This window comes from Nicotiana tabacum, chromosome 21, assembly GCF_000715075.1.
Source record: "Nicotiana tabacum cultivar K326 chromosome 21, ASM71507v2, whole genome shotgun sequence".
Lineage (NCBI taxonomy): Eukaryota > Viridiplantae > Streptophyta > Magnoliopsida > Solanales > Solanaceae > Nicotiana > Nicotiana tabacum.
The window spans coordinates 54,640,890-54,712,978 of NC_134100.1; the positions used below are offsets into that span (position 1 = coordinate 54,640,890).

The window sequence follows — 72,089 nt, forward strand, 5'->3', positions numbered from 1 at the left end:
ACCCATAATTATGCTTTTATAACTAAAATATTGAGGTGAAACGCTTCTTTAGCCACAAATCTCTTTCCAAAACATGAGTAACACGGAAAAAGGGGGATGGAAAAGTCTTACATATGTCGTAAGGATCGTGTTGATGTGTTCGTGTCTGGATTTTGAGTTGCGGATGATGGAATTGCTTCAAAACCCTAAGGATGTGTTTAGGAAGTCAAGAAAGACTTTTTAGGTTTGATTTGTGTCAAAATGATCCTTAGAGACGAAGGCTACAACATTATATATCAAGATAATCCTCAATCGACCTTGTGGGTCCCAAAGAGAGTTGCTTGCGTAGTCTCGCAAAAACATGAATATCTCTCCACTCCGACGCCGTATCGACAAACAGTTTAATGAATTGAAAACTATACTTGTAGATCTTCAATTTTGTAGGTGGATAACCCCTTAATTCCAAGTATATTGAGAGAAAAACTTAGTAACATTAGACCTAAATTTGAAGTAAAATTATGAACGTAACTTGCGGCAACTTTTGTCGACTTTTTTTTCATAACTCATTTGACTACAAAACTTAACACGTGACCATAACACTACTAAACTACCTCATAAACTAACATCCTTTTCATGTTAAGCACCATAGTATCACCCTAAAAGTACGGGTTATAACATTCCCAACTTGCCGACTTTTGATGAAACTGGGACCACATACAATCCAATCTCCTAGCGATCTCCACTACCTGCGGGTGTGCAATGTCCATCTCCAGCTCTCGCGCCATGCTGAATCTGATACCCGGGTTGAGCCCCTCGATAAATCAACGAACTCGCCCTCTAACGGTAGCAACCAAGGTTGGTGCATGCCCGGACAAATCATTAAACCGGACTGCATACTTCGATACGATCATAGAACCCTGGTGCAACTGCTCAAACTCTACGCGCCATGAATCCCTGAGACTATGGGGAAAAAATTCCCTCAAAAACATATCTAAGAACTGATCCGAGGTGAGTATAGCTGCCTCGGCCAGACTACCCAACTCATACGCTCGCCACCACTGATAAGCCTCTCCCTTAAGCTGGAACATAGTAAAAGCAACCCTACTAGACTCCACAATACCCATGGTACGAAGGATACGGTGGCACTCCTCAAGAAAACCCCGGGCATCCTTTGACGCTAAAACACTGAAAGTAGGAGGGTGGTACTTCTTGTACCTCTCAAGCTTGAGCTGCTCCCCCTCAGAAGCTACTACCTTAACCTCGGGCTGAACTGGGGCGACCGTTGTACTGGTATGACCTCTGAGACCTGGTCAACCTGGACCCGCTGCTCTAGGGTACGGGTTGCGTGAGTTTGTGCTCCTCCCCCGGCCTGAGATGTGGCAGGAGCAAGTGGGATCAATCCTGCCTGAGCTAGAGTGCCAAACATGCTCAAAAACTAGGCGAGGGTCTCCTGTAGTGCTGGGGCAGTAGCAGGCGTCTCAGGCACCTGCTCTCCAACTGGACCTACTGTGGCTCCTATGTAGCAGCTCGTGCAGGTGCTTTGGCTGCAATACTTAGACGTCCTTGGCCTCTACCCCGGCCTCTCGCAGCCCTAGTAGGGGGCATGGGTGTCTGATCATCCGATCCAGTTGTACGCGTCCTCACCATCTGTGAGAGAATAGAAAGACAGAAATTTAAATTCCCGAAGTCAACAAATTGGCATGATAAGGAATCAAAGAAGTGAAGCTTTTCCTAACAGTTCCATAGCCTCCCGAAGATAAGTACAATGTCTCCGTACCGATCCGCGAGACTTTACTAAACCTACTTGTGACAAGTAACACCTATGAACCTAGAGCTCTGATACCAACTTGTCACGACCCCAATTTTCCTCCGTAGGATGGCGTGACGGTACCTAGTCTCTAAGACTAGGTAAGCCTAACAAACATGTGGAAGTGAATGAAATAATAATTGAAAATCTCCAAACTCAACAACATATATAAAAATGACATCTCTACAGATCAATGTGTATACAATAGCCCAAAACCCGGCATAATACAAGTCACAAGCTCTATGATAATACCAAAATTATTCTTATACAATTCTGTCTAGTAAAGAAGGAAAAATATAAAAGGGATAGAAGGGGACTCTGAGGCCTGCGAACGAGGGCAGGTGTACCTTGAAATCTCCAAATGCAAACTCGGCTCACTAGTGTCGGGACTGATAGGAAGTACCTGGATCTGCACAAAACGATGTGCAGAAGCGTAGCATGAGTACACCACAATGGTACCCAGTAAGTTCCAATCCTAACCTCGGTAGAGTAGTGACGAGGTCGGGTCAAGGCCCTACTGGAAATAATAAGAAACAGGACGAAGGATATAACAATACAATGGTAATGACAATGGAAATGAAACAAATAAGGAATTTACCACAAGTTAACTACACAGAATCAAGGCAAATAATACAATACGGAAGGAAACAAAGATTGACATGTTAAGGAAACAATTAACCAAGAAAAATACAACAAATAGAGAAAGATCAACAAGGGCCACTATCGAGGCACCGCCTCGTAATCCAAACTCACAAAAGTAACTCACAGTCTTTCCTTATATCACCGCGGGAGCCTTTACATTTAGTTTTGAAAATTATTTTTCCTGAAATGGCATCCCGCGTTTTAGTCCACCTTATCAAACCGCATGGCTTCTAGTAGTTTTCCTACTAGCCATGCGTATCAAGCCCACCTTATCTCACCGCATGCATTTCAACCCCCAGACCTTATACCACCGTATGCATATCAATATCACATCGTATCACAAATCGCACCTCAAGTGCCCAATATCACAACTTGCCAAAGAAACAAAAAAAATAACAGAATTTCACAAATAAGGAGCTCACGGATCAACCACAATGTACACAAAGTCTTAACAATAACAACCGGAAGAATAACTCGATAGAATGATATTTCACCACTTAACACTTTGCCTCAATCGGAATCACGGTCTTTGCAACTCAATACCAATTTCAACAATAAGATATTCCAAGAATAGAAATTTCAAGTAAAGAATTCAACAGTTAAATAATGAATACGGGATAAAGGAAACAAGAACTTCAACTAGACATGTAGAGCAATTAGCAAGTAAGAGATAAGACAAGTAGACATGTGAAATTAGGCTAAAAATGATGACTATAACATATTAAGGCAGCACAATTAAGGCATGGAAGGGATCTACATAGCTAAAATCGGAAATTTCCACATTTAGCCCGTGTACACACTCGTCACCTTGCATACACGACTTTCACATATCACAATTATCACAACAACACCAATCCTAAGGGGTAATTCCTCCGCACAAGGTTAGGCAAGTCACTTACCTCAAAAGACGTTAAATCAATCAACTAGAAGGCCTTTCTATCGATTATCTAACTCCGAACGGCTCGAATCTAACCAAAATAAGTTCATTCTATAAACATAACTATAGAAAACTAATTCAAATAATGAAATTACGATTCTTGCAAAGTTAAAAAGTCGACCCAAAAAGTCAACCCGTGCCCCCATCTTGGAACCCGACCAAAATTATAAAATCCGAATACCCATTCGATATTGAGTCCAACCATACAAGAATTATTCAAATCCGACCTCGATTCGCCTTTCAAAACTCAAAGGTTTAGTCTAAGAAGTTTCTACCATTTTTCCTCAATTTTCAACTCCAAAACACTAATTAAATGATGAAATTAACAATAGATTCATGTGAATTAACCAAAATCAAGTTAGGATTCCTTACCCCAATGATTTCTCTGAAAAACCCTCAAAATATCGCCTCTCACCGAGCTCTCTAAGTCCAAAAATGGATTATGAAGATTAACCCTCGAACAAGGCCTTTCTACCCAGCGATCCTCGCTTCGGCGGCCTTTGTGTCGCACCTGCAGAGAAGGAGACCGCACCTGCAGTCCAGTCCAAAGCCCCTCCTCCAAATTCCTCTTCTGCGGAGGAAAAGGCCGCGCCTGCGAAGACGCACCTGAGCCCAAGTGTCCGCACCTGTGAGCCCAACCCTGGGCTCTCCTTGCGCTTCTGCGCTTCACCTTCTGCACCTGCGGTCAAACCCTCTGTAGGTGTGATGACACCAGCAGACCTGGGACTTCGGCAATGAAGCTAAGTCCAAAATTTTTCCGAATCTGATCCGAACCGAACCTGGGGCCCCCGGACCCTGTCCGAATATACCAACAAGTTTCAAAATACATAACGGACTTACTCGAGGCCAAAAATTACATCAAACAACATCGATTCTATGAATCGCAATCCAAATTCAAGCCTATGCAACTATGAACTTCCGAATTCCGAAACTAATGTCGATTCATACCAAAACAACTCCGATTGACTTCACATTTTGCACACAAGTCATAATTGACATTATGGACTTATTCAAACTTCTAGAATCGGGATACGACCCCGATATCAATAAAGTCAACTCCCGGTCAAACTTTCCAAAATCTTCATGCTGAAACGACCTATGGACTTCCAAATCAATATCCGAACACGCTCCTAAGACCAAAATCACCATACGGGGCTATTGGAACCATCAAAACTCCATTCTGGAGTCATCTTCATACAAGTCAAACTACGGTCAACTCCTACAACTTAAACCTCCAACTTTGGGATTATGTGTCCCATTTCACTCCATAACTCATCCGAAACCAAAACCAAATACCCCGACAAGTCGCGTAACCACAATATAATATAGGGGAAGCAATAAATAGGGGATCGGAGTTAAAATACTCGAAACGACCGGCCGGATCGTTACAGAAGACCTCGGAGAGGGAGGTAGTCTGAGGAAGAAGACCAAAGTGAGGGGAGGGCGTTCTGTGGGGGGGGGGGAATAATGAGATTTTTAAAGGTTTAAGGCGCCTATTTTGTGTGTAAAATACGCGTATGTCACATTGCAAAAGTGGTGTGTAAAAGACACTTGACAAAAGTTTGGTATGTAAGAGATTTTCTATTGGTGAGCTATATCATAGGAATTTTGCCTCATAATAGCACCACCAACAACAACAACAACACCAACACCAACAACAATAATAATAATTGCTTGCTTGTAGTTTGAGAAGAATTAGAGCAATTCAAACTGAAATTAGCAAGAGGTATAATTTGTGGCATTCTGCCACCTAAAAATTTTTGGTGTTGAGAGACAAATAGCTGATTCTAATCTTCAGGCATATTTTGGTGTTCTGCACTCAAGATACCCTGAATAATAATTAAAAACAGCCTTCACTTACAATTCCTTTTTACTGCAGTGAGTCTGACATGAAACCTCAAATTAACCAAATCTCAAATTTAATTAATTAGGAAGTTCTTAAAAAATTAATAAGTCTCAAATATTCCGATGACTATTGATTAATATAGTTACCTAACTTGCACAACGCTTTGAAGTTTTCGAGCACTTTAGTGATTAAAGGGAAATCTTAGGCAATGGTACCACTAAATTGCATTGCTTGGAATGTTCTGATAACCAACAAAAGAAATAAAATAAGTTAAGGAAATCTTAGGCTGAAGATGGGTAACAATAGCAACGGCTTCTTCCTTGTAAAAATAAGGTGAACCAAAGCATACTATGCACAGAAACATAGTCGACTCCACTATTTTAATGGATTAATTCTACCATAATTTCCATCTAATAAATTACTCGTATTAACATCAATGCTCTTGTATAGATGTGTGATTCGATACTGGCCGAATTTCAACTGATTAAAGGGTTTTGTTATATGGCTTACATAATCTGATCGTTTGAATTTTGCACAAAGATTCAAATACCCCCGAGGGTCGTTTGGTTTATTGACAATTTTTTTTTTTAATAGGTTTATTGACAAGTTATGTAGGGATTAAATGCAATGATTGGATTATCTTTTGTTCAATATTTAGTTTGATATTTACATATTAATATAAAATGTACAATTTAAACTGTTGTTTACGTTTTATACAAAACATTCTTACTATAATGGTAACAATATGCTCCCAATGTCCTGAGTTATTATATGATGCAATTTGACTTTAAATAAAAATATTTATCAATTTTATCATCATTAATAATTGATAATATTAGTATCTTGAAATTTTCAATTGTTTTGGATAGAATAAATGTAGTTTTCAATTGTTCAGAATGATAATATTAGTATTTTGTAGTATAATCACAGTCGTGGATAGATCGTCAGTATAATAGTATGTTTAGCCAAGTTTCTAAAAAATTATTTTGAAAAGTGCTTTTCTAAAAGTACTTTTGATAAAAAAACAGTTTGTGTTTGACTAATTAATTTGAAAAATATTTTTACGCAACAATTAGTGATTGACCAAACTTTTAAAAGGTGTCTTTACGTATATTTTCCTCAAAAGCGCTTTTCAAAAAGATGCTTTTGAGAAAAAAATTATTTTTTCTGCTTCTCAAAAATAATATATGCTTCTGCTCAAAAGCAATTATTTTCCTTCTAATAGCTTGACCAAACACCTTAACTTTGAAAAAAAAATATTTTTGACCAAAAAAATACTTTTGACCAAAAAGAAGCTTCGCCAAATAGGCTATAAGACTAGCAATCTGTTTCGTATATGCCAAATGGCCTCGTGGCCACTTAAACTTGCATCAGTTTGTAAAGCCGATATATGAACTATTGGGTTTTCCATTTGAACACCTCTACTTGAGGAAATGACTATTAATAAATATCTTTGACCGTTGACTATGCTTATGTGGCAGTATTATAGATGATGTGGTCACTTGCGTGTTAATCACGGATATAAAGCGCGTGAATACAATAAAATTTAATAATAAAAAAATAAAAATAGATCCAGCTTCCTCCTCATACCCTTACCCCCTACCCCTTCCTTTTCTCACTCATGTTCCCTTCTCCCCCTCCCCCTCCCCCTCCTTAATTGTCGCCACCCTTCCCCCCCTCCCCCCTCCATTTCTCTTCTTCTTCCTTTTCCCTCTCTTCCCCCTTATTCCAAATTAAGTCCATAACAAAAATTTTGATAAATCGCACTCCAAAACTCCATTTTAAACCGCCATATTTGTCTATTCTTCAGTTTTTCACTATTAATCACACTTCAAAGTTCCGTATTAGAGAAAAGTCTACATCCATTATCATTAAAACAAACCCATCGGATCAAGGAAGATGGAAAAATCAGGTCTGATTTTGTAGTATGAATGGGTCAAAAGAAATTGAAAAGCAAATAGCGTTCGCTGCTTTCTGATTTACTGAAATTATTTGCTGATTTTTGGGAGAAATCGGGTCTTATTTCGATCAAGGTAAAAGTTGTTCACTGCTTCATGATTTTTGTCTTTGATCTTTGGAGATGGTGATTTTTGTCTTTGAGTTTTGATGATTTTTTCTTCACAATTTTTTGTGGTAAAAGGTTTTGCAGATAGTTCATATTTTCTTGGTGAGAAGATGATAAATAATGAAAGTGAAAGGTCTTGGGTGGGAGAGAAAAAAGACAATCGCCGAAAATATTTGACCGGTTGCCGATGATAAAATCTTAAGGTTTTCAATTTGATTCCCAGTTCGGGAAAGTTTTTCCCGGCGGGTTCTGAGGGAGTGGAAGGGACATGTGTAGAAAAAATTAATTTGGTAAATAAAAAAAATAAAAAAAAGTGGGACCTTGAATATACATGTGTCAACAAAATGTGAATGAATGGATGATGTGAATACAAAATATTAAATTAAATCCATCTCAGCAACAATTGAACAACACGCACCATCACAAGTGTTTATTAGTAGTCATTTTCTCAAGTAAAGATGTTCAAATGGGAAACCCAAGAGTTCATATATCAGGTTAATAAACTGGTACAAGTTTAAGTGGCCAGGAGATCATTTCGCCTTTCTTATATGTCACTTCAATAATTATGTCAATCAAAATTTAATAACAAGGTCTCAAAAAGTCGAGGCACATGAAACAGAATAACAGATGGACAGAGGGATTAAACAATAACACAATTGGAAAGAAAGTGATAAATAAATTATTAACTTCTATCTTTGACATTCGCTCTTTTCTAGCACGAATAATTTGAAACTTATTTGTCTAAAGCGAAACTTATTTGTCTAAAGCGAGGGTACAATATTCCGAGGCAACGTGTATCAGTGGCGGACCCAGAATTTTGTACAAGCGGGTTCAATCAAAGAACACGGTAATCGAGTGCAGCGGTAAATACAATTTGTGTACAGCTCTTTTTTGTTCATCAGATCACTTCAAAATAGTCATTTATTTTTTGTTAAAAAAAAGGTAAGGTTGGGAGAAATTTTAAAAAAATAACAAAGAAAATTTCGTCCTTTAATTTATCTATATAAATTAATAAATTTTATTTCAGAAAATTTAGCAATTTTAACCAAAAGTATTTCACCTACTTAAAAATCATATTATAACTCTAAGAAATTTAACATACAAAATTGTTACAAACAAAAGACACGGGAAAAAAGACTTACAAACTAAACTAATTTATACAAATTATTAAAGAAAAAGATATTTACACCAAACTAAAATTTTGAGTATAACACAAATTAACAATTCAATATAAACTAAACCAAACTAAATTAAAAGATTATAAGTAATTTCGATAAAGCAGTAGAACAAAAATTCACTTTGTACAAAGGTTTAAAAAAAATTAAGTAAAATGGAGGAGTTTAATAAGAATCAGTTTTATTGGATTTAAATAAAGAAAAAAATAATATAGAGAAGTAAGAAAACAAAGAGTCAAAGACAAAATAGGAAACATAAAGCCCTAACAATAGGCAAAATAATATATACGTTTAGCAAAAACTGCATACTTAGTTCGCTGCTTTTGTAGAAGTTCGAACTTGCAAACCTAGGCCTTAATTACTTTGAACCCACTTGCCACTGCTCTACAGCTTCTGTTACTGTTAAGTGGGTTCAAATATTATAATATTTACTAGTTTCATAATTTTCTGATGAAATTCCAAGGTAAAAATAGTTAATTTTTCCAATGAAGCGGGTTCAACTGAACCCCCTTCCTACCAGGTGGGTCCGCCCCTAACGTGTATGCCGGATTTCCGAAAAACACAAGAATAAAATAGACACAAAAAGAAAACAAGTCTACACTGGAAGCTTGCGAAGAACTGAGATACAGGAAATAGGGGTGCACAAACCGAACAGGAAAACCGCACCAAACCGAAAAGTCAAACCAAATCGAATAAAAAACCCGACTAGGTTTGATTTGATTTGATTTGGTATTGAGTAAAAAAATCCGAATCAAACCGACATATAAATATATAATTTTTATATATACTTTTAAGATTTTATATAGAATTTTCTTTAAAAAAATGTCTAGAAATATTTGGGATTCTCTTACGGGATATAATATTTAATAAAATATGAAGTGCTCCATATTTATTTACCTTAATTAATGGATTGTATGATCACTTTCTTATCAAATGTTACTGAAATGCGTCAATCTCTTTGTTCTTCCATATTCATATACCAAGATCTATTAAATTCTTATATCTTTTTCGAATTTGAAGTAGTTATTATTATTTAGGTATCATATTGATTTTTATGTTCAATTACTAAATTCGGTTAACCTTGAAAGTGTACATCAACGAAAAATATTGTCAGACGACTAAAAAAATAACTATCATGTGTTACTAAGTAGATTCTCTCATAAGAATATTTAATAGATAATATGTTTGTCAATTTTTTTAATTTTTACTAAACCTATATTTACTTTAAAAAAATTTAATAAAGTAAGATTGAAATAATACTTAAGTAACAAAAAACCCGCCAAAACCAAACCAATCCAAACGATATAGTTGGTTTGGTTTGATTTTGACAAAAATCGAACCAACCTGGTCCATGTACAGACCTACAGGAAATATTTGATTTTCTTTAGTTCTCTTACGAGAAGGAAAAGTGTATAATACCTAGTACTTTTCTTCCTCACATGAGAAGAAAAATGTTGAATACGTAGCATTTTTCTTCCCCACTTCCTACCCGAACCATTGAGAAGATAATAAGGAAAATAACTTTTCATAAGCTTCCGTTTCAATTTTCTCTCCTGAACATCTTTTCTTATTCAGAGTTAAATCAAACGCTCTTTCAACCTTAGACAAATAGACACTACTCAATGTTTCCAATTCACGGTGTGTGGTAGGAAAGGAAGGTCTCAGACATAATTTTAGGTCATCTAACCATTAACTATATATAAATGGAGTGCAGCTTCCACCCAAAAAAAGGTTCAAAACACAAATCTAATCAGAAAGCCAAACTATATATGATGATGAAAGTAGAGGTCCAGATGGGGCTACTATGGAGGTGATGTTGGCAGGAAAGGGTGTAACTGGAGATGGTGGTGATCATATTGATCTTCCTACTCAAATCCTTAGGGAGGAGAGTAGGAAGTTATTTTTTACCAACAATGTTTGCCTTTTTGCAGGTACCTATCTAGGGCCTGGATCATATGCTTTGGCCAAACCTAAAAGGGTGGTATTAGTATCTATGATGCTCGTTCCTGTTAGGACTAACCAAGGCATAGACCAGCCCTCTCACATTGCTCTTTGCACCAAGGAGAAGGTACAAACATGGCATGCACACTGGATATATGCTAATTGCTAAATCACTCCACATAGAGCCCTACTGGAAATGCTCAATAAGGAGGCTGGATATGGTAAGCTCTATACGATTCGGTGATATTCATTGCACGTTGGAAGTATTATACTCAATGTTGAAGCTAAGGAACTGGTCTCTAAGAAGCAAGACAATGCAAGACAGATTTTGCTTTGGGAAACTATGGCAACTTAGGGTGACTTGGTGATAATTTGTGTTATTAATATGTACCCTACAATGTACTATAACTTCATTGATGTGTTGATGCTAAGGAACTGCCCAGATTTTGCAATTGTGACCACAAAACTCTACAGTTGTGTGCTACTTCTAGCTATGTCCAAGTGTAAAGGGGAAAGAAATGCAAAGATCTACATAAGGAAGAATATGCATTACACAGGCTCTTGGGTTAGAGGTGAGAAAGCTTGGAGGTTCCAACACCTGATAGAGATGCATCTAGATGGCCAGAAGTTGAAGAAGTTGAAGCAAGGATCAATGTCTCACTTTGTATTTCATACATTTTGCAATATCAACTTAAGACGACTTGCCTCTAAGTTGATATTAGTTTTTATCATTCTAGCAAGTTCTTACTTCTTTCACATTGTAAGACATTACTAATAAAAAAAACCACTAAGCTAGGTATATTAGCTTAACAAAAAAAAATCAGCAAGCCATAACGGCACACAATTTTGTTGTCGTTTAGATTGGCATGAACTCAATAATCTCCATTTACTTAAGGAAGAAAAACTTAGGTGTTAGAAAGGATCAGAAGTTAGTTCATCAACGAACAGTTCATTTCACTCCAAGTATCTCCATTTGACCGAGGTGCACTCACCTAACCCATTCTATGGATTAGAACACGTGGAGGTGCGAACTTGCTAAATGCATACTGTACATATTTGCTATTATAATCCTTTCCTCAAGCTATAACCCTAGAATTCTGTGTCAAAGCAAGCCATCATCACTTTGGAGACCATGGACCTTGCAAAAGGTACATAGCTCAAGCTATACCTGTAATGCAACAAAAACAGAAAATATTTAGAATTTGGCAACTAGCTTAAAAGGATAACAATGTCAAGTAGACGCGGATCAAGAACAAGATAGCAAAAAAGGAGAAGCTTCCTATTTATAAGCTAGTGGTCCTATTGCCCTACGTTTGAGCCAAATGCAAGAGCTGATAAAGAGATTATTACCAGTGTGTGATACACACAAGGGCATTACTTGTTCATCAACAAAGGTACATCTAATTAGCAGTTGACAAGGTCGAAGTTATTCTATCTAGTTTCTTTATAGATAATTTGGATGACCGAAATAAAAAGAAAAATGGGGTTGCTCTCTCGGCAAACTGGGATAAAGTTGAGCCAAAAGATCTCGATTCAAGATATATCTTCTGACATTCTAGTTTATCCAAGTTCTCTAAACTATTAAAGCGAAAAGAGTATCCAATTTCGGACTTGTTTAACGGGAAAAAAACTTGTCAGGAAATATTTGTCTCAAGTGCTCTACTGGACAAGTTCTCCGCTATTTCAGAATTTATATTTGATACCAGAATCCAAAAGGAGAAAGTTTTGCTGCTGAGCCTGGTTGTACTTAATTTCACCTATCCCAACCACAAAGTTTCTTATCTTCCTATGTCACCATCCCCCAATCCGTGTTTATAAGACTGAACCAGTGTGTGACTACAGTCAGACATACCAAATAAGTGCACCAAACTCCAATACAATTGCCAAGAGTGTAAGTAGCTTGTTCCGCACCTGAAGCAAGCAAATGTAGATGAGACAGAGAATGGCAAAGTCTGCAGAAAGCCAAGATGAAAAGAAACTAAAAACATGACTTATACAGTAACTCACATATAGAGCAGAAAACAGAGCAATGATAATGCTTGCTAGATAAATAGCAGTTGCATATAAGCGAACTGGGTCAAGCATCATTGTCACTTGTCGTTTAGGCCCTATAAGAAATGCTGTGCTGCCACAGAAAAATAATCCAAGTGAAAAGATGAAATACAAAAATGGTAGTAAGTGTGGGAATGCACGGGAAAAAAATCTATTTATTAACAATGATACAATGAGTCCTATATATAATACATATTCTACTCCTACTACATATGGGACTAGGACATATTCTATTCCTACTACATATGGGACTAGGATTATTTACACATAACTATCTAACACTCCCCTCAGCCCGGTGCATACAAATCATATGTACCGAGCTTGTAACATAAAGTGACTGCGCGAGCAACATACAAGGCCACTAGACTTCCCCTGAGCAACAAAACCAGGTGGTTGCTGAGAAGTTGGCCGAAAAATCGCCGGAGAAATTTGAAAATAGTGAGACTAAGCCGAATTCCACACTTCAAAATAGGTTCTAAAGCACCACCAGAAAACAAAAACTTTTCTGGAAATCACTGTTCACGCCGGAAAGTGCATTGCTCACGCCGGAAAAAAATAAAATTTGTCATAATTTGATGTAATTTATATGGGTAGGCTCGGAATCACTGGACGAGTAAGTTGTCCTGAAGAAGTTGTCAAAAAGTGGCCTAACACGCGCTGAAAAAATTATTGTAGCTCGCCGGCAAATTCAAAAGTTCTCGGAATCTGTAGGAAATTGTACTGGTGGACTCGGAACTACCCCACGAAACAACTGTCCTAAAGAAATTTTTGAAAATTCTGGCTGGAAAGTGCTCCACGCGCCGGCGCATGTGTGAGACGCGCTCGCCGGAACCCTAGTTCTAGCAGTGCGTAGAGGCACGTGAGGGACTTTCTGCCGGAGCAATTGACTGGGGTGTTGTCGCCTGACTTTTCCGAACAAGATGGCAGTGTTGGTTTTCGCACAACACTTACCGATGAGGAGATAACGCAAATCAATCTTGAGTCGTCAACCGGAAAGACGCGCGGTGACTAACTTTTCTGTTCCAATGGGATTGGGATTTCTGAGGTTTGGTCGCACAAGAGTTTCGGATCTAATGGTGGTACTGGTATATGCACAGTGGGGTACTGTAGCAATAATGAACCCTGAGAACAAGACGAAATTGCCGATTAAGGGCCAAATAAGAAAGTTCGTATCTTGGGGAGACTAATGTAATTTTGAGAGACCAAGATCTATTCTATACATATCCTAAAACAAGGAGGTGATGTGTTGCAAATTTTTCAAACTCCTTACATTTGAGTTATTAGATCTTTAAGATTAATTTGCAGCCATTGGATACATGGGTACAACTTTTCTACCCCTTTTGAGTCGCTACCCATGTCGAACAGTCTCTCCAATTTCCTAAACTCATCATCTTCTTCAAATTTCATTTCATATCCTCCGTTGAAGAGCTCAACACTATATCAATACCATTCTCTTACTCTTATCTAAACCCAAATTTTATTGCATATAACCTTTTCTCTCTACCTATTTAAAGTTTTTTTGAATTTTGTTTTGAAGAATCAAGATGGATTAAGGATTATTTTGAAGCCCCAGATTTGGCTAGAGAGAAACTTCCTCTCTTCCATTCATCTTGCATGCACCTATTTGAGTTCTCTAAGGCACTCTAAAAGATCAATGAAGAAAAATACTTTTTGATGGTGTAGACTAAAAACCATAGCAAAGATAGATCTCTTCTCTTGTGGTAAACTTCCTGATAAAATAGTTAAGATTTTAGTTAATAAACTAGAGACATTGAGAACTAAGAATTCATCTCGTTTTTTACTGTAAAACATTTAGCAAGTTGACAATAACTTTCTTTCTTGAACTCGGATTGACATGATTCAAAATTCATCAGAAAACTAAGACATACTTTTGTGAAGACCAAAGGATCTAATTCTGATGTTTACTGTGTAAAATAGACTAACGCTCGGCATAGATGCTGCCTAGATTTTTTGGCAATAAGAACTAGGAATAGTTTTGACCTACCGAGAGGTTTTTCCCTTGGCTTGTGGATACGCACAACACAATGCTTTGGAAGCTTTTTCATTTACTTCATGTAATAGTTAGCATACTCATTGTAGTTAGTTGTAGTGCTACTCCTCTTAGTTTTGGTTTTGAACAAGTTGTAAACATTGGATCCGATTTTGGATTTGATTTATATATAGAGTAACTACTAGGCACCTAGGCAGGGTGCCTAGTGGTATATTTGCTAATAAAAAAAATAAAAAATAAAAAAATAAAAAAAGTATCACCTATATGGATTTTTTTCTTCTATTGTACCCTATTTTTAGCTAAATCTGCATTGATTCCAAATTATTTTATTAAAAAAATAGAAGTCAATGCTTTTCACACTTATCATTTGGGAAGTATATAGGTCCTCAATACCAGAAAAACAAACAGCTTGAGGTAAAATGAAATTGCTGTAAAGCTGCAGGGATCCAAAACCAATAGAATTAACACCAATAAAGCAAGGCAACAATATCCAATTTTTTATGTCTTCAAACTAAAAGAGAGCAAGTATCTGCTTGTCACGGAAATAAGAAAAAATCGGCCATAGAAATCTAAAAACACACCCTAGTTATACAATCTTCCCATGCCCTTATCAAAGCCACAAGTTCAGTACCCACGGGAAAAGCTCAATACTATCATAGCACCAAGGGAAACCAAAAACAACACTTATTAAGATCAGTGCCCAAAAGCCAGATATCTCACCAAAAGGATCCCACTAAGAGGTAACATGGGAATTGATTCAAATGGCCTGGTTTCATGATTAAAAACTGCAATAATCTATCATTTTGAACAATAGTAATCATTAGGGTTAACAAAGAAAACAAGATATTTCATTACACATCAAACAACAATACCATTGTGTCAAATCTTAGTTGGATCGATTATCCAATGATCAATGGGTTCCAAATTTAAACGATATCTAGTATAAACGGGAAACATTGGCGAAGCAAATTCCCAAAGGAAAAATGTTATTCATAAAAATAAAATTATGAAAACATGTTTCATATAAAAGAAAGAGAATCTTATAACAGACCTTCCAAGTGCAAGCAAATTACCAAAGGAAAATGTTATTCCAAACTTGATCGGGTTGAAGAAAACCAGCATTGACTGTCATAAAGAGAAGAATGACATCTACATGAGATCTTATGCCCATCCACGAAAGAGATCACTGTAAAACTGAAAATGATTATACTATATAAAAAGATTTTAGACTGTCCAAGAAAATAAGTTAGCAAGGGAACACTTCACAGAAGAACAAAAGAAGAACTAACGAGCTACATATAAAGAACATTCATTGTATGTTATTCAACACAAAATCCTTAACGATTAGATGTCTTAACTTTAAGCATTAGTTCTGAACAAATTTGTCTACAAGAAATCATTGCTGGTGCACGCAATACATGCTATAATAATACATCCTATAATTTATCACCAAAAGACTCAATTGCAAATTGTTACCTTTCAAAAGAAATATAATTTGTTAACAACAACAACAACAACAAAAACGACCCAGTAAAATCCCACAAAATGGGGTATAGGGAGGGTAGTGTGTACACATACCTTACCCCTACCCCTATAGGGCAGAGAGGCCGTTTCCGATAGACCATCGGCTCAAGAAGACGGAAAGAAAACGAGAAGAGACAATATAACAGTATCGTCAACAGAAACCATATAAATAGTAACAGCATCATAAAAACATAAAATAGATGACATGCAATAACAATAACCAGTAATTAATGCCCGGAGCTATGAAAAACAGAAGGATAGCGTGGACACAACATTAACCACTAGCCGTCTAAGATCAACCCTATCAAACCAATCTCACCCCCGATATGAAGTAGAAAAAAAGCTCGACTATCTCCTAGCCTACAACCCTAATGCTCGACCTCCACACCTTCCTATCAAGGGCCATGTCCTCGAAAATCTGCAGTCGTGCCATGTCCTGCCTGATCACCTCTCCCCTATACTTCTTAGGCCACCCTCTACCTCTTCTCGTACCCACCAAAGCCAACCGCTCACACCTCCTCACCGGAGCATCAAGGCCTCTCCTCCGCACGTGCCCGAACCATCTAAGCCTCGCTTCCCGCATCTTGTCATCCGCAGGGGTCACGCCCACCTTCTCCCGAATATCTTCATTCATAATCTTATCCATCCTAGTGTACCCGCACATCCAACTCAACATACTTATCTCTGCTACCTTCATCTTCTGGGTATGAGAGTTCTTAACCGGCCAACACTCTGCCCCATACAACAAGGCCGGTCTAACCACTGCTCTATAAAACCTACCTTTGAGTATCGGTGGCACTTGTCACACAGGACTCCAGATGCTAGCCTCCATTTCATCCACCCCACCCTTATACGGTGTGTGACGTCCTCATCGATCTCTCCGTCCCCATGTATAACCGACCCAAGGTACTTGAAACTACCTCTCTTGGGGATGACCTGTGATCCAAGCCTCACGTCCATGCCCACTTCCCTCGACTCGGTGCTGAACTTGCACTCCAGGTATTCTGTCTTGGTCCTGCTCAACTTGAAACCCTTAGACTCGAGGGCCTGTCTTCATACCTCCAACCTCTCGTTAACACCGCCTCGCGTCTCATCAATCAGAACTATGTCATCAGCGAATAACATACACCATGACACCTCCCCTTGAATATGGTGTGGCAGTCTACGGCAAATAAGAACGGGCTAAGCGCAGATCCTTGGTGTAACCCCATAATAACCGGAAAATACTCTGAGTCGCCTCCCACAGTCCTAACCCGAGTCTTAGCTCCATCATACATGTCCTTGATCGCTCTAATGTAAGTAACCGGCACACCCTTTGCCTCCAGACATCTCCAGAGCACCTCTCGAGGGACCTTGTCATACGCAAGAAATACATTGGTCAAGGACATAAGTCCTCAGCATTAATATGAAAAGGTTGCAAAAGAAAAAGCTAGCCCCCTTCACTACTATAATACATTTGAAAAGCACCAAATCCAGAAACCCTCCTAAGCTTAATACTACCAAGAAATAAACTCATTCTAGTTCCACAAAAAACATAAGAAATGGTATATGCCAATAGATTCTTGTCTTCAATAGGGGAACCACGACGCATCCACTAATGCTTGCATTAGGGTGGGCTATCTACATCACACTCCTAGGGCTGCAACCCTTCCCCCACGTGAATGTGGGATGCTTTATGTACCGGGCTGCTCTTTTTATTCTTATCTTCAATCAAAATAAAATCAGAATAGACGCAGAGTAAAGCTCATAGCCATCTCTTCTATAATGTCCAAATCTGGCCGTTTAGAGTTCTAGCATCTCGTTATGCGATTTGAGACCTCGAGTAGGTTCATATGATGTTCTATGAAATGCATGTATGCTTAGTTTGAATCCCAAGAGGTTCGGGAGTGAATTAAAACACTTAGTTCCTATTGAAGTGTTGAGTTAGAAGAGTTGACCAAGGTTTGACTTTTAGGTAAACGGACTCGGAATCGGGATTTGAAAGTTCATGTAGGTTCGTATGATGATTTTGGACTTATAGGTATGTTCGGATTGGGTATTGGGTGTCCCTAGAAGGATTTGACACTATTTGTGAAAAGTTGGCAGTTTGAAGAACTTAAGAGTTCAGAAGTCTAACTCAAGTTTGCCTTCTGCTTTATTATATCTTGTTTGGTGTTTTGAGCCTTTGGACAAGTCCATGTAGGGCATTTGGACTTGTAGGAATGTTTGAATGGGGACCCGAGGGTCTCAGGTAAGTTCCGACGCGTTTGGAACAACTTTTGGAAGATTAGAGTTGTTAAAACAGCGCTTTTCTGCAACTAGCCTGACTGTACAAGAGCATATCTCCCAATCTATAAAAAAAATTAAGATGGGTGTTTTGATGAGATTGTAGCCCTTTGAGTCTAATTTCTGGTGATTCAAACCATTTGTCATTCCGACATTTCTACAAAGAGTTATGACTATTTTACTGGAACATAGCAGTGCATATTTATATTTGTGGTTGACATGCGGTAAACATGCAGCCCGCATGTGAATTTTGCAGCCCACGTGTGAGTTTAGTAGAGCCCGGGGGCATTTTTGACAGCATTTTCCAGAAACTATTAAAGGCCGAGTTTTGTGATTTTTCTTTCATTTCCGCACGTTTGGAGCTCGGTTTTGAGAGGTTTTGGCCTAAATCTTCATCAACAAGCTTGGGGTAAGTGATTCTAACCTATATCTATAATTTATAAATGAATCTATCACTAGACTTGACATCAAAACATGTGATTGAACAAGAGAAATTGGAGTTTGTCTAAAACTTCAGAAAATAAATTTTGTGGTTTTGAACACCGATTTAGACTTGGATTTGAAAACTAATTACATATTTGAACTCATGGAGTCATCTGCCAACGGGATCCAACTTTGGACCCGGGTTTTGACCCCGTTAAGTATTGTATGGGCTAGATTGGACTTGATTGATGAATTTGGAGCAAGAAAAGACAGATTTTGAAGAACAGAACTAGCCCGGGATGAGGTAGGTATCTTGTTTAACCTCGACTTGAGAGAATGTATTCTAAAATGGACTTACGTGCTACATGCTATGTGTTTGAAGGTGACATATATGCGAAGTGAAGAGCGTATAAGCGAGTACCAAGGCTATATCATGCTCGCGGTAGACTTTAGGCATCTTTATGCCTTGTTTGGTTGTGTTCTTCTTGACCTATGCATTATTTTATCGTATGACTGCGTGAGCCTATTTATTCATGCTAGAAATTATGTTTAGGCTTATAACATCTTATTTGGACATGATCGCTATTCTTGAGATGGTTGACATACTAGATTTAGCTGTAGTCATACTTTATATCATGAGCACACATCCGTATTTATTATGTCCTTATGCACCTTATTGGTTATTTCTTAAGCATTTGCATACATCTTTGGAGATGAGAACTTGATACGGATTGATATGATTATGGCATATTTGAACATTATGAGCGGATTGATATAGTTATAGCACGAGGTTTATGTCGTGCGGTTATTGTTCTTGCACGAGATTTCTGTCGTGCAGCGTGTGGATACGGATCCATCCCTCTAGGGTCTCCCTCCCATGTTTCTTTGTTGGTGGCCTACACGCAGAGTTTTGTGAGACACTGATGAGTGTCAGATTATGATAGTATTGGTTGATGAGTTGGGCGTAAAAGTGGAAGTTTTGATTACTTAAGTGAATCCTTTACGTCATATCATGCATTCTATAGGCTTTCTGTGCATGTCTTCTAAATATGCTACTTGATGCTCCTTTTACATGCATTCGACATATGCATATTCATATATTTTACATATGCATGGGATTTGTTAATGAGACACTTAGAGGGTGTCAGATTGATGTATATGTTAAATCATCATCATGCATAGACATTTTAGAATTATGTAGGAGCATTCGTACTGTCATGGGCTGCTTTCCATCATCGACCCATGACCCCTTGGACGCGCCCCGTGGCGTCCCGGCAAGCCTCCCAACGCCTAGCGCCACGGTCGGCCCCGTGGTCTCGGCAGCGCCAAGTGACAAGCGAGCATGCGCCTCTGTCGCCCCACCGATAATCAATGCCAGCGCCCAGCGGCTGGCCAATGCCATCAGTGCCGCGCGCACCGACAATGCCGCGCGCACAAATCATCCTGTTGCCATCAGCGCCGCACACCCAGACAGTGCCCCGCGCGCAGACACCAGCGCCCAGCCGCTGGCAGATCCAAATAGTGCCGCGCGCGCCCACAGCAATGCGCGCGCAGACCCTGCTGCTCAAGACAAAGTTGCTGCCATCGGACTTGCTTCCATAGAAGACTAAGTCCTTTTCATTGTAATTATAGAGTAGTTTTACTTCATTCATTTTCAGTGTGCTTCTACAGCTTTCTTAGGTCAACTCATGTAACTTTGGTTTATTTTTTTTAAGCATTATTAAGGGGGACCAAAGCATTCAAACATTCAAGCATTCAAACAATTCTCTGTACTGGTGTCTCTCCCCCCCGACACCGCATTTCATCTTGTAATAGCTTTCATCATCATCAATACAATCATCAGCTTTCATCATCAGTTGCTCATTTTCCGCTGCTCAATTGCTCACGACATTAGCTTTCCCGTACGGCATTGACAATCTAGTCTAGCGTACGGCGAGGGCCTCAGTTGGCGCATAGCAACCGCACTGACATCGGTTGCTTAGCCTTACGTCGCCCTTCCAAGGAACTTCAGGAAGGCGCCGCGTAACAGTTGGTATCAGAGCCTAGGCTCGACATCGGACGAGGGAACTCATTGGCATCATCATCACCATTTCTGACCATGGTGAATCACGGGGATCGCATCACGACCCTAGAAGAGACGGTTGACGCATTACGGCCCATCGTGGATACGTTGCCTGATCTAAAAACCAGCCTAGTGCAAAGGTTGGACCACCTGGACCGCAGAATGCGGCAGGCCGAAAATGACATAGCTAACATCAGTCAAGACTCTGAGGAAGACCGACAAACGGCTGCCGTCGAGGCAACCAAAATTCATGGCCAAATCGAGGACCTCCAACAGGAGCGTGCCGAGGATTTAGCCCATCGGGAACTAGAGGCAGACAGACTGACAGTCATGCAGCAAACCATAGACAACTTGACAGGCCAGCTCAACGTTGTCAATGTTGCACTACAAAGCCTGCTCAAAGGAGGCGAAAACCACATCAGGGGTGCCATGAACATTGCCCCCATTCCACAAAAGCTGAAAATTCCGGAGCCCAAGCCATACAACGGAGCCCGGGATGCTAAAGAAGTGGAAAACTTCATCTTCGACATCGAACAATACTTCGATGCCATTGGACATTTGGAAGAATCCAAAAAGGTAGCAACTGCTGCCATGTATCTTCAAGGCGATGCAAAACTCTGGTGGCGAGTCAAATACGAAGCCATCAGGGCCGGTGAAGATACTCTCCAGACATGGGCAGAACTGAAGGCCGCCATACGCCTACAGTTCTTCCCCGAAAATGTGGAATACAATGCACGAAGAAAGTTGCGTGAACTCCGCCACACCAGGTCGGTGCGGGACTCTACGTGCGTGAATTCTCCGCACTCATGCTAAACATACGGGATATGGGGGACAAAGACAAACTGTTCGCATTCATAGAAGGTTTGAAACCTCATGCTCGTATGGAACTGCAAAGACAACGGGTAGATACCCTGCCCAAGGCCATTCAAGCTGCAGAGTGCCTTGGGGATTATCAGTTGGAAACTCAGAAGGATAGGCCCTAGCCGCCTGCCCGAGGGGGATACAACGGGAGCCAACCTAGCAACGGTGGCCCCAACAGAAACGGTGGAGATCGAGGTGCATCCAAGTCCAAGACTCCTTCCTCAAGCAGTAACACTACTGCATCAGTCAACAACCATCAGGGGAGAAAGCCCCCATCAGAATGTCGTCATTGCGGCGGGGAACATTGGAACAATCAATGCCCCAATACACAAGTCAATGCTCAACAAACTGTTGACGATGACGAGACAGATGCCGACGACTCAGACGGTACCGATCCAGTAGGTGCCTTCAACGCATTTGTCGGCTCCATTCATGATACCTTGGCGGGAACCAGTACTGGCAACCCCAAGAAGAAGGCATTCCCAATCGACAAGAAAGGGAAAGGAAAGGCGGACGAGAGGCCTCCCACATCACAAAAGAGGACCTTAATGTTCGTTGACATGAAAGTAAATGGCAGACCTATTCGGGCATTGATAGACACGGGTGCTAGCCACAACTACCTGGCCTCAACTCAGGTGCAACGCCTCGGTCTAGCAGTGCAAAAATGCAAGGGTCGTGTCAAGGCTATCAACTCTCCATCTCAGCAAGTGAGTGGAATAGCCAAAGAAGCGCCAATCCAGCTTGGCCCATACAAGGGAATATTCGACCTACGCATAGCTATCATCGATGACTTCGAACTGATAGTGGGATTGGAATTCCTCAGGCAAACCAACACCATCCCGGTACCATATGCCAACATGCTCCTAATGATGGGAGACAACGGGGCCAAACCCCACACCATACCGTGCATATCCAAGAAGATGGCCGCTGAAAACATCACGGCCATGCAGTTTAAGGAGGGAATCAACAGACCGGAACCCACAGTTCCGGCTGCCCTCAACATCATCAAACAGGCATCACATCATCGGGGTCCAACAGCTCATGGCGCCCCTCAATGTGTGAAGACTTGTCAAGCATTCCCAAAGGACAAGTCGGATCACCCAGCACAAGCGGGACTCTTGGAGCCGCTACCTGTCCCACAGAGACCTTGGGAAAGCATTTCCCTGAATTTCATCACAGGATTACCCAAGGTCGGAAATCATGCAACCATCATGGTGGTAGTAGACCTGTTTTCCAAGTATGCTACCTTCATCGCAGCCCCACAGAACATGTCGGCAGAAGAAACAGCTCGACTCTTCTTCTCCCATGTTGTCAAACATTGGGGTATGCCCAGCAACATCATCAGTGACTGCGACCCTCGCTTCACTAGCAAGTTTTGGACCCAACTCTTCAGTTGCCTTGGATCCAAATTGAGTTACAACTCAAGCCATCATCATCAGCAAACACATGATCAAACAGACCGGTTCAATGACATGCTGGAGGAATATCTCCGCCACTTTGCTACCGGATCACAAACACATTGGGTGAAGCTTCTGGATGCTGCTCAGTTGTGTTTCAATTCACAAAAGTGCGCCCATACAAACAAAAGCGCTTTTGAAATTGTTACCGGACAGCAACCGCTACTCCCACATAATGTGAATGCACCAATCATACCATCATCTCATCGAGCTGCCAGTTTCTCTACAGAATGGGAACAAACTTTGAAGATAGTGCGGAGCTATCTTGTCAGGGCCCAAGACAGGGCAACGAGGCATGTCGAACAAAACCGTCACTTTGCCCAACATCAAGCAGGGGACAAAGTGATGGTAAAAACCCCGAGGCAGAACTTGTTTGCAAAGAGGACCCAAGATCCTCGCCTATTGCCAAGCTACATCGGGCCCTTTTCCATTGAAAGGCGCATCGGAAAATCCACATACCAGCTGAACACACCAGCCTGGTGGAAAATCCATCCAGTCTTCCATGTCAGCCGTCTCAGGCCATTTCAGAAATGCATGGAAGATCATTCAGAAAGACATCTCACAGCACCGAGGGGAACAGACCTCCCAGCCATCAAGAGCCTGACCAATCATCATCATCATTCAGGTAAGGCTCCGAGGACGTCGCCAACTCAGGTGGGGGAGAATGTCATGGGCTGCTTTCCATCATCGACCCATGACCCCTTGGACGCGCCCCGTGGCGTCCCGGCAAGCCTCCCAACGCCTAGCGCCACGGTCGGCCCCGTGGTCTCGGCAGCGCCAAGTGACAAGCGAGCATGCGCCTCTGTCGCCCCACCGATAATCAATGCCAGCGCCCAGCGGCTGGCCAATGCCATCAGTGCCGCGCGCACCGACAATGCCGCGCGCACAAATCATCCTGTTGCCATCAGCGCCGCACACCCAGACAGTGCCCCGCGCGTAGACCCAATGCCAAGCACCAGCGCCCAGCCGCTGGCAGATCCAAATAGTGTCGCGCGCGCCCACAGCAATGCGCGCGCAGACCCTGCTGCTCAAGACAAAGTTGCTGCCATCGGACTTGCTTCCATAGAAGACTAAGTCCTTTTCATTGTAATTATAGAGTAGTTTTACTTCATTCATTTTCAGTGTACTTCTACAGCTTTCTTAGGTCAACTCATGTAACTTTGGTTTATTTTTTTTAAGGATTATTAAGGGGGACCAAAGCATTCAAACATTCAAGCATTCAAACAATTGAGTATCTTTTGACTAAACGTCACCACTATTTCGTTGAGGTTAATCTTGATATTTACTGAGTACATGGGGTCAGTTGTACTCATACTACACTTCTGCACCTTGCGTGCAGATTTTGGGAGTTGAGCTGTTGTGGAAGCCGAAGGCTAGCATTGAAGATGTACCAGTGTTCTAGTTGCAAATTATCATTTTGTTCATGGTAATCTAGAACTCGTATTTCTATTTATGTATATTCCACACAAATGATGTATTTTCTTCACACCAACGGTGTAATCTTATTCTTAGTCGCTCATGACTTATACTTTCAATTCTTGGTACAGTTATATTAATCTTTGAACACTTATCTTATTATTCATTTGATGATCTTCGGTTCGAGTTGTATTTATGTTGGTCGGCTTGCTTAGCTGGTTGGGTTAGGAGCCATCACGATTTCTTTTTGGGATTTGGGTCGTGACAAGTTGGTATCAGAGCTCTAGGTTCATAGGTTCTACAAGTCAAAAGCAAATGTCTAGTGGAGTCTTGCAAATCGGTACAATGACGTTCATACTTGTCTTCGAGAGGCTACGGGACATCTAGGAAACTTCTCTTTCTTTCTTTCCTTATCGTGCGACTTTTTTTAGCTTGAAGTCTAATAGCCTGTTTGGCCAAGCTGGAGAAATCAGCTTATTTTGAGAAGTGCTTTTTTCAAAAGTGCTTTTGAAAAAAGTACTTTTGGAGAGAAACAATATGTGTTTGGCTAATCACTCTGAAAAGCACTTTTGAGTAATAATTTGTGTTTGGCCAAATTTTTCAGAAAGTGCTTTTAAGTATCAAATTACCAATAAGGACATGAATAGATTTACTTAATAGTTAATATTATAAGTGAATAAATAATCTTAAAATTTTGTTATTACAGGCAATAATTAAATCTTTTCATTTTATTTAAGTAAAATATGAAAATAAAATTTAAAAGTACTTAATTCTTTTAATATAAGTTAAATATATTAAAAATCATTCAACAAATATAAAAGCATTCACAACTAAAGTCACTATATATTAGAAAGCTATCCTAAAAATAATAAGAAATATTTATACATTAATATCCTAAGTATTAGGTTTAACGGTAATTTTGGTATATACTATATTTTGTTAAGGCTATTTTTGATAAGAAGAAAAGTCAAAACTGCTTCTGCTTCTGCTTTTGGGAAGAAGCTACTTTTTTCTGCTTCTCAGAAACTGCTTCTGCTTCTTCCCAAAAGCACTTTTTTCCCCAAAAAGCTTGGCCAAACACCTCAAGTTAGGAAAAAAAGCATTTTTGGCCTCTTGAGAAGCTTGGCCAAACAGGCTATAAATCTTCAGTTTCTTTCTATTCGTTCATATGCGATGATGAGAACTCGATATCAGTTGGGCACTGGCACTTGTGATGATGCCGCAGATATGGTATGAGATGCTTTCCCATGATATGAGGGCAAGCTAGTCTAAAGGACTTGTGGCCAGGTATGGACCGCAGCTTTGGCTCAAGGGACTCAGTTAAGTGAGCATGTGATTTTGGACTCTTTTGTCCGTTAATGTCCTTAAAAGTGAGAGTGATGACACAGTGAGTGGTAAGATAGCTATGTTTTCACAATTGGTTGCTCGGAAATTGAGCGGGTGCCTCCATAGCCTTAAAGAATAATGGAGAGGCTATTTCCAAGGGAAGTGATAGAGTTAAACAGGTAGCTATGTAATAAGTGTTATGGGCCTAAGGACTAAACTTAGAGGGTTTATACGTAACAAGAAGGTTTTGCTTGAGATACAAAGGAAATGTGGACACTTGATCATCATCCCGGTGTGCAGTGCAATCTTAAGGTTTGGATGTATTGATGGACCTTTCAATTGTTCTTCAGTGGGATGAAACATATTCTTACATCTTGTTGAGGGTGTAGACTCGAGAGGATCAATTAATTACATAGAGGTTGTAACCATGGTAAGGTCACAGAAAGATGTTGCGTTAGGGCTAAATAGGTAGGTTAACTCATGTGATGAGGTCCAAGGTTATGTGATATCTGATGAGGTTCTTATGAAGAGTTTTTTTTCTATCCACTGAAATGCATGTACTACGGTGAGAGTTTGGATCGCTTGGGGGAAATGACACGACTGTCACAAGGATAAGTATGCATTTGGCCGATAATTTGGAATGTGTTGTGATTAGTACTACATGAGCTTATGAGAAATTTGGTTAAGTAACTGTGTGAGGTCATGCTAGTTAAGGAGGAAGAGTTATTGTAGGTTCATGAATGATATGATTATGGATTTAAGCCAAGTGGGGGACCTTACCATCGATGATCGAATCATATAGGCATGTGATGTTATAGTTCCTAGACCAAGATACGGACTAGTTATGACTTGAGAAGGGTGACATCGAGGATGACTTGGGCAAGAAATTTGTTGGATGTGTGATGTACTACACTTTATTGATATAAGGAGATTGTTGACTGACTCAGGTTTGATATTCTTTATGGATATAGTATGGAGGGAGAAAGGGATTCACTCGGTTGCCTAAGGACAAGGTTGCTCCTTTTAGAGAAATCATGTACTAACAGAGCACAAGTCGTTCGGCATGTTTAGCTATGCATAGCGGACTAGAACAGAGTGGGTTACTCTCGAGAATGGTTCTAGCGGGTTGGAGTTCCAAGATGTGATACTTAAGGATGTACCGGATACTTTGTTTGGTTAAGAATTTGAGATTGCTATTGAATTATGACAGGGACATGGAGTACTTATATCATTATTGATTCTACGATGCAGCATCAGATAAATGAAAGTAACAATTCTTGTTTCGTTGGAGGACTCTTTAGAGCGAATGTCTTGGTTTGAGGTACTATCGTCTGTGAGATGGGGACAGACAGGCCTATGGATATTAGGATGATGTAGTTCCATGTTGGGATCATTTGGTGTGAGTTTTGGTTGAAGATCACGGTGTATTGAGAAAAGAAAAGTGATGCCTTGAAAGCATATCTAAAGAAGTTGGGACAGTAGCAGTAGCTTGGACCAACATGGTAATAAAGATGTTCGGTTTCTTTGGCATGGTCAGGTTTTAGACACTTTTGTGGTAGGCCATTTGGGTTTGACAGCCTGTGTGACTTGGTTGACTTGGAGAGATTCAGTTCCAATGGCATAATTATGTGTAATCAAGTTTCCAATAGCTTGAGATGGTGTTGACCATTTCTTTGAAGTTAATATTACCTACAGACTTGGAGAGTATGTTGCATGATTGTGAATATTTTACGGGTTGAGCTAAGTTGTATGCTTCTAGGCGATGGATTACTTATGAGGAGGACTATCCTACTTGTGATTAGGAGTTGGTAACGGGATTCTCGCCCTTACATATGGCATCATGGTGGAGGTGGTGAGTCATGTGAGATTTGGATTAATTTGCAAAGGTCGCAGTTCATCTTCCAGCAGAAGGATTGGGATTAGAGATAGCACGGATGATTGGAGTTGATTAAAAGATATAGTAGTATTGATTTCAGCATTACCAAGAAAGGAATATGTTGTAAAGGATGCTTGTAGATAGGGTCTATGGACAATTCGACTAAGTGCTACGGCAACTGCGTGATAGTCCGTCGTCGAGGTTCAGATTTTAGTTGCCTGACACTGAAAAATTGATGGAAATGCACATTTCAAGATGCTTGCAGGTGTGACTTCATAGTTGTATTTGAGTAGGCATGTAGAGTCACAAGGATGAAAAATCTAGCACTTTTGAGGCACAGAGATCGAATCTAGGGATGGGACTATCTTTTTTGTCGCAGATAGTGGAAGTGTGTTAATGGTTAGATAGCTGATTGTATGTGTCTTGGATGGGTAATTTGAGAAGATTTGTGCTTGATAGAACTCGTGGTTCATGGTTTTGATGTGTTATAATCTGCCTAAGTGTGGTGATATATCGTTCTCGGAGATCTTGGGATGAGGAGTATGATTTAGAAAGTTGTTGGCATTATTTTAGGGTGTTGAAATGCTAAACAAGTTAAGGACTTTAGACACTCAAAAATTTGTATATTCGATGAACTGGGTTCCACGAGGTTATCGTGATCTGGCACGGAGGGAAGAACATAAAGGAAAAGGTACGAGATGTAGTTTCTTGATAATTGGATTGATAACAGGTTGTATGTATATATTCGCAGTTGAGACTAGTGGTTTAAAAATTACTTGTGTCCCATGAGTGGTTAGAATAGGTCCTTATTAGCTTATGGAAGATTTATTACCTATTTCAAAAGAATGTGGAATCAGTTTGGGTGTCTATTGTAGGACTGTTGAGGATGTGTATTCTATGGCGGGTCAGATTTGCTTATACAGTGCAAGGTGTCATATGAATGTGTCATCCGAGAGAGGGTTATAGTTATAAGGGATACTTTCTATCATCGAATTTGACAAAGTGATAGCTCACCATGTGATTATGGCAATTATGACAAGTGGTTTGGGTGCACGGGTTGAGTTGGGTTGAGTTTGTTTAAAGGGAATTAGGAAGATCACTTGCTCCTTATTGAGTTTGCATATAACAATAGCTATCATTCTAGCATCAGAATGGCCCCATTCAAGGCGTTGTATAGACAGAGGTATAGATCTCTGATTGGACGGTTTGAAGTTGGCGAAGCATGGTTACTTGGGCCAAACTTAGTTCATCAAGCTAAGGAGAAAGTTAAGTTGACGCAGGAGCGACTGAAAACAGCTCAGAGTCGCCAGAAGTCTTATTCGGATGTGCGGCGCAGAGATTTTGCATTTGATGTAGATGATTGGGTATTCATAAAGGTTTCGCCTATGAAAGGCGTCATGCGATTTGGGAAGATGGGGAAACGCAGTCCGAGGTATATTGGCTCGTATCAAATCTTACGAAAAATTGACCAAGTGGCCTATGAACTAAAGTTGCCACCAGAGTTAGTATCTGTTCATCCAATGTTCCATATATCTGTGTTGCGGAAGTGTGCGGGAGATCCTTCCCATTTGTGCCTATTGAAGACATAGTAATTACAAAAAACTTGTCCTACGAAGAAATTCTGGTGGCTATTCTTGATCGACAAGTCAGAAAGTTAAGAAGCAAAGAGATAGCCTCCGTTAAAGTGTTAGGGAGCCATATGGGAAGCCGAGTAAGCTATGAGATCGAAGTATCCACACTTGTTCCACGAGCAGGAAGAAGGTTCCTAGTTTCATTTCAATGTTTCGAGCTTCAAGTATCCATTCTATATGTCATCTTACTCATGTTTTATTTATTCAAAACATGTTGAATATTCGAATTGGGTTTTGGGTGTCTCGAGAAGGATTCAACACCATTAGTCGAAGGTTGGTAATTTGAAGAACTTAAGAGTTCATATTTTTTACTCAAGTTTGACTTTTGTGTTATTACATTCCGTTTGGTGTTTTGAGCCTTTAAACAAGTCTATATAGGGCATTTGGACTTGTAGGGTGTTTGGATGAGGACCCGAGGGTCTCGGGTGAGTTTCGGCGTGTTTGGAACAAGTTTTAGAAGATTTGAGTTGCTGAAACAGGGCTTTTCTGCCGCTAGCCTGACTTTAAAAAAGCATATCTCCCAATCTATAACGAATTTTAGGATGGAGTTTTGATGAGATTTTAGCCTTTTGAGTCTTGTTTCTAGTGGTTCTTGTCATTCCGACATTTTCACAATGAGTTATGACTACTTTACTTGAATGTGGCAGTGCAGATTTTTTTTTGTATGTGGTTGACATGCGGTAGACATGCGGGCATGCGAGTTTTGCGGAGCCCTAGGAGCTTATTTGACAGCATTTTTCAGAAAATATTTAAGGTCGAATTTTGTGAATTTTCTTGCAGTTCCCAACTTTTGGAGCTCAGTTTTGAGAGGTTTTGACTAAGATCTTCATCAACAAGTTTGGGGTAAGCGATTCTAACCTACATCTATAGTTTGTACATGAATCTATCACTAGACTTACATCAAAATATGGGATTGAACAAGAGAAATTAGGGTTTTGTCTAAAACTCAAGAAAAAATATTTTGAGGTTCTAAACACCGATTTTGACTCAAATTTGGAAACTAATCACATATTTGGACTCGTGGAGTTATGGATCAGCGGGATCCGACCTTGGACTCGAGTTTTGACCATGTGGGCCCGAATTGACTTTTTTGTTAACTTTTGAGATTTGATTAACAATTGAAGATTTATCGTTTGGAGTTGGTTTTTATAACTTTGTTTGACCAAGTTGAGAATTGTATGGGCTAGATTAGACTCGTTTGATGGATTTGGAGTCTGAAAAAGCAGATTTTGAAGAACAGAGCTAGCCCGGGATGAGATAAGTATCTTGTTTAACCTCGACTTGAGGTAATATTTAATGGACTTACGTGCTACATGATATGTGTTTGGGGTGACATATATGCGAGGTGACGAGCGTATATGTGAGCACCAAGGTTATATCATGCTTATGGTAGACTTTAGGTTTGTTTTTGCTGTGTGTTCTTCTTGACCTATGCATTATTTGATTGTATGACTACGTGAGCCTATTTATTCATGCTAGAAATTATGTTTAGGCTTATGACATCTTATTTGGGCACGATGTGCTATTCTTGATATGGTTGATATACTTGATTTAGCTGTAGTCATATTTTATATCATGAACACACATCCACATCTCTATTTATTATGTCATTATGCACCTTAATGGTTATTTATTAAGCACATACATACATCTTTGGAGATGAGGATCTTGATACAAATTGATATGATTTAGCATATTTTGACATTATGAGTGAATTGATATTGTTATGAGACGAGGTTTGTGCCGTACGATTATTGTTGTGGCACGATGTTTATGTTGCACGGTTATTGTTATGGCACGATATTTTTGTCATGCAGCGTGTGGATACGAATCCATCCTCGTATGGTCTCCCTCCCATGTTACTCTCTTGGTTGAAGAGTTGGGCGCAAACGTGGAAGCTATGATTACTTAAGTGAATCTTTTACGTCATATCATGCATTTTATATGCTTTCTGTGCATATCTTCAAAATATGCTACTTGATGCCTCTATTACATGCATTCGACATATGCTATTCATGCATTTTACATATGCATGGGACTTGTTAGTAGATTTGGACACTCAAAGGGTGTCGGATTGATGTATATGTTGAGTCCTGGTCATGCATAGACATTTTAGACTCATGTAGGAGCATTCGTATGGGAATTGATGTGAAATTGGGTTCTTGTAATGCGTAGACAATCTACATTCATTCAGAAGTATTTGAGATAAAGCTACTTGGTGCAAATCCCCTTTATATGTGGATTTGGTGCATTTTTATATTCTTTGATTTGGTTATTTAGAAAAGCATGCTTATTACCTCCTCTTTTGATTATGCACCTTATTATTGATATCTATTGTTCCTTGGTTGTTTCTTGATTATTCCATGTTATTGTATATGCTTATGAGCTGCACATGTTACATAAAGTGAGTATCTTTTGACTAAACTTCGCCATTACTTTGTTAAGGTTAATCTATATACTTACTGAGTACATGAAGTCACTTGTACTCATACTGCACTTTTGCACCTATTGGAAGCTAGCTGTTGTGGAAGTCGAAGGCTAGCATTAAAGATGTACCAGCAATGCATTCCGATTGTAAGCTACCATTTTGTTCATGGTAGTCTAGATCTTGTATTTCTGTTTATATATATTCCAAACAGATGTATTTTCTTCACACCAACGTTGTAATCCTATTCTTAGTCGCTCATGAATTGTATTACCAGTTCTTGGAATAGTTATATTAATCTTTGCACACTTATTTTATTATTCATTTGATGATCTTCAGTTCGAGCTGTGTTTATGTTGGTTGGCTTGCCTAGCGAGTTCGGTTAGGCGCCATCACAATTCCGGTGGGATTCGGGTAGTGACATCTTCCCATCTAATCATCAGTTTTGCTCTCATGGCAGTCTTTCTCTCTATTTCCTTTCCCCTTAGCGCAACAATGTTTCTCTTTAAAGATTATTATGTGATGAATGTCACTTATGTCCTGCATCGTAAAACAGTATAAACCATACAAAATACCTTATCATCTCCAATTTCATGGTCACACAATTATTTACAATCTTTTACATAACACCACATCATCATATATACACATAGTAATTCTTATCTTGAAAAATAAGATGGATTTCGTGGGAAAAGGATAGGAAATTGTTAGGTTTAAAGGGTCTATTATGGTTAAATAAGTTATAAATGTTTAGGTGCGAAAGGGGTTGGGTATAGACAAAAACTAAATACTAACAATTGTGACGCATTTAAGGGAAGAATAGCAAAGAAAGTGAAGCATCCTCCCCTACGCCCATTAGATATTACAAGACAAGGTTAGAGTTGCATCACAATTCAAAACAGCACAGAATTACTCAAAAATTTAGACTGTGAGAAAGCACGGGAGAAAATATATTATTCATATTCTATTTTATTATAATACAATGAGCCCTATTTATACAATATATATCATACTCCTATTTTATGTAGGACTCTATCTAACACTCCCCCTAAAGCCAGTGCATACAAATCATATGTACCGAGCTTGTTACATATGTAACTAATGCGAGGACCAGTAAGGGACTTGGTGAAAATATCTGCAAGTTGATCATTCGACTTCACAAACTTTATAGCAATATCTCCTGAGAGTATCTTTTCTCTGACGAAGTAACAGCCAATCTCAATGTGTTTAGTTCTCTCATGGAACACCAGATTTGATGCAATATGAAGGGCAGCTTGATTATCACATACAAGTTCCATCTTGCTGATCTCACCAAATTTCAACTCATTAAGCAAATGTTTGATCCAAACTAGCTCACATGTTGCCACAGTCATTGCTCGATATTCTGCTCTTGCACTAGACCGAGCAACCACATTCTGTTTCTTGCTCTTCCAAGACACCAAATTACCTCCTACTAAATCACAATATACAGACGTAGAACGTGATCCTGCCCAGTCTATCAGAAGGTGATCCTGCTCAGTCATCATCTGAGTATCCAATAATTTGCGCATGGTCTCGATCTTCAAACAATAATCCTTTGCCTGGAGCTGATTTTATATATCGAAGAATGCGGACAACTGCATTCCAATGACTATCACAGGGAGAATCCAAGAACTGACTTACCACACTCACAGGAAAGAAAATATCAGGTCTAGTCACTGTGAGGTAATTTAATTTACCAACCAGCCACCTATATCTTGCAGGATCGCTAAGCGACTCCCCCTGTCCTGATAGAAGTTTAGAATTCGGATCCATAGGAGTGTCAACAGGTCTACAGCCTGTCATTCCTGTCTCCTCAAGAATGTCTACGGCATACTTCCGTTGTAAGATTACAATACCTGAGCTAGACTGAGCAACCTCAATACCTAGAAAATACTTTAATCTGCCCAAATCCTTAGTCTGAAAGTGCTGAAAGAGATGTTGCTTCAATTTAGTAATATCATCCTGATCATTGCCCGTAATAACAATATCATCAACATAAACCACCAGATAAATACTGAGATTTGAAGCAAAATGCCGATAAAACACAGAGTGATCAGCTTCATTACGAGTCATGCCAAACTCCTGAATAACTATGCTAAACTTACCAAACTAGGCTCGAGGAGACTGTTTTAGACCATGAGGGACTGGCTCAACCGACATACAAGGCCACTAGACTCCCCCTTAGCAACAAAACCAGGTGGTTGCTCCATATAAACCTCATCCTCAAGGTCACCGTGAAGAAAAGCATTCTTAATGTCCAACTGATAGAAAGGCTAATGGCGAACAGCAACCATGGATAAAAAAAGGCGGACTGATGTTATTTTAGCCACAAGAGAGAAAGTATCATTGTAATCGAGCCCAAATATCTGGGTATACCCTTTGGCAACAAGACGAGCCTTAAGTCTATCAACCTGGCCATCTGGACCAACTTTGACTGCATACACCCAACGACAACCAACAGTCGATTTACCCGAAGGAAGAGGAACAAGCTCCCAAGTACCACTCGTATGTAAAGCAGACATCTCGTCAATCATAGCCTATCGCCACCCTGGATGAGATAGTGCTTCACCTGTAGACTTAGGGATGGAAACAAAGGACAAAGATGATACAAATGCACAATGGGGTGATGACAGACGATGGTAACTTAAACCGACATAATGGGGAAGACAAATACTCTAAGGCATTATCACTACGAAATGTGCAGATAGAAACCCCAAATTGATCTTGAATTTCAGCGTAGAAGATCGGGAAAATAGAAAACAACTCAAATCGATTTTTCATCAAAAATATCCAAGTGCACCTGGAATAATCATCAATGAAACTGACAAAGTAGCGGAATTCCAAGGTAGAACTGACCCGACTAGGTCCCCAAACATCTGAATGGACTAAAGTAAAAGGTAACTCTGCTCGATTATCAAGACGCCGAGGGAAATGGGAGCGGGTATGCTTACCGAGCTGACATGACTCACACTCTAGAGTGGACAAGTGAGATAAACCATGTACCATTTTCTGAAGTTTTGATAAACTGGGATGTCCCAACCGTTTATGTAATAAATCTGGTGAATCAGTAACAGGACAAGTTGTTGAAGGAAGAAAATATGTGAGTCCAAGTGATTTTGCAAGGATAAGGTAATAAAGTCCATCTGATTCACGCTCGGTACCAATGATCTGCCATGTATTGCGTTCCTGTATAAAAACAAGGTCAACAAGAAATAAAATAGAGCATTTAAGTAATTTGGCTAAGCGACTAACGGCTATGAGATTAAAAGGACTACCGGAAACATAAAGAACTGTGACTGTTGGGAGACCCGTTGACCTATTCCAGTTGTCATGGTTTGAGACCCGTTGGCCATTGTGACTGTTGGGAGAGATTGAGAACATGAAATAGTAGTGGAAAGAGATTTGTTACAGAAATATGATCAGATGTACTTGAATCAATGACCCAAGACTCAGAGGTTGAAGATTGGGAGACACAAGTCACTCTACTATCTGTTTGAACAACGGAAGTTATCCTTGAAAATGTCTGTTTACACGCTTTGTACTGAAGGAACTCAATATAATTCGGTAAAGAAACCAACTGGATTGGATTCAATGCATTGTATCCAACGGATTGTGAGTCAAAGGCTTCTGATACGAATGTCATTATAATGTTTACGCAGGAAAAAAAAAGATTTTTTTTGGAAACTACTGTTCACGCCAGAAAAATATAAAAGTGGTTGGAATTTGATTTAAATTGGATGGGTAGGCTCGGAATTGCAAGGGGAACCAGCTGTCCTAAGAGTTGTCACCAAAAAATGGCCGGAAGGTAGCCCACGAGCCGGCGTGTGACGTTGGAATTTCGCCGGAAAAGTTTCTTCCGGGGGGGCGTGGAGGGTCTTCTGACGGAGATTATTTTATGGGTTGGTCGCCGGAGGCCAATCTACTTCGTGGTGGTGTTGGTTTTTGAACAACACTGACGAATATTGGCTTTTTACTTGCGGCAAACCTGTGTTTTCCCGAAAAAAAGACTTCCGGTTGACTGATTTCTCTTCCCGGAGTCGCTGGAATTTATACACAGCGATAAATCTCTCATGATTGCTTTGATGCCATGTGAGAAAACACGGGAGAAAAATATATTATTGATATTCTATTTAATTATAATACAATGAGCCTTATTTATACAATACATATCATACTCCTATTCTATGTGGGACTAGGACTAATTCATGTTATGTACATAACTATCTAACATAGTCTTTTAGCTCTAATGAGCTGAAAGCAACAAGCATGTAAAGTTTGAAAAGCAAAGCACGTATAAAAGATAAGTTGCAATATGAAAAAAGCCCATTTCAACCGTCTCGACTCTCGTATAAACCATTAAATTCTTTTTTGTCTAGAAGAAGTTGCACCAACAGGTTATGCATCTGCAACTCCATGTAATGATCCCAAGAACCAAAAAGAACTAGTGATAGAAATGAAAGAACAAAAGGATTTAAAGAAGTGCAACTCACCAAGAGAGTACAAGCGATACCAGTTGATAAGCATATAGCAAAACCATAAAGCCTCTGTTGAGGAAAAAAAAATGAACATAGTTGGTCACTGATTACACATATGATAGTGCAGTTAGTGTTCCCATTCACTTTATGAAATAAAATTCAGTATAAGTCTACTGAAGCATCACATTCTGAATAGAAACAAATTGAACTCGGCAAGATCTAATCGACCCATAGGATAGTGCGAGTTCCACTATCACCATATCTAGTTCTCCTTGGTTACATCTCACAAAAACCACACATTTTATCTTCTTGAACATCTTCCATGTTGTGCTCGTAACCAAGTAGTTTCTTTTTAGCCCATTAGTGATAGTATAGGGATCCTGTTAAAAAGGAGAGAGGAAATTTGGAAACCCCAATAAAGAAAATTGCATATTCACAAGTCAATATTCAATACACACTACAACCACATGTCTGCATAAAGTTAACAAGTCTGCTCGCTCTTTAACTAGTGATTCGAACTTCCAGGCCCTCTATCTAGCCTATTTGTGAATTCTTTCTTGTCTCTGGTGCCAACCTTACCGGGATTCTTCATTTTTCCTACATATACCTATGTCTAATGGGTATTAAATGGTCAGGATCCTTCAAAGTACTTTAAGAACCAGAAAACACCATAATAAAAATAATACAAAAGAAAATGTTGTGATTTCATGCACATGTGGCACTATCACATATGTTGATGTACACTCATGAAGGCTCATCCTAATCTCCGTAAAGATTATTGCCTTTGGCTTAGTTAAGATGGAATAACACTCAAATCTCACTCGCTCCCTCCTCCCTCCCCCCGGCTGCATATTAGAAATCACCAGCTATGTTTTCTTCATCCACTAACTATATCAACCGCATGTTTTTTGTCATATGCTTACTGTATCAACTGCATGTTACTTCCATACCCACTAAAGATTATATATTGTATATTTTAGTAATATCAATGTCCATATTAATTAAAGTATTAAACTAGGATTCAGGTTTTTTCCATTTTTATATGGTAAGGTGTCTAATTAACGAGTATTAAACCAGGATTCAGTACCATATCACTTCTTGATACCTTACACCTGTTGATCTCAACATCAAATAGTGCAATTCAAACAAATCGACTATGTCATAGTACAATCTTCCCAAGATCATCAAATTATCAATTTCTCTTCAACTTACCGTCCATCCTAATTGAGAAAATCATTCTCGCACCTACGATGATATTTGCTTTGCTGAATCTTGTAAGGAAGTTGAGAGAGAAGCATATTATGTTTCAAGTGATGGGCTAAGATTGAAAAACTTCTTCTGTACAAGTATCTGCATCGGTCAAAATAATCTAAGGATTTGTACAATACTTTAACCATAAATGGGGAAGAAATGAGTCCACACCTAGGTTCCAACCTCATGTGTTTTCACCAAAAAAAAAAAATAGTAAGGTAAAATAATGTGTTTTCACCAATTTTAAGAATATATATCTTTGCCCTGTTGCAAGTGCTTTAACTTTCCAGTAGTCTTAAACAGAGACATAGAAACATCTGCTCCTGATATCTCTAGATAGAGATATTTCCAGTAATATTCCTCCACTAACAACAGCACTTCATTTTTCAGGCTGCTTAGCTGCATGTCCATTAGAAAAGGTTACCAGTATACTATTTTCCAATATGCTAAGCAGGAATGACTGCTAGAGGAACTAAGCTAGTGCTACAAAATAGAGCTACAGATTGTGCAATTCCTCGATTATATCTAACATGGCATCTATATCATGTACAAAAGCTAGGTTGCACCAAAAGCTAGCAAAGAAAAAGCTCTAAGCTTAAGGCTAAGAATGTTTCTCTTGGTGCTTTCAAATTATGTTATTGGAGTACTATACCAGCAGGATATTTTTTTAGCAGGTAGTATAACTCGCCAAGCAGGATAGATCAAGTGAGTTAAAAACAACAGGCTTTTACGTTGTTAGAGTTTCTAGAATTTCTTCCATTCTTCTAAGTTTTGCTAATTCTAGCTCTACCTTCAAGTCATCAAACACAACGTAATTACAATAATTATTTCAAAACTTAAAAGCATTGAGTTACTTGTACAAATGCCTTTACAATGCAGCTATTCAAAAACACTTTTCGTTTGTGGCCAAACACCTCAAATCTCAAAAGGGAAAAAAAAGTGTCTATCTTCCCAAAAGATTGGCCAAACAGGCGATTAGCATCGACCTCTAGATGTCATCAGTTCTAGCTTTTTGTTTTCCCTTTCTTACATTTTTAATTACAAAAGTAGACACTTTCATAATTTAAATATGTGTAAATGGACCCCGACTTCTAGTACATCAGATACGTGGACGTGCACATTCAGATATTCCTAGAGTTTTTAGCTATTACAAAGGATCCATACTTAGTATCTATTGCCCACGCTCATGTCTTTCCCCATTCACGTAACACAGCAATGAATGAAATTAAATGTATTTTAGCTCAAAAATACAACCAAATAAAAACATAAATACTAACTCTACCAATCAACATTAGATCGTATGAATAAGTAAGTCCATCTCAACCAAAAATTAAAGAGGTATTGATTGTATTTTTAAGACTAAGACAAGATAAATGATCAAAAAACAAAATTAAATCACCCAAATTTCACACCTGTTTGGTAGATAAAGTGCAGTTGCGATTAAAATCATCCATGAAAGATTCCTGCTGAGGAGCTGCTTCTTCATCTTCCACATCCATTCCCACCAGCATTTTCATCTTCTCCAAAGCCTGGTTCATTTTCTCCATTTTTTTTTCTTTTTTGTTTTTCTAATCTGACCCACTTCAGTCTACTATATAAATTCTGACCCTTATAAGGGAGTAGTGTGCGTTTGTTGGGAGTAGGGAGATCTACCAGCCTTTTTACTTTTGACCCCTACAATTTTCCATATTACTTTTGACCCCTACAATTTTTATAGCAATCCCTTTTACGAGTAAAATGCTTTTAAGGGTAGTCTTTATCGCTTATGGTACGTGCTTTGCGCGTGTATTTATATAAAGGGGTACACAAAAAAATCACATAATATTAAAAAAAAATTAAAAAGAGTAAGTTCTTGAAAATAATGAATGTTAATCTCATTTAACTAATTCAATGGAAAAAAGCTTGCTCCACAAAAGTCCTTTCACAAATAAACTATTTTAAAATTATTTTCTTTTACCTAATACTGAAAACAAATAAATCACAAAAATACTTTTCAAATAAAATAAATTAAAATGTTAAATATTTTGGTATTTTAGAGATTTGGAAAAAAAGAGGTTGCCCTATAGCTCATAGAAAAAATTTATAGGTAATGATGCAAAGTTTAAATTTGACTAATGTTGTGTTAATATTTTACCAAAATAATTTAATATATAAAAAATATGGGGAGCTACCATGTATTGAAATGAATGTGAAAAGAAAAAAAAATGTAATACCAATAATTCATTTTAGAATGCATTTTATCTACTACTGTTTTATTATTATTGATTTAAGTTTATAGTTTTACCAATTTGACTTTTAGTACTATAGAATAACTATTTTGCTTTATTTTTTATATCGTCCATTACTAATGCTCTTTTTATAAAAACATATTTATGTAGCCTAAGAATTTTTTCAACTTGAAAATAATTTTTACTTATATAATAATTTAGAAATAAATTGCATTGGATACATTTAATTGTTAATTAGTTAATTAATTTAGACGTTAATTATTTGTTTTCAACCTTAAAGGGAATAATTTTTTTTGTTGTCAAATTCATATTAGCTCATCCAACAACAACAACAACAACATACCCAGTAATATCTCACGTCGTGGGGTCTAGGGAGGGTAGTGTGTACGCAGACCTTACCCCTACCTTGTGAGGATAGAGAGGTTATTTTCAATAGACCCTCGGCTTAGGAAAGCATAAGCACTACATTAATGAAAATATAGATAAGAAGGGACAGTACCAAGCAGCCATATAAAAGCAGAATAAAAACAACCAGATAGTAAGGTGATCAACAATGAAAGAAACAACGGTTACTCATAAATATCTACTACCAACAGAAAGCGAGGGTCATCTAAGCATTAAATATTAGCTCATCTAAGCTTTAAATATTTAAATTTAACAATAATTTTGTCCAAGCATTTATAACTTGGAAAATCCCTTTTACCCTTTGAAATTTTAATAATATTAGTTTACCTAAAGTTAAATTTAGTTAGATATTTTTTATATTATAATTTAAGTGCCTAAATGTTTGAGTTTGTACATTATTCAAATAAGAAAAAATCTAATAATTAAAATTTGAGTTAATTTTATAGTATTAAAATAACAATTTGTCTAATATAAATTTATCTCCAAAGGATTAAAATATTGATCATTTTTGCAAAGTGTTCATGTTTTTATAATTAGTAAGTAATAGATATTTAATTGTTTGCAAGACAAAGACAATGAAAGAGGTAATTAACCTATCAATTTATATTTCGAATAAGGATGGGATAATAAAAATTACCGCTTCAAATAGTTGACTTTTTAACTATTTATTTAAGGTATTTAACAATAATTTTGTCCAAGCATTTATAACTTGGAAAATCCCTTTTACCCTTTGAAGTTTTAATAATATTATTTTACCTAAAGTTAAATTTAGTTAGATAATGTTTATGTTATAATTTAAGTACCTAAATATTTGAGTTTGTACATTATTCAAATAAGAAAAAAATATAATAATTAAAATTTGACTTAATTTTATAGTATTAAAATAATAATTTGTCTAATATAAATTTATCTTCAAAGGATTAAAATATTGATCATTTTTGCAAAGTGTTCATGTTTTTATAATTAGTAAGTAATAGATATTAGATGTTTGCAAAACACAGACAATGAAAAGGGTAATTAACCTATCAATTTAGATTTCGAATAAGGATGGGATAATAAAAATTAACGCTTCAAATAGTTGACTTTTTAACTATTTATTTAAGGTAAAATTTAATTGATTTAAAGTCCTAATTTTTAAGTATATAATTCAAATTAGGAAAAATTTAATAACCAAATTTCAACAGATTTTCAAGTTCTAAATATTAATAAAATAATTAAATAACTATTTTTGTCTAGTGTAAAATATATTTTTAAAGGGAGAACATAGAGGATACCTTTAAAATATATTTTAACTTTAAAGGTGAAGAGAGAGAAAGAAAAAACAACAAAAGTGATTTAACAAAACGCTTAGATTAATTTGTTGATATAGCCACAAAGAGTTTTTGTGCCTCTGCTTTTTTAGTTTTCGTTGGCCTCTTTGCTTTTATATGAACCACCTAAAAATCATATTTTTGAGAATTTGTGAATATTATGAGAATCAAAATTTTTATTTATCTATAACTTAACGTGAAAGGAGCTTAAAAGTGAGATGTTATTACTTGGCCTAATTTATAGAAAATTTCGAGGTAAAATCTTACTCAATCTCAAATTCCTAAATATTAGGAGTTCTACATAGATCAAATAAGGAAAAATTTAATAAGAAAAACTTTATTTGATTTCAAAATCCTAAATATTAGAAAAATAATTAATTACAATCTTGTCCAATGTGAACTCTATTTTTAAAGGGCAAAAAGGGCGAACGATATTTTGCTAACGGTCTTCGTGATTTTAATATAGTACTAGTTTCTACGTTCATGCGTTGCACGAGATTCTTAAGTCAATTATTTATGAAAGGATTTCAAATTAAAATTTTAGAAATATTATATACAAAAAAATCATTTTTCAAGCAAATGATTTGAAAAAAAAAAAGTGATATGTAGCAATTCGATCAATTATGGATCTTTTTTCTATTTCATAGTGTCGGTTAAGGATTTCAGATATAAAACTATGTCAATTCTTTGTATAGATATGTCTGTGCTTCGTCGTTTATTGAGCACGTTCCGAAAATCAATAAGCATGGTTTGATTGATATTGTCTGAATCCAAATTTTAATATTTAGTCATTTAATAAAAGAACAATAGAGTAGATTGTTGGTGTAATTATTTTATCTATTTTTTGTGTAGGAGATGTAGTGAAGGCTTGAGGTAAGCATAAGTTTGAATCTTTTAAGTAAAGAAGAAATCGAAATTATATGGCTGTTATCTAGGACAACAAAACTCAAAATTCTTTAAAGTACAATAAGAGTGCATTACTTTGTTGTTTAAAAACACACTGTTAGTTGATTCATTATTCCTTCTAACTTCTTCAGCCATTCTCTTCACATGATGCCACAAATTAAATCTTCCCCATTAATTAATATATTTACATCTTCCTCTTTAAGTCTCCTCCTGTTACAAAAATAAAAGAAATTAGTTTATGAACTACCTCGCATATAAGGAAGACGAAATAACTCATGAATATACTATCAAGTTAAAAGATAAGAGAACGAATACTATAGTCCCATTTACTTATAATTCGGTCATGCCCTTGAACGCTAGTTATAGCCATGTTGAGCAAAATATTATAAAATAGTTCCTTTGTATGGGAATTGTGGAGACCGTATTCCCACTATTCCGAGTGTCGTTTAATTCAAACTTTACATCAACATCCCGTCCAACAAACAAACAAAACTCTTACTTAACCCATAAAAATATGGACGAATTATTAGCCAACATGCGTAAAATTAAAGATTCAACTTCTTAATTATTAGTAACTTTTTTTGGCTGTGTTAAAGAGCCAAATCTAATCTATAAAATATGATAATAAAAGAGATGAAAACTACCTCTAAAAAGATCCTTGTATACATGTTTTGTGCTGCAAGCGTGAATACAATGAAATTGTTTATATAGAGGAATATATGTTTCATATGTGGGATTGGTATGGGTTTGGAACTCTAAGAGCACATGGGATTCTACTATTGTAGTATTGTTCCGTGTAATTGTCTAAGTAGAATTAGTATGAAATTAGAACTTTACATTCAATTATTAATTTTTTAAAAAATTTATCATTAGTTGGTATCAGATTCCTAAATATTAGGCAAATTAATTAGATAGTACTGTTTTATCCAACATGGAACTATCTTTTTGACAAAATATTTAAGGCTATAAAAGTCGATTAACATATTAAGGATATTTTTGTCGTTTAATATTTAGCGTAAAACATTCGTGCTTTTATAATAATATAGATAGATAGACTAGTCTTAGGGTACGCGCTTTGCGTGTACCCATATTAATAAATATATAATTTTAAAAAATACATAAATATTATTAGATAATAAAAATAGTGCATGTTATTTTCAATTAGCTAGCTCTTAAACAAATAAATTTTGTCTCACAAAAATTTCCAGATGCTTTATTTTGAGTTATGAAAACTTATGTAGGAATATCTAATGAAAATTATTATTATATTTGTGATTTAATAGATGAAAATAAAACATAAAAATAATTTTATCACGATTCTTCAAATATTTGTTTAATAACATAAAAAGTTGAACCTTTTGGTCTTTTTGAGATTTGGAACGGAAAAGTTTGGCCAATACCTTCTAAAAAGAACATAGTGAGATGTTGTTATTTGTTGATGTCACAATCCCAATTTTTCACCATAGGATGTTGTGATGGCACCTAGTCTCTAAAACTAAGTAAGCCTAACACATATTGATTTAATAACAGAACTGAACTATTTAATCATTTATCATAAACCATTAAATGATATACATAGCCGCAAGCGGTCAATAGTTATACATTTTACAAAACCGGTAGTACGGAGTCATAAGCACTACTAAAACACGCTAGAATTTCTAAACACAATATGATTTTGAATTATAATTTAACAGTAGCATAATGAAGTAAGATGGTGACTCCGAGGCCTGCGAACGTCAAGCAGGTATACCTTGAAGTCTCCCGCCGCGCAGACGCAACTATCAACAACACAATCAGAATATCTGGATCGGTACAAAAATATGCAGAAGTGTAGCATGAATATACCACAACGGTACCCAGTAAGTATCAAGCCTAAACTCGGTAGAGTAGTGACGAGGGCAGGTCAAGACACCTACTAGACAGAGAAACATGTTCAAGATATACATAAGCTAACAATGTAAAGAACATCAATGTAAGACCAACGGCAGAAAAATTATTGATTTATAACCAACAATGAAGTAATAGAAATATAAATGGCAGCAAGTAGTAAACGAGTAATAAAGAAATAACATAATCAGAACACTGATGAGATGTAAATGAACTCAAATAAGGAAAAACGGACGACAACTCAAATAATCAAATCGCTCCCAACACATGGACTTACAACAAGAATTACTCCGAGATACCACACAGCATAAACCACAAGTCATTGACCACAATTTCCAAATCTTATACATATGACACCTTGTGCCCACAATAACAATCAACTTCGCACAGCAAATCCCACGTGCTACCATGTACTTTGCAACCGTGATAAATATTAATTTAGATGAACGAAAGATATATTTAAACACCATAAAACATAATAACAATTTTGAATAAAGTAAGGTGTCAAATGAAATAATGAGCTTATTTTAGAAATCAAGTAAAGTAAAATAATATATAATTTGTACGAAATAGAGTATAAGATGGGTTTAATTTAGAAATCAATAAAATTGAGTAAAAGTATCATTTTTAAATAAAACAAAACATAAGTTAAATTAACGAATTAAATATAAAATTTATTAAGGAAAAACATGATAACAATTTTAAGTAAGGTAAATATCTAACAGAGTAATGAGTATAATTTGAGAACCCAATTATAGTGAAAGTGCGATAACCATTTAGAATAGTAAGGCACCGAGTGAGATAATGAGTTCTATCTTAAGAGACACATAGAATAAAGCATGTTAATAATTCTTTTACTTAAACAATTATGTTACCAATAACTCAACATAATTAAATTCACATTGACAATCAATTTACCAAGTTATAATGGAGGCACAGATTGGCATGTTAAAGCAACACAACAAATTACGTAGAATGCATAACTCACACAAGAAACTACAATCGTTCCAACACGAAGATAACAAAGAATAACCAAACACAATAAAAATGCGGATGAATGATTGAAGGAAGAACAATGACCGTTCAAATCAAAAAGTTGTTCCAACATGGAATGTACAATAAAAATGTAAGGCCCCGTAAAATTTTTCCTAAAAATCTGGATTCCGTGATGCCGAAGTAGGCGTAGAGGTTAATAGTAGTAAAAATTCTTCGTGGCAAGCTTGCGAGCCGCGGTTCGGACTTTTTGGATTGAACAGTACGCTGGAGAGTTGAAGAAAATATTTTTGCAGAAGTAGGCATTTCTGCGGCCCATTATGCGGCCGCATAATCGCTCTGCGAGCTGTAGAGTGAAGCAGCCTTTTGGGCCAATTTTGAAGTCAATTTCACAGCCAGTTATGCGACCGCATAACCGTTTCGTGGGCCGCACTTTGATCGCATAGTAATCCTTAGACTTTTGCGGAGGGAGGTTCTGCGGCGCATTATGCGACCGCAGAACAGGTCTGCGGGCCGCATAACGGCCGCAGAGTGAAGCAGGACAACCCAGTTCCCAGGGCCACCTTTCGCGGTCATTTCGCGGACCGCATAATCATTATGCGGTCGCATATGCGACCGCATAACCTATTCTGGAGCTTCATTTTTGGGGTTTTTAAATCCGACCCTATTCCGTTAAAACATATCCCATAGACCATTTTGAGCTTATTTCTGATATCTTTAGAGTGAGAGAGAGAGAGTCCAGGAGGGAGAAAGTGATCTTCATCAAAATATATTCTCTTCAATTCTTGCTTAAACCTTTGAAGATTATCAAGAGAGGCACCCTAGGTCTTCATCCTAAGAGGTAATATTCTATCACCAAGCTCTTAATTTCGAAATATAATGTGTAATTAGTAAGGTAGTTCATGGGGATGTGGGTGCTTACCTTACATGCATGTATTCTTAAGGTACGTGGGGAGGTTGTGAGTTAAAGATAGAAAAGAATGGGGTGTGGGATGGTGAAGTCTTTCATAAAAGGGCCATGGAACCTTAATACACACATAGTATTTGATAAAATGCTCAAATGAGCTAGAACCATGATCATCCTCCTAATTTTGTTTTAATTTGTTATATTTTCAAAATAGATTGAAGTTGCTAAGATTTTCGAAATATTTTAGAGTGTAAGAAAGCTCAATTGAGGTATGTTGGCTAAACTTTCTCTCTTAAAATCGAATTCCATAATGTTCCCGTGAGTTTCAAGGTGTGGATGGCGCATTAAAATGTTATGGCTTGAATCGTATTTCAAATGAAAGCTAGTATGCCAGATTATGTGAGAAAATCTCAATATTCTTAAGACTCTAAATTGCTCATTTGTGCACCTAAAGTCTTGATTGGAAATCTCTTAATGTTGATAATCTATAAAGATGGTTGGAAATGGAATAATTGAATTGGGGGTATAGTGTGTGGCTAACATGCCAAGAATTTAAGTTATGATTGTGGCTAGTAGTGCAAATGATTTGAGAGGATGCGATAAAGAATATGAAATGAGCCTCGACTCAATTGTTTAAAAAAAATTTCGAAAATAGAATTGCCTAAAAGCTTTTGTACTCAATTCATGCCCATAAGTGGCTGCTTTAACTAATGCTTTGCTTTACAAATATATCCATTGTGATTCGAGTTCTTACATACTTAGGTGTTGAAATTGTATATTGTCATTTCTGGGAAAGAGTATTGCAATAATAAATGGTGTATTGATTGATTATGACTTGATGTGTGCTTGTATTGCTGGTCGATATGCCCCATTATTTAGAAAGAAACCTTTTGTGTTTAAAGTTCCCATTACTAATAAATTTGAGTTATATCATTGCTGAAATATTCTATATATTGATATTTAATAGTGATCTTTGAAATTGAAAAAGGTGAAAGTGTGGAATATGAAATACAACCACCTTGCCAAGTATAAAGAATCTTGTGAATGGCCAAATGAGCCAATGAAATATTGTTGTTATGAGTGTCTAGAAATACTAATAAGAATTTATACAATATGAAAAATATTGGGGTGAGTACAATTGTATTTATGTTACCTTTGTGTGCAAATTAAATCAAAAATATTTTTGGGAGCATCATTAGCAAAACCAAGGAAGGGTGGGTCATAAGGCCAACACCTGAAACTACATGTGCCGGTGTAGGGGTGGATTATGATTATTCCCCTTAATTGGGATGAAATTGAAATATTGGAGGAATTGTGATATTATTCCCCTTAATTGGGATGAAACTGGTAACAATTATAAATTGGAAAAGTCAACCCACACGACATATGTGGAAAGGCGGCCTAGCTGATCGGGTGGAGATCGGATGCCATGTTGCGCACATAGTGGTACTACTCTTGGTAACAACTTTCTTTCACATCACTCGTCAAACCACATTGTTCGTGGGTAGATGGCCTAGCCGATCTGGCGTGATCGGACTCCGTGCTAACAAAGACGGTGGTATATCGGTGCTAATGATCTCCCAACCAAAAATTGTATATGAAGTTCGTATTTTGAAAATTATTATGTTTTAACTGGACATTTGGATATTGTTAGTTGTGACTTTCTGTTTCTATGTGTTGTCTTTTCTTATATGGTCATTTTGTTTTGAAAGAGGACTTTTAGCTTTACATACTAATACTATTCGACAGTACTAACGTCCCTTTTGCCTGGGGCGCTGCATCTTTAATGGATGCAAGTGGATCCACAAGAGGCGGCATTGATATGTGATAGCAGTACACTTTCTTTAGCTGACTTGGTGAGTCCCCTTCATTTCGGGAGTCATGTATCTTTTGTTTCTCACGCACTGTATTTTGAGGTGTAGCCAGGGCCTTGTTGCCGGCATTTTCCTAATACTCTTCTATTGTACTTAGAGGCTCCGTAGATAGGTTGTGGGTTGTGGTTGATGTTGGGAATTGAACTAGAAATGTTGGTATTTGGAAATCATGTTTTTCATTAATTCTATAAACTCGTAATATACTGGAAATTATGAATGAAGCTGCTAATGGGAATGATAAGGAAGTTGTTAATAAAATCTTTTCAGTGTTTTATTAATAGAGTACATCTCCTCTTTATCCATGGATGAGTTTGGGTAGAAGGAAATCCAACAGGCTTGCTCGGCCGGGTTCTCTCGGTTGAGCGCCGGTCGCGCTCCTCGAGTTTGGGGAGTGACAAACTTGGTATCAAAGCCTAAGGTTTTAAAGTGTCCTAGGATGTCTCAGAGCTGTGTCTAGTAGAGTCCTTCTTATCGGTGTGTTGTTGACCACATCTATAATGAGGAGGCTACTTGGACATTTAGGAATTTCTCACTTCTTTGTTACTCCTGATCGTGCGATAGAGCCCAAGGTAGGGAGCTAATTTCCTCATTGTGTCTCTTTTTTTCTAGATGAGTAATCCACGAGTTCGAAACAGTAAGGAGGGAATGACCGCTCCATTGAATCTGGGGGAGACTACACAAGAGTTCTTTGGGAGAACACGTCGAACCGTGGAGGGATTGGTGGAACTTGTTGCTAAGGGAAGTGCCCTTGTTCCTACCAATGTCACCGCACCACCAGATCGCGTGGTGAGAGAATCTAAGAAACAAAAGAAGGTTGTTTGTGCTAATGAACTAAGTTGTGTGATTTGCAGCAAGCGACACTTGGGAACATATTGGATGACCCTTGAAATATGTTATGGCTGTGGAAAGAGGGGGCGCAAAAAGAACAAATCCCCTAGGTTGGGTACATTCATCCAGTTATGTCCGCCATGTGGGAAGGAACGTTTGGCATCGTGTTGTGAGTATGCTCATCAACGCATTAGGGGTGGTAGCTTTGGACAATTCCGAAGGCCCACATAGCAATCCGGTGTTGGAATTGTTACTCCCGCATTGGAAGCTTGGAGGAAGGATAAGGGGTATGCTTATGATGTATGCAAAAAGGGTAAATATCAGGTCAGTGGGACTAGTCAGTTTAGCTAACCTCATCCCCGTTATGTGAAGTGTGGGAGATGTCATCCGGGGATATGTCACTATGGTAGTATGCTACAAGTGTGGTATGGCGGGTCACTTTCAAAGAGATTGTTATTTGTCTCGCCAGAGCTTGGGCAGGGGTATGGCCCAGCCAGCCAGTTCTGTAGCTACTACATCCACAACTCCTCCCCCAGCCCGAGGCTCGGGAGGGCCCAACAGGTTTTATGCTATGAGGAGACGTCAAAAGTTTGAGGCTTCTTCAGATGTGGTTACAGGTATATTGACTGTCCAATCTCATGATGTGTATGCTCTTATTGATCATGGTTCCACTTTGTCATATGTCACTCCTTATGCTACTATGGAAGTTGGGATAGAACCGGAACAACTTTATGAGTCGTTCTCTGTATCTACTCTTTGAACGAGACGCATTATTCGTGAAGCCACTCTATCACAAATTCTCTTATTTACAACCTTTTGAAGAATTGAGCTCTATAATTATGTCCTTAAATTGAGTTATAACTCTAGGATTAATACTTCCCACTTGCTTTCCTAACTTCTCAACAAGGGAATATACCTGATGAATTTCCTACGGAATCTTTTGATTCGAGTGAATAACATCTGCTCATTTGTGCCTATGCATGCACCATCGTAATATTTACCTATGTGGTATCATATCCAATGTAAGGCGGCCTAGTGTTGAGATCCTTCTTAAGCCACTCTTTTTCTCTCCGGTGTATATGGCTCATATGGCTTGAATAGTCACCCTACTCCTTTGTGAGTGTTATCATGGAACCTTTCCACTGTCTAGTAACATAAGAGCATATCCCAGCACCTATCATGCGCGTACATGTCAATTGAAAGGGGCCACTTGTCCGCATAAAGTTTCTGAGAAGTTTGAGATTTATCACAAATTCGTCACAAGAAGATCTTGTTGTTTACCCATCTCATTATGACTTTCATGTTCACCTAAATCGTCTCGCAATAAGTAGCTCACTTTGTACCTAGTATTGTAGTCTTCCATGAAGTGGCATGGTATTTCATCCTGAGAGTTAGTATGGCAGAAACATGTCTATCTCATAGAAAAATGTTCATTTTCTCTAATCAATACATGATTTCATCCCAAATATTTAGATGTCCCAGCTATGTGGTTCCCTCGTGAAAGGTTGAAATTAGACGCTTCCAGATTTTTGGCACATATCAGGGGTATATTGATTTGAAAGACAAGTTTGTCGCATCTCTAGTTCTCTCATATAGGATCAACTATCGGAAAGAGGTTAAGCTGTTAGAATGATAATAATATCACAAGTGTTCAACTTCTTTTTCATCCTCGTAGGCTTGTGGCATAGATTCCTTGTGCTAGTTACTGTTAAGGGCATAATGCAACTTCGTGTATTTTGAAACCCATATCACATTCAGGGTCCCAGAATATTCTCATTTCGAATTAAATAATTTTTCCCTACACTCAAGTAGGTAACTGGTGTCACGTACTTGAATATTCCTCCTTAAGGATTTCTATTGCTGATATACTAGTTAACTCTATGCCTCATTTGTTGAATCAATAATGTCATCACTACGATTAATCTTGTCAGCGTTATAGGTAGTAAGCTTCATGCCTTTTAGGATATATAACCTAATGAAATACTTTGCTAAGCCCGTTAATGGATTCTTGAATAATTCCAGCCAAACCTCGAACCCCCATTGTTCCTCATTTTATTAAATCTATGGGGGTTGAAGGTTCAAACATGTCAAAGAAGAAGCATCATCCCACTATCAAATATATGGGATAGAAAATTTTATCGTCATATTCATGTTAGCACATCTTAGAGAAATTGTTGGAGGTCGCCAAAGGTTTAGTTTAGGTGTTCGGCGTAGAGATTCAGAGTTAAAGAAAGTGAATGAGTTATTCTCAATATTCTCTCCATGAGGATGCTATGTGAATTGTTAATAAAGGTAAAGTATGTGTGGTCACATTAGGCCTTATGAAATCATGAAGGAAATAGGCCAAACTACGAGTATGATGTTTCCCTATTATTGTTCTCCGTGTACCTGGTGTTTCATGTGTCTATGTGTAAGAAGGTGAAGTTAATGGATAGTTGGACTCCGAGGGGTATCTACTTGCCATCCTTGTTAGATAAGTCTGAGAGTTGAGATTGCCTTCATTAATGTATTATGACGAAGTCTGTAAGTCGAGGAGGCCACGTTGAGGGCCAAGGGTGTTAAGGAAATAAAATGTTCTCGCTAGAGTGTATAGTCAGGTGATTGTGATTTGAAAGGTACTTTCTAGGTGTTATGATTTAAAAATGTGCAGTTCCTGTCTAGATATCATTTTGATAATGCAGTGCTTGTAATGCTAAGATTAATGTAATTGATATATACATTGTGGTGCTTTATTGGGTTGTGGATGTGTTGTTAGGAGTTGTTTTGGTGTTACTCTGACAGGTGGATAGGCGCAGTTACAAGGGAGACTCTGGCGAAATTTTTGGAAATTTAGGGAGTTAGCCAAATTTTGAAACTACTAGTGTGTGTGAACTAACAATTGGGCCACATTGAATGCTAATGACGGATTTTGACCCTCATCCGAGGACGAATGATCTTAAGTGGGGGAGGATGTAAGACACCGTAAATTTTTTCCTAAAAACTCAGATTCCGTGATGCCGAAGTAGGCGTAGAGGTTAATAGTAGTAGAAATTCTTCGCGGCAAGCTTGTGAGCCGCTGTTCGGACTTTTTGGATTGAACAGTACGTTGGGGAGTTGAAGAAAATATTTTTGCAGAAGTCGGCATTTCTGCGGCCCATTATGCGGCCGCATAATCGTTCTGCGAGCCGTATAGTGAAGCAGCCTTTTTGGCCAATTTTGAAGTCAATTTCGCGGCCAATTATGCGACCGCATAACCGTTTCACGGGACACACTTTGGTCACATAGTCATCCTTAGACTTTTGCGGAGGGAGGTTCTGCCACCGCAGAACAGGTCTGTGGGCTGCATAACGACCGCAGAGTGAAGCAGGCCAGCCCAGTTCCCAAGGCCACCTTTCGCGGTCATTTTGCGGACCACATAATCATTATGCAGTCGCATATGCGACCGCAGAACCTGTTCTGAAGCTTCATTTTTGGGGTTTTTAAATCCGACCCTATTCCGTTAAAACACATCCTATAGACCATTTTGAGCTTATTTCTGATACCTTTAGAGTGAGAGAGAGAGAGTCCCAGAGGGAGAAAGTGATCTTCATCAAAAAAATATCTCTTCAATTCTTGCTTAAACCTTTGAAGATTATCAAGAGAGGAACCCTAGGTCTTCATCCTAAGAGGTAAGATTCTATCACCAAGCTCTTAATTTCGAAATATAACTCAATTAGTAAGGTAGTTCATGGGGATGTGGGTGCTTACCTTGCATGCATGTATTCTTAAGGTACGTGGGGAGGTTGTGAGTTAAAGATAGAAAAGAATGGGGTGTGGGATGGTGAAGTCTTTCATAAAAGGGCCATGGAACCTTAATACACACATAGTGTTTGATAAAATGCTCAAATGAGCTAGAACCATGATCATCCTCCTAATTTTGATTCAATTTGTTACATTTTCAAAATAGATTGAAGTTGCTAAGATTTCCGAAATATTTTAGAGTGTAAGAAAGCTCAATTGAGGTATGTTGGCTAAACTTTCTCTCTTAGAATCGAATTCCATAATGTTCCCGTGAGTTTCAAGGTGTGGATTGCGCATTAAAATGTTATGGCTTGAATCGTATTTCAAATGAAAGTTAGTATGCCAAATTGTGTGAGAAAATCTCAATATTCTTAAGACTCTTAATTGCTCATTTGTGTACCTAAAGTCTTGATTGAAAATGTCTTAATGTTGATAATCTATAAAAGATGGTTGGAAATAGAATAATTGAATTGGGGGTATAGTGTGTGGCCAACATGCCAAGAATTTAAGTTATGATTGTGGCTAGTAGTGCAAATAATTTGAGAGGATGCGATAAAGAATATGAAATGAGCCTCGACTCAATTGGTTAAAAATGATTTCGTAAATAGAATTGCCTAATAGCTTTTGTACTCAATTCAAGCCCATAAGTGGCTGCTTTAACTAATGCTTTGCTTTACAAATATATTCATTGTGATTCGAGTTCTTACATACTCAGGTATTGAAATTGTATATTGTCATTTCTGGGAAAGAGTATTGCAAGAATAAATGATGTATTGATTGATTATGATTTGATGTGTGCATGTATTGCTGGTCGGTATGCCCCATTATTTGGGAAGAAACCTTTTGTGTTTAAAGTTCCCATTACTAATAAATTTGAGTTATATGATTGCTGAAATATTCTATATGTTGATATTTGATGGTGATCTTTGTAATTGAAAGAGGTGAAAGTGTGGAATATGAAATACGGCCACCGTGCCAGGAATAAAGAATCTTGTGAATGGCCAAATGAGCCAAGGAAATATTGTTGTTGTGAGTGTCTGGAAATACTAATAAGAATTTATACAATGTTAAAAATGTCTGTGTGAATATCAAATCAAAAATATTTTTGGGAGAAACATTAGCAAAACCGAGGAAGGGTGGGTCATAAGGCCCACACCTGAAACTACACGTGCCGGTGTAGGGGTGGATTGTGATTATTCCCCTTATTTGGGATAAAATTGAAATATTGGAGAAATTGTGATATTATTCCCCTTAATTGGGATGAAACTGCTAATAATTGTGGATTGGAAAAGTCAACCCATACGACATATGTGGGAAGCCGGCCTAACTGATCGGGTGGAGATCGGACGCCATGTTGCGCACATGGCGGTACTACTCTTGGTAACAACTTTCTTTCACATCACTCGTCAAACCACATTGTTCGTGGGGAGATGGCCTAGCCGATCAGGCATGATCGGACTCCGTGCTAACAAAGACGGTGATATATCGGTGCTAATGATCTCCTAACAAAAACTTATATATGAAGTTCATATTTTGAAAATTATTATGTTTTAACTAGACATTTGGAAATTGTTGATTGTGACTTGCTGTTTCTATCCGTTGTCTTTTCTTATATGGTCATTATGTTTTGAAAGAGGACTTTTAGCTTTACATACTAGTACTATTCGATAGTACTAACGTCCCTTTTGCCGGGGGCGCTGCATCTTTAATGGATGCAGGTGGATCCATATTAGGCGACATTGATCTGTGATAGCGGTACACTTTCTTCAGCTGACTTGGTGAGCCCCCTTCATTTCAGGGGTCATGTATCTTTTGTTTCTCACGCACTGTGTTCTGAGGTGTAGCCGGGGCCTTGTTGCAGACATTTCCCTATTACTCTTCTATTGTACTTAGAGGCTCCGTAGACAGGTTGTGGGTTGTGGTTGATGTTGGATATTGAACTAGAAATGTTGGTATTTGAAAATTATGTTTTTCATTAATTCTATAAACTCGTAATATTCTATAAATTATGAATGAAGCTACTAATGGGAATGATAAGGAAGTTGTTAATAAAAGCTTTTCAGTGTTTGATTAATGGAGTACATCTCCTCTTTATCCATGAATGAGTTTGGGTAGAAGGAAATCTAAACAGGCTTGCTCGAGCGGGTTCTCTCGGTTGAGCACCGGTCGTGTTCTCCGAGTTTGGGGCGTGACAAAAAATCACAACCGAGGTACCGCCTCGTATTCATATTTCATAATTTTAATCATAATATTTTCTTATATCACCGCGTGAGCCTTACATTTAGTTTTGAAAATCATTTTTCCCGAAATAGCTACACGTGTTTTAGCCCACCTTATCTCACCGCATACATATCAACCCCTAACCTTATACCACCGCATACGTATTAATATCACAACACAATCACAACTCGCACCACAAGTGCCCATATGCCACAACTTGCCACAAAGTCAACAACACCAATATTTCCACAACAAATTGCCCATGGCTCAACCACAATGTGTACAAGAATTTCAACAATAAAAAAATGAATGAGAATGCTCAACAACGAAAGGATAACGACACTTACAACTTCGCCTCAATGTGATAACGACACTTACAACTTCAACACCAATAACTCAACAAGCCGATATTCCGTGAAATAACAACTTCAATTAAGAGTGATTCAACAATTAAGAGGTAACAAGACAATAAGGAAGGTAATAACTTAAAATAAAGCATATAAGAGCAAAATAATAAGTAAGAGGTAGAACAAGTACTAACAACGTCAAATAGAGCATGTAAGAGTAGATTAACAATGAGAGATATAACATGTTATGACAATTCAATTCAAGGCATGGAAAGAGTCTAGATAATTTAAACCAGTCAAATATAATATATAGCCCGTGTACCCATTCGTCACCTTGCGTACACGGCTTTCACATAACACAAATAACATAATTAACCCAAATCCTAAGGGGTAGTTCCCCCCCCCTCCCCCACAAAGTTAGGCAAAATACTTACCTCAACTAGACCAACTCAATCCTTAGAAATAACTTTTCCCCTAAAATTTGTCTCCACATGGCTCAGATCTAACCTAAAATGATTTAATAACATCAAATAATGCAAGAGAAACTAATTATAATAAATTAAGCTATGATCTTTATATTTTCCCCAAAAAGTCAACAAAAGTTAATGATGGGCCTACCTTAGATTCTGAATCCAAGCTTACCGGGCGAAGCCCGAACCAATACAAGCTCACACGAACAAAAATTGACTCAATCGGAGTCCGATAGCTCAACCAATTCGCCAAAATATCGCTCTTGGGTGTTCATAACCCAAGAGTCCAACCCACGCTAGTTGGGTCCCATATCTCCCGAATTACTCCTCCAACACTCTCCAAATCCGAGTATGTTGTTCTCCTAATATAGAAGAACAAGACCCCAAAAGGAATCGGGAAATAAACGCCTCCAACTTATTTTCAATTTTTAAAATTTAGGACATAACCCTAGGTCTTGGTTTAAAGAATTAAAAGGGTTTTCAATTAAAATTATGGATTAAAGCTTAAACCAAGGGAATGAATCAAAAGAAAATACTTAGGTTATGGTTTAGACCTTACCCCATGGAAGAAACTTGAAGAACATCCTTGAATTCTCCCAATCCCAAACTTTCAAGATGAGAAAAAGTCCATCAACATTAATAGCCAAAAACGCCCATCTGTTCCTTGTTTCTTGTGTCAAATGATCTTGAAACTCGATTTTGATGCCTCCAATGGATTCCTCGTGAAATTTCAGTCAAGTTATGATTTTGAATCACTCCATTTGACCTTATAATGAAGGAGATGTGTTGGTTTCAATATTTGAAAATAGTGCACATTTTAAATACGAAGTCAGTGGCAATTCGTAATTAATCAGAAAAAAATCTGGCAACCCAATTCTTAGTAAAATGATCATAAATTCCTCATACGATGTCGAAACTTGATGATTTCAGTTGATATGATTCCAAAATTATGATACGGATATAATGGTTTAGTCAAAATACGAATCAAAGGCCATTTTCTCAATATGGTAACCTTTATGCTCAAATCAACGTCGAAAACGAAAACAATCATCATACAATCCAAACTTATCCAAAACTCATCGGAATTTAACCAAACTTTTTGGACATGTCTAAAATCATCATACAAACTTATTGGAATAATTAAAATCCAATTCCGAGTCCGTTTACCGAAAAGTCAAACCTTGGTAAACTCTTCCAACTTAAAGCTTTAAAACGAGAATCATTCTTCCAAATCAATCCCGAACCGCTCGAAAACCGAAACCAACCATACACACAATTCATAATACATAATATGAATCTACTCAAAGTCTCAAACCACCGAATGGAATGCTAAAGCTCAAAACGACCGACCGGGTCGTTATATTCTCCCCCACTTAAACATACGTTCGTTCTCGAACGTGCCAAGAGTCGTTCCAAAGCCATCAAATCGCCATATAACCTCACCATACACATAACCATGTGTGATCCCACGTCAACCCAATCCATATAAGCCCGACAACACCACCTAAAAGAGGATCCTTACTTCAACCTTAGTCCATAAACCTTAAAACCCAAATCCCCAACATCTGGAACTCATTATATGACCCGATTCTTGCATCTATGCACCGTATAACTCTGAACAAGTTGTATCAATCCATAACCATATCTCAAGACATAATCAAATGATATACCACATATCTCAAATACTCATAGCAATAACTTTCAACTGCAATAGCTGCTCGATAACCAACCCGACATCGGTAACAAACCTCATATCAACTAAAACCTTGTTTTGAACCTTTGTACATTGCCAATGATGAAAGAAACATACAGAAACACATAACCACCCATCATATTAACAAGTCGTAGAGCTCTCTTACCCGATAAGAACCATAGCCAAAATCTAAGCCGACTAGTGATACAATTCTTGCAAACATACTTTAATCAAATCCGATGGCACTCATTTCAAGCCTAATAACCTCACCTCATCTAGTACAAGCTACTAGACCGACCTGCCACACAAATCTTACTTAGAGCCACATACCATGCAATCCGTGCACCAACAAATAATAACTCAAATATACCCAATGATGGAAAGAGAATGGAAATGAAGAAACCATCCTACCAGCTCAACAGATACCACCACTAAGCACAATGCTATCAATCCACCATATAAGGGGAGACATAACACACAAAATAAACACAAAGGATCATATCCTAGCACAACGCCGCTGCGATGCATGACCCAATCCGACACTGGTCCTCCTGGAATACGCCGAGCCATGATACTCACAATCAACAACCATAAGCATATCAACATCAAACACACGAAGCACATGACCATAATTATGGAGATATGGATATCACTATATACTAGAAACATGAAGACCATAACCAAGGCACAATCAACCATTCAACACCCCAAGAGCAATCTCGCTCGAATTTTGCTCCAAAGCCCATACATAACCGCATCGGTGTGCAGATAACCAACATATCACAACCCATCGCAGCATAGGAGAGTAACACATGAGACATATCTGAACACGAATGTGATCCACCCTAACTGATAACATACCCCTCCACAATAACTATGTTGAGTAGATAAATCTGACCCAATTTTGAACACACATCCTTATTAGACCTACTAATAGCCTCCAAATCAATTCTGATCCTTCCGAAGCTTCCTAAAAGCCCACAATAATATATCTATAGTACATACCATCAGTTGCCAACCTCTTAACATACCATCACCGTTCACAACCATAGAACAATCTGCCTCGAGAACCCTCTTAGTCTTCAAATTCCTAGAATACTAGAATCTCCATATCCGATCATAACTACACTACTCAAATAATTGACCCATTCCTCACATACAGTCAGCCCACGAGAAGTACTTCTATAATTCTTTCGTGCCAGAAAAGCAAAATTTGGACATCAGCAGTCGATCAACCCTGCGATTACCGTAATACCAATCAGGCATCCGCAAGTTGAAACACAATGTGCCTTTTGGAGTGCGCACCCTTCTTAGATGGTATCAAATAATGAACGCATTATTCTAAACACCTGAAATCATCCATGTTGTCTAAAACTCATGACCCCATCCAGGCGAAAATCATAACACGCAACACGCTCCTTATACCGGTAGCAGACATCTAGCTCAAGCTATGGTCGACACTATCAAGAACTCGTCGAGGTCTGTCCACACATCACCAAGCCATCAGAATTGAACTTCCCCAACTCAACCAAGTCACGCAAGCCGTCAAACCCAAGAGTATTGCCACAGAACGCTGGTAAAGCATTACCACACCAACAGACCAGTTACCTTTATTGCTATACTGACCCAACACCACCAAGCTAACCCATTTCTTCTAATCCTTGACTTGTCTTCTAGTCAACACTTTCTGTTATCGGTACACAATGATCCTAAGTTAAAGCTCACTGTGAAAGACCCTAGCATGAACCACGTCGTCCGAAAACCTATAAACCATTGTATTTCCTCTTGAGCACCCAACAATGCTGCAACTGATATACCCACTCTGAAGAGACCTTCTGTGAATCTGAAGATGTTTCTCTAACCTCTTTGATACTAGAATGTATATTTAGCAATGATACAAATATACCACAAGTTCCAGCACCATCCCATGAAAATCTCAGATCTTAATCATGTACAATTCCGGGGAACCCCTCAACACTGCATATATACCTCAGACCCAAGACTGATATGACACTTGCCCATGCAATCTAATCGTCGATAGTAGACTCTCCCATTTGGCACGGAGTCATAGGGCACAACATCCAATGATCCACATTACCAACCTTCATAAGCTCGTACATCACCAATCAGATACACGAACCGGTTGCATTCCGCACTTGAACAACTAAAGATCTACCAACACCTCTGCATCCTTAGTCTGGATAATACCTCGAGATAATGATCAGACATCTATGTCCCCCTCGTAGCCCATCCATAACATTACAAACCATTGGAGCATAGCTGATACCGAGCACGCAACATCATATACGAGTGGATGTAAAGGGATATAAGGTATATGCTTCAAACTGAATCAATGCCGCACGATAAGGAATGAAAGGAGTGGTTCCTAATAGTTCTGTAGCCTCTCGAAGATAAGTACAGCCGTCTCTGTACCAATCCGCAAGACTCTACTAAACTTGCTTATGACACGTAGCACCTATGAACCTAGAGCTTTGATACCAATGTGTTATGACCCCAATTTCCCACCTTAGAATATCGTGATGACACCTAGTCTCTAAGACTAGGTAAGCCTAACACATGCTGATTTAATAACAGAATTGAACTATTTAATCATTTATCATAAACTATTAAATGATATACATAGCCGCAATCACCCAATAGTTATATATTTCCTAAAACTGGTAGTACAGAGTCATAAGCACTACTAAAACACCCTAAAATTTCTAAACACAATATTATTTTGAATTACAATTTAACAGTAGCATAATGAAGTAAGATGGTGACTCCGAGGCTTGCGAACGTCAAACAGGTATACCTTGAAGTCTCCCGCCGCACAGACACAACTATCAACAGCACAATCTGAATACATGGATCTGCAAAAAAATGTACAGAAGCGTAGCATGAGTACACTACAACGGTACCCAGTAAGTATCAAGCCTAATCTCGGTAAAGTAGTGACAAGGCCAGATCAAGACACCTACTAGACACAAAAACCTATTCAAGATATACATAAGCTAACAATGGAAAGAACATCAATGTAAGACCAACGACGACCAAATTATTGATTTACAACCAACAATGAAGTAAAAGAAACATAAATGGCAGCAAGTAGTAAACGAGTAATAAAGAAACAACATAATCAGAACACCGATGAGGTGTAAATGAACTCAAATAAGAAAAAACGGATGACAGCTCAAATAATCAAATCGCTCCCAATGCATGGGCTTACAACAAGAATTGCCCCGAGGCACCACACCTCATAAACCATAACTCATGGACCACAATTTCCAAATCTTACACATATGGCACCTTGTGCCCACAATAACAATCACCTTCGCACGACAAAGCCCACGTGCTACCATGTACTTTGCAACCATGATAAATATTAATTAGATGAACGAAAGATATATTTAAACACCCTAAAACATAATAACAATTTTGATTAAAGTAAGGTGTCAAATGAAATAATGAACTTATTTTAGAAATCAAGTAAAGTAAAATAATATACAATTTGTACAAAACTGAGTACAAGATGGGTTTAGTTTAGAAATCAATAAAATTGAGTAGAAGTATGATTTTTAAACAAAGAAAAACATAAGTTAAATTAACGAATTAAATATAGAATTTGATAAGGAAAAACATGATAACAATTTTAAGTAAGGTAAACATTTAGCAGGGTGATGAGTATAATTTGAGAACCCAATTATCGTGAAAGTGCGATAACCATTTAGAATAATAAGGCACCGAGTGAGATAACGAGTTCTATCTTAAGAGGCACATAAAATAAAGTATATTAATAATTCTTTTATTTAAACCATTATGTTACCAACAACTCAACACAATTAAATATAGTGACTCCTCACAATTAAATTCACATTGACAATCAATTCACCAAGTTATAACAGACGCATATATTGGCTTTTTAAAGCAACACAACAAATCACATAGAATGCATGACTCACACAAGAAACCACAATCGTTCCAACAACAAGATAACAACAAACAACCAAATACAATCAAAATGTGGATGAACGATTGAAGGAAGAACAATGACAGTTCAAATCAACAAGTTGTTCCAACATGGAATGTATAATAAAAATCACAACCGAGGTACCGCCTCGTATTCACATTTCACAATTTCAATCACAATCTTTCCTTATATCACCGCGTGAGCCTTACATTTAGTTTTGAAAATCATTTTTCCCGAAATAGCTACACGCGATTTAGCCAATCTTATCTCACCGCGTGGCTTCAATTAGTTCCCCTACTAGCAACATACGTATCAAGCCCACTTTATCTCACCACATTCGTATCAACCCCTAGCCATATACCACTGCATGCGTATTAATATCACAACACAATCACAACTCGCACCACAAGTTCCCATATGCCACAACTTGCCACAACGTCAACAACACCAATATTTCCACAACAAATTGCCCATGGCTCAACCACAATGTGTACAAGAATTTCAACAATTAAAAAAATGAATGAGAATGCTCAACAAGAAAAGGTATCTCAACAATTAACAACTTCACCTCAATGTGATAACGGCTATTAAAACTTCAACACCAATAACTCAACAAGATGATATTCCACGAAATAACAACTTTAATTAAAAGTGATTCAAAAATTAAGAAGTAACAAGACAATAAGGAAGGCAATAACTTAAACTAAAGCATATAAGAGTAAAATAATAAGTAAGAGGTAGAACAAGTACTAACAACGTCAAATAGAGCATGTAAGAGTAGATTAACAATGAGAGATATAACATATTATGACAATTCAATTAAAGGCATGGAAATAGTCTAGATAATCTAAACGAGTCAAATATCACATATAGCCCGTGTACCCACTCATCACTTTGCGTACACGGCTTTCACATAACACAAATAGCACATTAAACCAAATCCTAAGGGGTAGTTCCCCCCCCTCCCACAAAGTTAGGTAAGATACTTACCTCAATTAGACCAACTCAACCCTCCAAAATAGATTTTCCTCTAAAATTCACCTATACACGGCTCAAATCTAACCAAAAAAGACTTAATAACATAAAAAAATGCAAGAGAAACTAATTACAATAAATAAAACTATAATCTTTATATTTTTGCCACAAAGTCAACAAAAGTCAATGCTGGGCCCGCCTTGGATTCTAAATCCAAGCTTACCCGAGTGAATCCCGAACCAATACAAGCTCACACGAATGAAAACCGACTCAATCGGAGTCCGATAGCTCAACCAATTCGCAAAAACATCGCTCTTGGTGTTGTTAATCCATGAGTCTAACCCACACTAGTTGGGTCCCATATCTCCCGAAATACTTTTCCAAAACTCGCCAAATTTGGGTATGTTGTTCTACTAATATAGGAGAACAAGACCCCAAAAGGAATCTGGAAATAAATGCCTCTAACTCATTTTTAATTTTTAAAATTTAGGACTTAACCCTAGGTCTTAGTTTAAAGAATTAAATAGGTTTTCAATTAAAATCATGGATTAAAGATTAAACCAAGGGAATGAATCAAAAGGAAATACTTAGGTTATGGTTTAGACCTTACCCCATTGAAGAAACATGAAGAACATCCTTGAATTCTCCAAATCCCAAACTTTAAAGATGAGAAAAAGTCCATCAACATTAATAGCCAAAAATGCCCAGCTGTTCTTCCTCATTTCTTATTCCAAACAATCTCGAAACTCGCTTTTGATGCCTCCAATGGATTCTTCATGAAATTCTAGTCAAGTTATGCTTTTGAATCACTCCATTTGACCTTATAATGAAGGAGATATGTTGGTTTCAATATTTGGAAATAGTGCAGATTTTTAAATACGAATTCAGTGGCAATTTCATAATTAATCTGAAAAATCTAGCAATCTAATTCTTAGTAAATTGATCATAAATTCCTCATACGATGTCGAAACTTGATGATTTCAGTTGATATGATTCCAAAATTATGATACAGATTTAATGGTTTAGTCAAAATACGAATCAAAGGTCGTTTTCTCAATATGGAAACCTTTATGATCAAATCAACGTCGAAATCGAAAATAATCACCATTCAATCCAAACTTATCCAAAACTCATCGAAATTTAACCAAATTTTGTGGACATGTCCAAAATTATCATACAAACTTATTGGAATAATTAAAACCCAATTTTGGGTCTATTTTCCCAAAAAGTTAAACCTTGGTAAACTCTTCCAACTTAAAGCTTCTAAAACGAGAATCATTCTTCCAAATCAATCCCAAACTGCTCGAAAATTGAAACCAATCATACACGCAAGTCATTGTGATGATCCGATAGATCATTTTCAGTTTTAGCCCTAATTTTTGTGTTTTGAAACCTCGATTAGCTCCGTTTAGCCTTCCTCGATTTGCGTGTGTAGTCCTGTCTTCTTCCGGAAGGTTTTTATGTGAAAAATTAATTAAAATGAGAAATCGTGCCTTAAAACTCATTTGAGTTGACTTCCGTCAACATCTTGAGCAAACATACCCGAATCAGTGTTTTGACGGTCTTGGTGGGTCCTATCATGATTTGGGACTTGGGCGTATGTCCGGAATCGAATTCGGAAGTCCCTAGCTTGATATAATGTAATTTCTTGAAAACTAGAAGTTTAAAGTTTTAAGGAATTTCTAAGTTTGACCGTAGTTTGACTTTTTTATTACCGGGTTCAAATTTCGGTTCCGGAACTTGTTATAGGTTCATTACATTATTTATGACTTGTCTGCAAAGTTTGGTACAAAACGAAGTTGATTTGACATGATTCTGACGTCTGGTTGAAAAATTGAAAGTTCTTTAGTTTCATTGAAAATTTCATTTGTTTTGGTGTCCGATTCATAGTTCTAAGTATTATTTTGGTGTTTTGATCGTGCGAGTGAGTTCGTATGATGTTATTACACTTGTGTGCGTATTTGGTTTGGAGCCTGAGGGGCTCGGATGAGTTTCGGATAGGCTACATAGTCATTTCAGACTTAGTAGAATAGCTGGATGCCTCTTCTGTTACTCGTGCTATGTTGCAGGTCTCGCATTTGCGAGCCTCGCTTTTGCAAACAAGGCTTCGCATTTGCGAGCATGGGCTGACTGGGGGAATCTCGCATTTGCAAGGTGAATGTTCGCATTTGCAAACTTGCTTCTGCCGCTTTTGCGAAGGCAGAGTCACATTTGCGACCAAAACATCGCATTTGCGATGGCTGACTTTCTGAGAAGGGTTCGCATTTGCGACCTCTTTCTCGCATTTGCGATGTTCGCAATTGCGAACAAGATATCGCACTTGCGACATCCGCAGCTGGTAAAAGAGCGGTAAAACGGGATGTAGCCCATTTCTTTCGAACTCTCAACCCTAAACTTCCTAAATGCGATTTTTCCAAGAGATTTTCTTCCTAAATTCATTGGTAAGTGACTTTAATCTACTTCTTTTCAATTACCCATTACATTTCAAATATTTTCAACATCAAATCTAGGTTTTTCATGGTAGAAATTAGGGATTTGGGTAGAATTAGGGATTTTTAAAAATTTAGGATTTAGATCTCGAATTGAGGTCAGATTTCGAAACTAATTACATAACCGGGCTCGAGGGTGAATGGCTGTTCAGGTGTTGGTCCGAATTTCGGTTTTGACCAAGCGGGCTTGGGGTTAACTTTTGTTGACTTTTCCAATAATGATCTAAATTGAACCTCTTTCATACGTGGGTAGTTTCTAAGGCTTATTTTGAATCAATTGGTTAATAATTTGCTAGATTTGGTTGGTTTGGAGGCTTGTTCGAAAGGTAAGGTCGTGATTGAATTTTAAGTTGATTGCGGAGTGAAGTAAGTATTGGGTCTAACCTTGATTTAAAGGAATTAGGAACCCTTGAGCTATGTGCTATGTGAATTACATGGGTAGCGGCGTATATGCGAGATAACGAGTGTATATACGCCGTCAAATTACTTGTTTCCATGCTTTCCCGTATTTCATTAATTACTTGTTTCCATGACTTAACCATTACATTAGTTGTTTTCCCTATCTTTATTGCATAATATTATGTCTTGTCTTCATGCCTTAATTGCTACATGCTTATTTGACTTCCATGCCATAATTGCTACTTGCCATTTAACATTTCTTGTATTAAAATGTCCATTCCCTCCTTGATTCCATACTTATTTGCTACTTGTCTCGATTTATTTCCCTCATATATCTAAATTGTCTTATGCCTTGTTGCCTTATAGTTTCATATTAATTGTTGCCTTCATTACAGTAGTTTCACTTGTAAATATTGTTAAAAGTAGATACCGTTGAGTTGGTAAAGTTTAGACATCCGAGTTGTTCGAGTTTCTTGATTATCATGTTACTCTCCATTGCTCGTACATTTGTTCTCTTGATGTATGATTTCTTGTATATCTTAGTTATTGAGTTACTATTATTAATTGACATTGTTTGGGGAGTGGGTTGCACGCCGCAACGGAATTTGAAAAGAAATGAATTGAAAAGGAGGAATAAGGATGGACTATGATATTGACAGATGATTATATGGAGAGGTCAGGTTACGCGCCACAACAGATTTGTTTAAAGTTTATATTGTGGGATTGGGTTGCACGCCGCAACATGTTGATGAATGTTATATTTGTTGTGACTGTTGAATTGGCCTCGGTTGTTAAGATGACTTATATGACTGGTTATTCGGGACTCTCTGTTGGTTAATTTGAGTTTCGTTAATATGGGTTACCTGTTATTATTATTATTATTATTATTATTATTATTATTATTATTATTATTATTATTATTATTATTATTATTATTATTATTATTATTATTATTATTATTATTATTATTATTATTATTATTATTATTATTATTATTATTATTATTATTATTATTATTATTATTATTATTATTATTATTATTATTATTATTATTATTATTATTATTATTATTATTATTATTATTATTATTATTATTATTATTATTATTATTATTATTATTATTATTATTATTATTATTATTATTATTATTATTATTATTATTATTATTATTATTATTATTATTATTATTATTATTATTATTATTATTATTATTATTATTATTATTATTATTATTATTATTATTATTATTATTATTATTATTATTATTATTATTATTATTATTATTATTATTATTATTATTATTATTATTATTATTATTATTATTATTATTATTATTATTATTATTATTATTATTATTATTATTATTATTATTATTATTATTATTATTATTATTATTATTATTATTATTATTATTATTATTATTATTATTATTATTATTATTATTATTATTATTATTATTATTATTATTATTATTATTATTATTATTATTATTATTATTATTATTATTATTATTATTATTATTATTATTATTATTATTATTATTATTATTATTATTATTATTATTATTATTATTATTATTATTATTATTATTATTATTATTATTATTATTATTATTATTATTATTATTATTATTATTATTATTATTATTATTATTATTATTATTATTATTATTATTATTATTATTATTATTATTATTATTATTATTATTATTATTATTATTATTATTATTATTATTATTATTATTATTATTATTATTATTATTATTATTATTATTATTATTATTATTATTATTATTATTATTATTATTATTATTATTATTATTATTATTATTATTATTATTATTATTATTATTATTATTATTATTATTATTATTATTATTATTATTATTATTATTATTATTATTATTATTATTATTATTATTATTATTATTATTATTATTATTATTATTATTATTATTATTATTATTATTATTATTATTATTATTATTATTATTATTATTATTATTATTATTATTATTATTATTATTATTATTATTATTATTATTATTATTATTATTATTATTATTATTATTATTATTATTATTATTATTATTATTATTATTATTATTATTATTATTATTATTATTATTATTATTATTATTATTATTATTGCGTACAAGTTAATGTAAGTGACTTGCCTTAGCCTCGTCACTACTTCGTCGAGGTTAGGCTCGGCACTTACAGAGTACATGGGGTTGGTTATACTCATACTCTACTCTGCACTTCTTATGCAGATACCGGAGTTGGTCCCAGCAGTGTACCGTAGACTTGATCGGATCCAGCTACCCAGAGGAGACTTGAGGTATAACTGCATCGCGTTCGCAGCTCTGAAGTCCCCTTCTACTTCTTTTAGATGTTCATTTGATTCAGACAATTATGTTTATTTCAGACCATTATTTGTAGTATCTTAGACGCTCATGTATTTGTGACACCAGATCCGGGGTTATATTTGAACTTCGTCACTTGTTAACTTATTTAACTTGTTTCAGACCATTCAATTTCTTTATTGTCATCGTATTTGAAGTTTGTTAAAAATAGTTAATAAATACATCTAACATTGGCTTTCCTAGCAAGTGAAATATTAGGCGCCAACACGGTCTCGAGGGTGGGAATTCCGAGTCGTGACAAGTTGGTATCATAGCACTAGGTTTCCTAAGTCTCACGCATCATGAGCAAGCTTAGTAGAGTCTGGAGGATCGGTACGGAAACGTCTGTACTTATCTTTCAGAGGATATGGTGTTTAGGAAAAATATCACTTCTTTCTTACTCTGTCGTGCGATTTTATTCTATCATTGATGATTGATCCATTTTATTCTTGTTCTTTCACAGATGGCGAGAACACGTATGACATCAGCAGCGGTGCAGGAGCCAGAGCCCCCAGTGGCAGCTACGAACAGTGGCAGAGGTCGAGGCAGAGGCAGAGCTCGGCCTAGAGCTCAAGCAGCAGCACCCGCAGTGGAGCCTTAGGTAGATTTTGACGACGAGGTCCCAGCTCAGACTGTACCAGTTGAACAAGCTCAGGTCCTGGAGGGATTCATAGTCACTCCAGTGCTTCAGGATGCCCTAGTCCGTTTGGCGGGCCTTATGGAGAGTGTGGCCCACACCGGCACCAGACATCTCTTGGGCTGGGGGAGGAGCACAAACTCCCGCTACTCAAAACCCTGAGCAGGTGGCTCCCCAGTATCAGACTCCAGCAGCCCAGCTAGTTGGGGTAGTTCAACCGGTTGTTGCGGCACAAGACGATGATAGGCCCGCTTTGTCTTCTGAGGCTATATTGAGGTTGGATAAGTTTACCAAGCTCTTTCCTATTCATTTTAGTGGTGCACCTTCTGAGGACCCACATGATTTTCTAGATTGTTTCCACGAGGTGTTGCGCAAAATGGGTATAGTTAAGACCAATGGGGTCAATTTTGCAGTATTTCAGATGACTCGTTATGACTGGAGATAGTGGAGAGATTATATATTGACTAGACTAGCTGGGTCGCCTGCACTTACCTAGGATAAGTTCTCACAACTAATTCTAGAGAAGTTCATTCCTGTCACTCTAAGAGAGGAGTACCGCAGGCTGTTCGAGCGTCTTCAGTAGGGTAGTATGACCGTCACCCAGTATGAGACTCGATTTGTGGACCTAGCTCGTCACGCCACCATCTTGCTTCCTACTGAGAGGGAGAGAGTGAGGAGATTTATTGATGGACTCACTTACACTATTAGGCTTCAAATGGCCAAGGAGTCCGGGAATGACATTTCTTTCCAGACGACCGTAGATATTTCTAGACAAATCGAGTTGGTTCGTGCTCAGGAGAGGGGGCCGGTGTCAGATAAGAGGCCTCGTCACTTCGGTAAGTTCATTGGTGCCTTATCTGGAGGCAGGGGTTCTTTGGTAGAGGCCATCCTCCTAGGCCATTTCAGTCAGCTCTTCAGGTAGCCCACGGTATTTCGGGCGGTCGTGGTTCTTACGAGTCTCGTTTTGAGCAACCAGCATTCAGTGCACATTTAGCTCCTATCAGTGCACCACCACTCCAGAGTTACTACAGTTTCTATTTGGACCGTCAGGGTTAGTCCTCATTTCAGCAGCCTCATCAGCCGATGGGGTGCTTTGAGTGTGGGGGCATAGATCACATCAGGAGGTAGTGCCCTAGATTGGCAAGCATCAGATCTCAGTAGGGTTTTTGTGCCATCATACCAGCACCGGTTGCCCTACCGTTCGTGCAGCCAACTAGAGGTAGGGGTCAGGCAACCAGAGATGGAGGTCAGGCCGTTAGAGGTGGAGGCCATCCAGCTAGAGGCCATCTATTGATGTGGTTCAGAGTGGTGTGGCCCAACCTTGATGTTATGCTTTCCCAGCCAGGCCTGAGGTCGAGTCATCTGACACCGTTGTCACATGTATTGTTCTAGTTTGCCATAGAGATGCTTCAATTCTATTTGATCCAGGATTTACTTATTCCTATGTGTCATCCTATTTTGCTTCATATCTGGTTGTGCCTCGTAATTCTTTGAGTGCTCATGTGTATGTGTCCACACCGGTAGGAGATTCTATTATTGTAGATCATGTTTATCACTCATGTGTGGTTTCTATTGGGAGTCTTGAGGCTAGTGTAGACCTCCTACTTCTTGATATGGTGGACTTTGATGTTATCTTGGGTATGGATTGGCTGTCACCTTATCATGCTATATTGGACTGTCATGCCAAGATGGTGACCTTAGCCATACCGGGGTTGCCTCGATTAGAGTGGAGAGGGATTCCTGGCCACTCTACTAGCAGAGTTATTTCTTATGTGAAGGCTCGACGTATTGTCGAGAAGGGGTGTCTAGCTTATTTGGCATATGTTCATGATTCTAGTGCAGAGGTTCCTTCCATGGATTCAGTACCAGTTGTTCGTGAGTTTCAAGAGGTGTTTCCTGCAGATTTGCCAGGGATGCCACTCGACAGGGATATTGATTTTTGTATCGATTTGGCTCCGGGCACTCAGCCCATTTCTATTCCACCATACCATATGGCCCCGCCAGAGTTGAAAGAATTGAAAGAGCAGTTGCAAGACTTGCTTGATAAGGGATTCATTAGACCTAGCGTCTCACCTTGGGGTGCGCCTGTGTTGTTCGTGAAGAAGAATGATGTGTTGATGAGAATGTGTATAGACTATCGGTGGTTAAACAGGGTCACTATCAAGAACAAGTATCCGTTGCCGAGGATTGATGACTTATTTGAATAGCTTTAGGGTGCCAAGGTGTTTTGGAAGATTTATTTGAGGTCTGGCTACCATCAGTTGAAGATTAGGGCATCAAATGTCCCTAAGACGGCTTTTCGGACTCGGTATGGGCATTATGAGTTCCTAGTAGTGTCATTTGGATTGACAAATCCCCCAAGCAATATTTATGGATTTGATGAACCGGGTGTTCAAGCCCTATTTGGATTCTTTTGTGATTGTATTCATTGATGATATCTTGATCTACTTCCGCAGTCGAGAGGAGCATGAGCGACATCTTCGGATTGTACTTCAGACTTTGAGAGATATCTAGTTATATGCCAAGTTTTTAAAGTGTGAGTTTTGGTTAGACTCAATCACCTTTTTGGGGCATGTTGTATCGGCAGAGGGCATAAAGGTGGATCCTGGGTTTGGTGGGTTATTATCGCCGGTTCGTGGAGGGGTTTTCATCCATAACAGTCCCATTGACTAGATTGACCTAGAAGGGTGCCCCATTCAGATGGTCGGATGAGTATGAGTTGAGCTTTCAAAAGCTCAAGACTGCTTTGACTACGGCGTCCGTGTTGGTGTTGCCCATAGGTTTAGGATCCTACACGGTGTATTGTGATGCATCTCATATTGGGCTCGGTGTAATATTGATGAAGGATGGCAGGGTGATTGCATACGCATCACGGTAGTTGAAGGTTCACGAGAATAATTACCCTGTTCATGACTTAGAGTTGGCTACCATCATTCATACGCTGAAGATTTGGAGGCATTATCTTTATGGCGTGTCGTGTGAGGTATTCACAAATCATCAGGGTTTACAGTATTTGTTCAAGCAAAAGGATCTCAACTTGAGGCAGAGGAGGTGGTTGGAGCTGTTGAAAAACTATGATATCACCATTTTGTATCATCCCGGGAAGGCCAATGTGGTGGTTGATGCCTTGAGTAGAAAGGCACTGAGTATGGGTAGCCCTGCGTACATCCTAATTGGTGAGAGACCGCTTGTAGCAGATGTTCATGCTTTGGAGAATCAGTTCGTGAGGTTAGATGTTTCATAGCCCAGTCGTGTGCTAGCTTGCACAATCGCTCCATCTTCCTTGTATGAGTGCATCAGAGAGCGCTAGTATGATGATCCCTATTTGCTTGTCCTTAAGGACACGGTGCGGCACGGTGGTGCCAAGTAGGTTACTGTTGGAGATGATGGTGTTTTGAGGATGCAGGGTCGTATTTGTGTGCCCAATGTGGACGGGCTTCGCGAGTTGATTCTTGAGGAGGCCCACAGTTCCCTATATTCTATTCATCCGAGTGCCGCCAAGATGTATTAGGACTTTTGGAAGCATTATTGGCGGAGGAGGATGAAGAAGGATATAGTTGCATAGGTAGCTCAGTGTCTAAATTGTCAGGATATAAAGTACGAGCATCAGAGGCCTGGTGGTTTGCTTCAGAAGTTAGAGATTCCTGAGTGGAAGTGGGAGCGTATCGCTATTGATTTTGTTGTTGGACTCCCACAGACACAGAAAAAGTTCGGCACGGTATGGGTCATTGTGGACATGTTGACTAAGTCGGCACATTTCATTCCAGTGGAAGTTACCTATTCTTCAGAGCGGTTAGCAAAGATCTACATCCGCGAGATCGTCCATCCTCACGGTGTGCCCGTGTCTATCCTTTCTGATCAAGGTACGCAGTTTACCTCGCACTTCTGGAGGGCCGTAGAGCGTGAGTTAGGCATACGGG

At 37.8% G+C, this 72,089-nt stretch overlaps 1 protein-coding gene across 3 annotated transcripts; it reads right to left on the reverse strand.

Moving 5' to 3' along the window:
- Window positions 1–11,267: 11,267 nt before the first annotated feature.
- Window positions 11,268–39,162, reverse strand: LOC107811180 (uncharacterized). 3 transcript variants are annotated; one of them, XM_016636066.2, is made up of 6 exons: window positions 38,881–39,079; window positions 36,233–36,286; window positions 15,507–15,580; window positions 12,400–12,517; window positions 12,245–12,303; window positions 11,268–11,560 (listed from the first exon to the last, which is right to left on the reverse strand). In XM_016636066.2, the coding sequence occupies exons 1-6, from the start codon at window positions 39,013–39,015 to the stop codon at window positions 11,482–11,484; spliced, it is 519 nt and encodes a 172-aa protein (XP_016491552.1). In that variant the 5' UTR covers window positions 39,016–39,079; the 3' UTR covers window positions 11,268–11,481. The 3 variants fall into 3 exon arrangements, with proteins under 3 accessions (XP_016491552.1, XP_016491558.1, XP_075098228.1); XM_016636072.2 differs by lacking the exon at window positions 36,233–36,286 and having other exon boundaries at window positions 38,881–39,162; XM_075242127.1 differs by lacking the exons at window positions 11,268–11,560; window positions 12,245–12,303; window positions 12,400–12,517; window positions 15,507–15,580 and adding an exon at window positions 25,382–34,928 and having other exon boundaries at window positions 38,881–39,135.
- Between the last annotated feature and the right edge of the window lie 32,927 nt (window positions 39,163–72,089).

Excerpts from the sequence above, each read along its gene's own strand:
- LOC107811180 (XM_075242127.1), bottom strand. The coding sequence starts at position 39,015 with ATGGAGAAAATGAACCAGGCTTTGGAGAAGATGAAAATGCTGGTGGGA. Across the intron at positions 36,287-38,880 it reads GCACTTTATCTACCAAACAG|AGGCTTTATGGTTTTGCTAT; the intron begins GTGTGAAATTTG and ends TTTCCTCAACAG. Across the intron at positions 34,929-36,232 it reads GTATCGCTTGTACTCTCTTG|GAACGCAATACATGGCAGAT; the intron begins GTGAGTTGCACT and ends GTTTTTATACAG.